Below are 72,089 nucleotides of genomic sequence, written 5' to 3'. Positions count from 1 at the left end.
CTAAATTAAAATAGACGAGGAGGGAATGAACTGAAAATTAGACCAACTACACATTAGATCCAATGCAATATCAAACCAAATGAGATGAGAACGGGTATAAGACCAATTCCAATACACCAAGTGGCAATAAAATACATTAGACGAAGTAAGAATTGGACCAGGTGATGATTAGTGGCCATTAGAGCGAGCGGCTATATAGACCATGTGGTGTGTAGACCAGATGAAAAGTGGACTAAGTGGGTTTAGCCTGAATGTTGTTAGCCCATCTGGAGATTAGACCGAGTGGTTGTAGATCAAGAGCCAGTAAACCTTTAAACCCAGCATTATACGAAAGACAATTCTGTAAGCTCTCCTGCAAATTTGATCTTAATCAGTCCGTGCATGAATTCTGTGACGTGGAGGTTTTTTTTAAGATTGCAACTTGCAATTTCGTTCGTAAAATGAGATAGATTGACTGGTTGTTTTCCTTTTACCATGGACCTACTATGCTTTTACATATTTATACGTTATTATAACGACCAGCCTTTTCATGATGACTTATAACTTATAATTTATGACAGGTTATGAGTGAGATTGATCGTGTCGTAGGTCGGGAGAGGGCGCCGTGCTTCGACGATCGCAAGGACCTGCCGTATGTCGACGCAACTATAACAGAGGTCCTCCGGTTTCGACCTGTTGCGCCGGTTGGCGTGGGACATGTGACCGCCAAAGACGTCAAAATCAGGGAATACACCATTCCAAAACATACAGAGATTCTTATCAATATCCTTGCTATTCACCTGGATCCAAATCTATGGGACAAACCAGAAGAGTTTAACCCTGAACGTTTCCTGAGTGAAGATGGGAAGACTGTTATCAAACAGGATGCATTCACTGTATTCGGAGCAGGTAAAAATAAAATTGCTGATTTGAGATCAACTCATCATTCATAAGGAAAACCCAAAATTTCTAGGACCTATTCATTACTTCTATGCCGATAATGTCCTTTTTGTGTGTAAGGATACCTATAAATAAATGAACAATATATGATTCGTATAGCGCACGTATCCGCCTTACTAGGTGCTAGGTTGAGTGCTGCACAATGTGGATAAATTTCTTGCTGAAGGAAAACACGCCATGGCTTGGAATCGAACCCACGTCCTTCAGATTTAAAGACGAAAGTCTGAACCACTAGTCCACGACACCCCCACATGTATCATCTCTATACCTGAAAGAATGGGGGAATAGATAGACCTTACTTCTCATGATGCAAATGGTTATGCGGGTATATAGGTATTCTTAGGTATTCTTATCTGTCATCTGTAGTGACGAACAGCAGTAAATGATGCGACTCTAATGATTGTGCAATACGTCAAAACACATGACATGTTTCCATGACAACTGGTTTGGCTCATTCACTTTTATCATTTTTTATTTCATTTCATTTTTGTGTATTGTCAGGTCGACGTGTGTGTCTTGGGGAACAACTGGCCCGGATGGAATTTTTCCTCTTCGCGACTACCCTCATGCAACGATTTCAATTTCAATTACCCGAAGGCGATTCAGCTGACTTTGGCTTTGAACATTGTCTTGGTACCATTGCACCCAAGAGATATAAAGTCTTGGCCCATGAACGATAGTTCTAGTTAAATTTTTTTTATAAGATCTTTACAAAGATTCTCACGCATGAAGGCAAAGAGGCTGTTGTGCAATTGTGGCAATTCGTATTTCTTCGATTCCTCAAGTGGTAAGTTATGCTGCTGAAGAACGTAACCAAAGATCACACCAGTACCAAGCATGAACATTATACCGTTATGAAGTATGCATACACCAAAATCGTGGATTTATCAAATTTCAATCAACAATGATAGGGAGTATAGAGAGGAATATATGAGAGGCGAGACAAACGAGGGCGCCGCGCCGCTCTTTCGACGGCGCGGCATCGTCAACATGAAAGTTAAGTTTTTGAAATGACATCATAACTTAAAAAAGTATACGGATCTAGGTCATTAAACTTGGACATAAGGGTACCGTAATCAAGTATTACTAAACATCCTCTCCTCGGGTTTCAGGTCACATGACCAAGATCAAAGGTCATTTAGGGTTAATGAACTTAGACCATATTGGGGGAATCAATATCGAAATCTTAATCTAAAGTTAAGTTTTTGAAATGTCATCATAACTTTGAATGTTTATGGAGCTAGTTCATAAAGACTTGGTCATAAAGAGTAATCAAGATCACTGAGCATCCTGTGCGAGTTTCAGGTCACATGACCAAGGTCGAAGGTCATTTAAGGTCAATGAACTGTGGCCATGTTGTGGGTAATTGTTAATTGAATTGCCATCGTTACTTTGAAATTTTATGAATAGGGGTAATCCAGTATCATTGCTCGCCTTACACAAGTCGTAGGTCACTTGATCAAGGTCAAATGTCATTTAGAGTCGGTCCACTTGTTTTGTCTCGGTCTCACACTTTTTTTTCTTTATGATGGCTTCAAATTTTACAGGCTGCACCTTCCGAACCCCCCCCCCCCCCCCGAATCGCGCCTGGAATATTGTTCATCACTACTCATTTGGGGAGAATTTAAAAGTGGGTTAGTGCTGATTAGAATAGATATAGATCAATTTAATTTTTAAGGATATTTTTTAATCATTTTATGATTCACATTTGAAAATCATCCCAAACACTGATGTCAAAATATGTTTGAAACATTAATTCCGGAGAAAACAAATATCCGAAAAAAAGCCCCTATTATGCTGAAGAGACGCTAGCTAAAAATATGTCCAAAATGGCATAACATGTATATTATAAATCAATACTACATGTATCTTGCTGTAAATATTCATGTGTGTAAGTATATTTTTGAACTGTTAAATGTCATTAAACATCACCTAAAGGGCGACTCGGCTGATTAATGTTTGCATTAACATGTTTAAATGAGACAATAAGAATGGAAAATGAAGTCCAACAATGATAAAGCGAAAAAGAGGCATAACGAGTATAGTATATGTATACAAAATAGGATGAACTTTATTGAGGCTCACTGCTGGCAACCAGAATGCTGAATAATAGGCTTACCTTTGTCGATATTAAAGAGGAAAGAAACCTTTGGAACAAGTGGGCTTGTGTGGAAACAGAAAACTCAAAGAATATGATCAAAGAGAGTTTGAGAAAAATCGGACAAATGAGAACGTTAAGAGCATTTGAATATTGCGATCACTAATGCTATATGGATATCCTCCTATTGGCAATGCGACCAAGATGTGTGATGTCACATGTGAACAACTCTCCTTCTGGTGGACTATAAAATGCCCTCAAAATGTATCTTTTTGCTCTTTCTTATGGTGATACAAACTCTTTATCCATGATTTATTCTTTGAAAATCTGTATTACATGCCTTCCTATAAAAAGAGTACATGATCTACTGATAGATGTGATAAAAGTGGCATTTTTAAATTGAATTATATACAAAAGTAATGGCAAAGTTGTTCACAATCATGTGACATCACATATTCATGGCGCATTGCCAGTGGGAGGATCTACATAACAATAAGGACCTAAACTTGAAATGCTCATAACATTCTTAATATTTACTCATTTTTTTCTCAAACTTCTGTTGACCTGTTTCTTTGATTTGTCTGTTTACGCACTTTAGCTATACATGTATAATTCCAAAGGTTTTATTTTCCTTCAAGCCATGTACTTGAGACAAGGAAATCTATTTCTGTTTTAAATAAATTGTTTCATTTTATTCTCTATTACATAAAGTGTTCATTGCTTTGTTTATTTTCTCAGTGTTCATATATAAAGAAAATATATGACGTGATGTGAAGTTGTACAAATATTAATTGCCTATTGCATTAATAATTCGGTATAGTAGTTGATTAAACGAATATAATAAAAACTTAAAGGTCCTTCCTAGAAAATGTTAGCTTGAATAAATAAAGAAAAATCTAACAAGCAATATAGGCACTGAAAATCGGATGTGACATACTAAATTTATGCAATTTCAAAGTTTCGTTTTTTTTCACAAAACGGTGATTTGCAAATTGCAAAACTCAAATGAGACAGTCGATGGTTTCCCTCACTCACTATTTCTTTTGTTTTTTATTGTTTGAATTATACAATATTCCATATTTTACAGGACCAACTTGACTGAACCATGTGGTATTAAAGAATGCTAATTCCACATGTTCAGTGAGAAATTAATCGCTGTTTCACTTGACAATGAGGGGAAATAAGAATATTTCATTTTTTGTTCATATAATAAAATACAAAAGAAAGAGTGAGTGATGTTCTAAGTTCCCTCATTTGCATACCGACCAGGAAGTGCATATAACTGTTTTGTGAAATTAACTTTAAAATGTCATAACTTTCTTATTTTACATCCGATTTTGATGAGATTTTCATTGTTTTGCTTGTTGGATATTTCTCTTTTTGTTCAAATTAACTTTTTGTTGGAGTGGAATTGCCCTGTAAAGTTCTAAGGACGCATGAAGGCGGAACGCAAAATTGCTACGGCTCGCGAAGAGACCGAAATCGTCCTGGCCTGTAAACATAACTCTATGCCTGTAAACTACTATAGTTGCGACCAATTAACGTAGAGGGCAGCAACACTTGACACTCGGACACTGGCTGTTGGTGCCACAGAATGGATTTGTTTGCGGAACTGTGTGCGTTGAATCATCATGGACGGAGCATAGTTTGAGAGAAACAGATTGCTTTTAGGAGGACTTAAAATTCTTACGCCAAATTAAGTTTGTGAAGGGCACATTATGAATGTTGTGAAAAGTTTGATTCTTTGTTAAATATTCAATGTCATTGTTTTATGCTAAACCATTATTCCTCGTGAATATACAGTTTCAAGAACAATGACACATTTTTAAAGTCTTTTTTTCTTCTCCTTTTCTTCCCTCTGTCCCTATCGAGCACCGCCTCTATGTGATATGATCTAATAATAATGAAAACTTTGAAAGCCTATCTTTAGATCGGTAAATCCCCCACGAGCGAATTCAACTACATTATATTATCATACAGTATGTCTATAAAAGCTGTTTATACTTCCAACTGTGAGTTAATAATAGTAATAATATAGGGTATTTATATTGCGCACATATCCACCTTGTTCGGTGCTCAAGGCGCTCCTATATTACCAGGCTAAGCTAGGCGTTCATATAGCGCACACAGCTTTTTAAGGAATTACTTCCTACTGGTACCCATTTACCTCACCTGGGTTGAGTGCAGCACATTGTGGATCAGTTTCTTGCTGAAGGAAATTACGCCATGGCTGGGATTCGAACCACGACCCTCTGTTTCAAAGTCCGAAGACTAATCCACTGGGCCTCAACGTTCCACGTTAAGACAACATTTATATTCTAATCAACCAACAAGTTGGTAGATTCATTTTCTTTTCTAAAATTGTTCTTGATCGTACGTAATGCCATGTTCATAAACAGAAATAACAGAAAAGGTAGAGAGAGAAAATAATACGTAGAGCTGCCTCATTGAGCACAAGGAAGAATCCTTTTGTGCGTGATTTTTATAAGCTATTAGTAAAGAGTAATGAATCTTTTCATTACACAGTTACAAGAGATGTCAGAAATGACATAATTATAGTCTTTCTTTTAATAATTAGCAACGCAGCAGATATTATTGTATGATCTTGATGTAAGTGATAAATCGATGGCGTTGCAAATAAGTGAAGGTCAATGACATTTCATAACAAATATTGAAGTTAAATTAACTGAACCACCTACCAAGAAAAGCAAAGCTTGTAAAAAAAGGCAAGTCCCTAAACTTAGTTTGAATACTAATTAACATAACCTATATCCAAGAGACGGACGGTAATCAAACTTAAAATGAGTAATCTCGAAAATACCAAAATAGAGCGAATAAGCGACAGCAAAAATGGAAAGTAATATAGATTATTGTAATGATAACAATAATAATGATAAATTTCAAGTCGAAAATATAAGAGGGGAAAAGGGAGGCAAAGGAAAAGAGAGAGGGAGAAAAGGGTGGTGCAAATAAAACTTGACATGAAAAGAGGGACATGGCAGGTACACAGGTCATTAGGCACTGAGTGACATTACTTAGAATATATGATATTTGACAAATTTATTGATAGTTAAAGATTACATTTAAATACTTTTAGTTACAAATTATGTTAGCTTGACTTGCTGTGTGGAGTATTGACAAATTAGCATCTTTTTAAGTTGTGATTCTAATAGGTATTGTTCGGGGAACTGCATAACACATTTCTCCCCCAGATATTAATACAATATCAATTTAAAACGTTTTAATGTTTGAATTATAGAATCTGGAATTGCTATTCAAATTAGGCATCCGCACAGTGTCCGATTTCAATCTCTAGAATGGACCAGTATGTTTCATTTCGTGTCGTGCTACCCTCCACCCCAAAAAGATCACTATTACGGCCTCCATCCCGTTTTCTTCATGTCTACCTTTTTTAGTTTGTTATCCAAATGAATGCATGCTAGCAACTGCCATTCTTATTCAAAAGAAGAAAACATTTCGAAAAATTCTTTTGAATTGAAACGAGCAGCGTTTACTTCATCCACGTGTACGTATTACGTAATATACTTAACATGTGTGACCTTGTGCCTGTCTCTCTCTACATATTGATTTTTAAGTGTTTGGGTAACTTCTATGAAATCTCCCTCCTTTGTGTTTTTTTGCTCAGTCATGGTGGAAATAAAGTAGTGCGTTTTCCCTTTAAATTCCAGTATAGGAGGAGAGGCAGAGGGAAGGGGGGGAGAGAAGAGGGGGAGAGAGATAGGAAGAGAGGGAAAGAAAGAGGGGGAAGACAGAAAGATATAGAGGATGAGAAACAGCATGAACAAGGGAAGGAAAGAGAAGGGGTGTGGATAATGATGGGAGGGAGAGAGAGAGAGAGGGGGGGGGGGAGATGGGAATGGATACAAGTCATGTCAGATCCACTGCGCTCTTCATGAGCAGTGCACGGCGTAAATAAAAAAAAAATGAACGCATATTACAGCGGGGAGACATTATTTTAACCCATACAAACTCTTGAACAAACAGAGCCCCGTTTTAAGAAGAAAAAAATATCAATGAGAACTGTACAATTCTATGACAGACCCCATTCGACCAATCAGCTGATAGAATTTAAGTAAAAAAATTGCATAAACACAAATCCGACCATTGTGTAAACGTTACGTAACGATGCCCCAGAACACATTCAATGGTGATGCACCTCCACTCCCATTCTCACTCTTGTGGAAACCTTTCCAACTAGAAGTCGACCCTCCCCCTCTCTCTCTCGAACTCAGAGTATCTGACATCGTCGATATCCACTTGGTCCTCGTCATCAACATCGCTAGACCGTCATCATGCCTCAGTACAAGCTCGTGTATTTCAATGTCCGTGCCCGTGCGGAGATTTCTCGGTATCTCTTTGCCCAAGCCGGAGTCGAGTACGAAGACTGCCGTCTGAATTCGGAGGAATTTCAAGCCATGAAAACCGACGCATCAAGTAAGTCAGGGCTATACAAATATAGGAAAGTCAGTCTATCCCAAGTATATCTGCTTCATTTTCTTTTCTATGAAAAGAAATATATATTGTCATTACATTACGGACTCAAACCACCATTGAATGATATTTCATCTTAATTAAACGAGGGGGTATTTAAAATGGTGTTAAAGGGATACTACTGAAATTGTATTTTTAAGATATCGTATTTATTGATATTTTCAAATCTATTTATTTATACCACCTTTGATATTTGCTCTCTCGATAGTTGTTACCTTTTTTTCAAAATCAATTTTCAAGAAGTTTGGCCCGCATGTCCGCCGTTTAATATAACACTTTTAAAGATCTTGATCTTAAAAAGGCATCTGATACCATACCAGAGGTAGTCTGCAGGCACAGACCCCAATTTTCAAATTGATCAACAAGTGGGTCTCCACGCAAAGGCTAGTACATACAAAAATTGCTCTTTCAGACCTTCAGTACAGAATGCCTTATAGGCTTTAACTCGAAAAAAGGGTGTGCACAAAAGACTATACCAGAGGCGGTACTGTTGATGGGGGAGGGAGCCCATACAAATGCAAAGCTAGTTACATCTGTAAAAGGGGGTATAAAGACTAAATATATATCGCTCTTTTTAAACTTTAAAGTTGCTGAATGTAAAGCTCTTGTCAGCTGGAAAAGTCTGTTAGGTTTTCGAGTTAGATGAATCTAAATTCTTGTTTGCTTTTTTTTAAATAAATATCTTAAGTAGGCATTTTTTTCGTTTTTTAATTGAGTGAATTTTGTTTCTATTTATTTCTTCAATAATTTTACTCATCATTTTGACTTTCAAATTAAAACACTTTTCCCATTTGGCCGCAACTCGCAATAATGGAAAGCAACTTGATATTCAGCTTACTACAAACGAGAATGAATTTGGTTTTGGTAAAATAATTTACATGAAAAGCTTTTGCAATTACCCCTTCCCTCCCCACCCACGTACACAAACACACTTTAATTCCGAGCGGGTGTATTTTCACGTTTACCATAACGCTATTAAAGGACAAGTCCAGCACAACAAAATCTTGATTTGAATAAAAAGAGAAAAATTCAACAAGCATAACACTGAAAATTTCATTAAAATTGGATGTAAAATAAGAAAGTTATGGCATTTTAAAGTTTCGCTTCATTTCACAAAACAATATTATGTGCACATCCTAGTCAGTATGTAAATGAGGACACTGATGACATCACTCACTCACTATTTCTTTTGTATTTTGTTATATGAAATATTTTCATTTTCTCATCATTGTCATGTGAAATAAAGTTTCATTCCTCCCTGAACACGAGGAATTCCATTGTTTTAACATTTTGTGCTTCAGGCAAGGAGGTCCTAATCGTCAAATTCGTAAAAATTGAAATATTGAATTATTCAAACAAAAAGCAAAAGAAATAGTGAGTGAGTGACATCATCGACTCTCTCATTTGGATGTAACTGGCTCGTTCATATAACTGTTTTGTTCAAAATAAGCGAAACTTTGAAATGTCATAACTTTCTTATATTACATCCGATCTTGATGAAATTATCAGCATTGTGCTTGTCTGATTTTTCTCTATTGATTCAAATCAACATTTTTCTGAGGTGGACTTGACCTTGAAAAATTATTTAAGCAACGCTGTTTACTATGTGAATCGCACAGTAGTTGTTTAACCATTTTTTAAAAAAGTGCTTAAATTCCTAAACAACAAAGTTTAAAATCAATAATTTAAGCATGGTTGTCTAAGATTTCAAACACTTTTTTAATCTGTTTAAATAGTACTGTGCGATTCGCATAGTAAATAGCGGGGTTTAAATTATTTTTTAACTTAGTCATTTATCGCATTTAAAAATATTGGAATATTTACCAGAAATGAAAGTCTTATCTTATAGATCAAATATATCAAATAATAACACACGTTTTCTGTTTGATGTTGTTTTTGTCAGAGATACCGCTTGGTCAACTTCCAGTGCTTATAGTCGATGGTAAACAAGTGATTCCACAGAGTCAAGCCATTGCCCGATATTTAGCAAAGCAATTTGGTAATTATTATTCTGTATATTTACCATAAACCAGATCATACAGTGTGTTCTACGAAAGGGGGGGGGGACTTTTTTCATGAATATTTACCAAATTCAGCATAATACTATGGTTTGGTAATAATAAGCTGTATTAGTAGTAGTAGTAGTAGTAGTAGTATAGTAGTAATAATAGTAGTAGTATAGTAGTAGAAGTAGAAGAAGAAGCAGTAATATTACTATTAGTAGTAGTAGAAGAATTAGTAGTAGTAGTGGTAGTAGTAGTAGTAGTAGTAGTAGTAGTAGTAGTAGTAGCAGCAGTAGTAGTAATAGTATAGTAGTAGAAGGAGTAGTAGTAGTAGTACATGTAGTAGTAGTAGTAGTAGTAGTAGTAGTAGTAGTAGTAGTAGTAGTAGTAGTAGTAGTAGTAGTAGCAGCAGTAGAAGTAGTAGTAGTAGCAGTAGTAGTAGTAGTAGTAGTAGTAGTAGTAGTAGTAGTAGTAGTAGTCGTAGTAGTAGTAGTAGTAGTAGTAGTAGAAGTCGTAGTAGTAGTAGTAGTAGTAGTAGTAGTAGTAGTAGTAGTAGAAGTCGTAGTAGTAGTAGTAGTAGTAGTAGTAGTAGTAGTAGTAGTAGTAGTAGTAGTAGTAGTAGTAGTAGTAGTAGTAGTAGCAGCAGCAGCAGTATTAGTACTATGATTGATTATATTACCTGCATTCTTTCTGTATGATAGGGATGTATGGGAAGAATGTCGATGAGGAGACGACCGTTGATGTCCTCACCGATTGCGTGGCGGATATGTTTACCAAAATGATTAAGGTCTCTTTCGAGAAAGACGAGGCCACGAAGGTAAGGGTTTACAAAATATGACGCGTTTAACTGTTATACATAGAGGACCATACAATCATTGTACTCCGGTGTTATATTTGTGGTGTTTAATAGTTCAACACCCATGCATGCTACAACAGCACCTTTGTTTGTTACTTTTGCACAGTTCGGTGTTATGTTCACACTCAATGGTGTAATTCTTACACCGCAGGGTGTGGTTCTGTCTGTATAGAGACGCCAAATGGAGTCGGTTGTAATAATCCCGTAACACTATACGGGGTGCATCCCGACTTTCGTTTTTTCTTTATGTCATTGCATTGATGTTGTTTTAAATTTGGAGAGAGATCAATCTATGATATTGCAATATTGATCATCTTTACTTAGGCATTTTTGTATTCTAGTTACGAAATCTCAATGTTATCATTTTATGATGGGGAACTATGCTTCTTCGGGGGGGGGGGGGGGGGGCGATGTAAAATAATGTTAAAGTCCCATTCCTTAATGAACACATGTATAGGTTTGAATTTTGTCAATTATCATTTTTTTTTATTTTACAGCAGATTTCAGATTTATTTTGACATTTAGAATTTATTACAGTCTCATAAAAAATATACCGTCATTACTCATCTGAAAATGGTCGATGCCATGTACGTTGGCTGACGGGAATGTTTGATTTTATATCGCAAAGTACAAAAGGGGGGGTATATGCAGTCTGTATTTCCCATCTATAATTTCTATACTTTCTACTCCAACATAAAAATAATAAAATGACGGAATATCAATATAGACTCGAGAAACAAATTAAAAACATATATACATTATTTTATGTCTCTGTCTTGGTGAATGCCTAATTAAGTTCAAAACTTTTCCGATTCACGATTTACTTGTAGAAAGAGTTGTCGAAAAACTTCATGGAAAAGGACAGCGTAGCCAATTTAACTTTCATGGAAACTACTTTGAAGAAAAACGGTGAAGGAAAAGGGTTCTTCATTGGAGACAAAGTAAGATTTTTTTTGTGTGTGTGTGTGTGGGTATGTGTGTATGTATGTATGTATGTATAACAAAAATAAAAATAGTCTGCTTCAGCATGTAAGGTCTTGAATAATCACAATTGTTTCAGTAAAATGCCATTGAAATAAAATCGTAGGTAGGAGCGTAGCTCTCAAAAATGAAAGGTAAAGTCACTCTCTTTCTCAGTGCCCATAATATGACAGAAAAGAAAGAGAACTCAAAATCAGTTTCAGAAACAGCACGATTGTTCATTGACATATATATACATATATATATATATATATATTTATATCTTCATATATAAATAAGGGGATATGAATATTTAATTAATAAATATTAATGGATATATCTAATAAGCTTATTCATTGTTATCATTATTGTTACTCATATAGTTAGTTATTCATTAATTAATTTTGTTTGTTCGCTTATTTATTACTCAAATCCTTTTATTTGTACCCGATTGATATCTTAAATGATTCTGGCTTCATTTGCAATTTCAGCCATGACTAATATGTTGCCATATTAATCCCCTTTTCAAGAGTAATTTCATGAAAAGTAGACTGATATGATATGTATGCAATGTAAGCAAGCAAAAATACTACCTTTTAATCCGTCAAATCTTCTTATCGATCATACTGCCTTCGTCATACACAATATTATGATATAATGACATCACATATGCAATCAAATCGGTTTTTTCTCATTATTTTCTTAAATCCCATTATTTTCTCCATCTAGATGACCCTAGCCGATGTCGCTGTCTTCACCCTGAGCGAAATGCTGGCCAATGGATTCCCAGGTCTGATGGACAAGTACCCCCTCTTAAAAGACTTCGCAGGGCGTATTAGGGCGCAACCTAAAATCGCCGCTTGGATCGCGAAGAGACCGGAATCATCCTTCTAAACGCAATGAGATGATATTATTAGGACCAATTTTACACAGATTTCTTTACAGAACAATCTCAGTGACTGCCTCTAAAAATTTAATATGTTGTACGATAAAATGAAGCGCTTTCTCCACAAGACACTTATCTGCTGAAAAAAACCCACAATATTTATTTTCCAAATGAATTACTGGTGTCTGGTGTTGACAATTGAAATACGGCGTTAGTTGCACAAAAAACTACGTTTAAACGCAAATTAAGACAATCAAACACAAGCCCCAATGAGTGTTTTGATTGAGAGGAAACACAATTGTATTCAGTCACATCTCTGTCTGTAATGTGTCTCAGTTCTTTCACCCATATTACAGATTCGAGGAGTAGGTGGCTTCAAAATCGGTTTACTCCATATCTTAATCAAAGGCAGGAATCAATAACCCCGATCAATAACCTAATTTTCAATGAAAAATGGATTTACCGCCATTTGAAAATGAACTTATCAAAATGTGGGCGAAAAGGGAATTTTGGAACAGAGGCTCTTATATTCACAGGGGCCACGGAACGATTTTGAAGGGGGGCATGCACAAAAAACCGTTTTACACTGTTTTTTTTAAGTCACCCCCCCCCCCTGAGGCCCCTGATTCATTGTTAAGAGGCAGTCTTGTCAAACCTAGAGATGCCGTTACGGAATACTAATCGGATAAGAAATAACAATGTAAATAACCAAACGGCTGAACCAAATGTTTTCTTATGAAACAAAACGTGTTAAACAAAAGTTTTTCGCTTGGTCATTCAATCTGGAAGTAAACACTGAATTTACATTAGAACACATCTCATTAATATTCCGTGACGGTTGGCAACTCTGCAAACCAACAAACAAAATGTACAAACATTTGAACTTGTTTGTTTTGTACGGAATCCGGAATCCCCTACACATCGCATACATAACCATATAATCGATATATAGTTTACATTATTTATAAATTAGATGAAGGAGAGTGTAGGTATACGATGAAATACTTTTCTTATACTGACTATGCATACATAAATTTGTATTTGAATAAAGAAATTTAAAAAGATTCATAATATTATGTTGTCGTTTTGAGTGATTTACTCATATCTCTACTAATTGATTCTGTGATTAGTTTGTCTTGATAAAGGTAAAATTTGCCAAGTATTAGAGGAGATTCTGTCAAAAATAAAATGTCGAAATTTACATACGATATTTTATTTCTTTTTTTCTGATAGCACATTTGTGATTTATTTCAAAGCCCCCCCCCGCAACAACGTTAGGTTTACGCCGCAAATTATTACAGCTAAATAAACGTGAGAAATAATAAGCTATATATATACCCCATTGTTCTCCTTAATCATTTCTTTCACAACATATTTAAATACAATACAAGAGTTGCCAAAGCTTTTGTACATGTATAATTTCTCACATTTATGTGTATAAAGATACATATACCTCGATAATGTCATACACTCTCAGAATGTTTAAACCAAATCATATTTTTGAAAATTTTTGGCTAGAGAAAATTTCCCCCTATCGACTTACATGCCATTTTAACAGCAGGTAAAATTGTTCGAAAATGTTACCCAACCAAATATTTTAGTGTAAAGTAATGAAAAGGCAATTTAGACATTGTGCTGTGTGTTTGTGAAGTGATGTATTATCATAGAAGTGTAAAATCTAGGTCTTGCATAACGATTCAGAGTACGTGTGTTGGTTTATAGATTTTGTGCAGGAGTTCTGTTTGCACATCCAGCGAACTCTTTTATGCGTTATTTTGCTTCGTCATCCAGAGAAGTTTGTAAAAGGTCATCGCGCGGTATGTAATTCACGGGCTACATGGAACCGTGACACAGCAAAAAGTACTGTGAAAAAACTCGATTGTAAATTGGTTATAAATAGAAGCAAATTAGAAACTGAATTGAATGGAAGGTGGGTAAAGGGAAAGAGGATGGAAAAGGAGGCGCGATAGCTCAGTCGGTAGAGCGGGGTTTCGGATTCCGGTGACCCGGGTTTGATTCCCAAGTGGTGCGCAAGTGCCCTTTGGTAAGGCATTTATCCTCATTACCAGGTCCCTTGGAGAGGACCATAAGCCGTTGGTCCCCTGGTTGCTTGCTCACAGGTAATCGTGCTTTCTTAGCAGTCGGGTAAAAACCCTCGGTATATGAGAGAGGTGGGATGGAGAATAATGAACATCGTGAGATAACATGAAGAACGTGGGGGCAGTGTGAGAAAGATTGAATGAATCGAGAGAGGGGGAAAGAAAAAAAATGGGAGAGGCCGGGATTGATAGATAGAAAATGAACAGAAGATGAATTTTCCTTACAAGATGATCTACCTCTATACCCACCCCCACTCTATATGTCTCTCTTTCTCCCTCTACCCCCCCCCCCCCCCCTCTCTATCTATATTTCGTCTCCACCCCGCCACCCCACACTTGTCTCTCTTCCATACATATTCGGTGCACGCGCCTTCTCTTCCCACCTCACATCTCCGTGTCTTTTTTTTCTCTTAGCTTCTTCCTAACTTATACCCTTATAATACCTCTCCCAGCACACAACTTAGGGCAGCCCAAGCCCCACCACGCCCCTTTTATCTAACAAGCACAAATCCTTTATTAACACACACGATCTCAAACAGAGTAAAAACAAATATGCTTAAATTAGTCAAGAAAAACCGTGCGCACTGAATAACTGTTCACTCCGCCTGCCGACCACCATCAAGATAACACGGATTTTCCCAACGCTCCGTACCTCGCATCACCGTCGACATCGCATCCCGCGCCATCATGCCTCAGTACAAGCTCGTCTACTTCAATGCCCGTGGTCGTGGCGAGAACGCCCGACTTCTCTTCGCCCAGGCCGGAGTCGACTACGAGGATTGCCGTGTGACGTCGGATGAATTCAAAGCCATGAAGGGCGACCTAACGAGTAAGTGCATATACATACCAATCAGAATCACTTTCAAAATGACTGAGGATGGAAAGAAAATGTCCTGAGGGCAGGAGGGGAGGGAGGGCGGCTTGCAGGTGGATGACCGCCTTTATGATGCATGTATTTATAGCAGTGAACAAAAGAAAACAAGGGGAGAAGGGAGGAAAAGGAATATGAAAGGAAATAAAGAAAAGGGGGCATTAAAATATAATGGTTACCTAGACTGATTATGTTGGACGAATCATTATCCGTCCTAATTTATTGGGATATTTCGCGTTCAGCTCTGTCTAGACTTTGAATGCTCGTGATGATTAAAAGAAAAGTAATCAGATACATGTATAACTTCGTATTTAAATAAAAATGTAAGTAATTTTGGACTATAGATGATGCTAACTAGATAATAGACGTTAGTTGGTAGCGCAATTACCTCACTTTCAAACATTACAAAGAGTTATCATTTCCTCAGTGTTATTTTATATGCACTTACAGTATATTTTCACAGTTATGTCAATCAGTGGTTACAAATCGGACTTTGTATTTTGCAAGGAATGTTGGCGGAAAGAGGGGTCGAGATAGAGAGGGTCTACATACAAAAAAGACGATAATTGGGCACCGAATATAGGCATGTTTGAGGGCAAGGGTGCTAGTTCCGTCATCATGGTTTTAACAGCAACAGCAAAAGACGAGTCTTGATAACCATACAAAATATATTCAGTATATAGGCCTAAATCAGCAATATATTGAGAATACGACAATATTGATTATAATGTGATGATACCCTTTTCGAGATTGATGTATAGACGTTGCTAAATCAAATTATTGTCCAAAATCCATCTGCGTTTTTTTATTCAGTAGTCCAGGTAACCCTTCACGATTCCCAAATGTTGGCGCCATTGGTGGATGGGTGAGGAATTACCCCCCCCCCCCTCTCTTATGCATTCACTCAGAGTTTTTAGACGAACCCCACCACACACACAAACCACCCCACACCCCCGGGCTCCAAAGTTGTCATGTCAACCATGACATCATGCCGATCATGTCATATCTACACACCGAGTGTTTGTACGAGGACTATGCTCAAATTTTCTTTTTGTTTACTTTTCAAAGTGAAGCACGTCTGCCTGTTTGCTCATATTAATATCGGGCAAAGTCTAAATGATGAAAAGAGAAGGACATTGTATTTATTCCATTATGCATGCACCTTGGTATCCAGGGGTGTGACTGAAGAAAATGATATTGATTTTAAGAAAATGTGGAAAATATTGATAAAAAGTGTGTTTTAAATAAATTCCGTTCCCCCTGAAGTCTAGGCGGGGGGGGGGGGGGGGGGGGGTAGCTTAGCCATTCACAGTATTTTTTTATTCTCCAATATTGCAATATTTCTATGCGAAACTAATTTTTATGATACCCTACAATCTACCTGTCTTCATATTTTTGTAAATATTCTTTAAAAATAATAAAATCAGTGTGGACCTAACCCCTTTTGAAAAAAAAAATTCTTGGCCAATTTAGTTCACTTTTTAATGGGAAATTCAACTTTTCTCTGGTATTGAATTGAATTGAATTTATTGAAATTCCACAATTATAATAAAAGTGTACAAAGTAAACATATTATATTAATGCAGAATCATCTTATAGAGCTATTAAAAATCATTACAGTGAGACAGATACAATCAAATTTGATGAAAAATGGACCTAACCCGTTTTGCAACTTTTGGATCTGGAACATGAAATTCCGACCTGACACTTGCCTTTTTTGTTAGGGAGTGCAGTTTAGACTATTAGACTTTCTGTATACAGGGCATGCATGATTCAGCAAAAAAAATATTCACATACGAACGAATAAAAAAAGAAAAGGGACTTCATGGGAGGAAGGAAGGAATAAACCTTGAAAAAGCAGCCACATTATTTTGTTTTCGGTGGGCAAATAAACTCCATTGTTACAGGCCTATATAATCCTTGAGTAATGTATTGAATTTATGGGTCATTGTCAAAGAAATAAAATAAATTTCTTTTCTGGGAATGATGGATATGGGGTTTGGGCCAAAGAATGATGGATTGCTGCCCTCTGTAGGCAGTCATAGCAGTAAGCCTATTCAGGCAAGGTAAGCTTTATCATAACAGCAAAACAAAATGTACAGAAAGATGATCAAATACAGCAGGTCAAACTTTATGATTTTGAAAGAAAAACTTTTGTCACAACTGAGATGAACATAAAAGAAGATCGTGGATTTCGTAAATCCGAATTGATGAGAACGTAGTTGTTTAAACCTTCAAGTATTTAAAATTTTAAACAAAGTTTAAAATCAAATATTTATTAATAATTTAAGCATGGTTGTTTAAGATTTTGAACACTCGTTTAAACAGTTTAAACAACTACTGCGCGATTCACATAGTAAACAGCGTTGTTTAAATTATGTTTAACAGTGTACTATCTCACTCCGTTTTCTTTTTTTTTTGTTCTCAGTCGGCTTTGCGAAATCCACGATCTTCTTTTATTTTCATTTTATTTATTTAAAAAAAATGAAAAATGATTGTTTGAAGCGTAAATTTCAACGCAACATTGCGTAAAAGAGTTGGGTATCTTTTTACCAACAAACATGCATCTTCCCATTGTACCCAATGTTGAGTAAAACTTTTTTTTTAGAGTGCGTGCAGAAATGATGCAACAGTGTAGGAACGGACATACTGCACTCGACTGCAGGGAGGATCAGACGATGCTACACCTTTTGGTCCGCCCCAGAGATGACAAATACGAAGTACAATCATTCTTTTTATTTTTTAGATGACTGTAATAACAATTTTCTCCTCCTGATATCACACTCTTTTCACCTTACAGAATGTCCTCTTGGTCAGTTGCCTGTGCTCATCGTAGAAGGTCATCCACCAATGCCACAGAGCCATGCCATTGAGAGATACCTCGCAAGGAAATTCGGTAAAACCATTGAACCCTTTATATCTTAGAGGAAATTAAATACGCTGTCTAATAAGAACCGAAACGTTTCATTAAAATCAAGATCGTGTCACGAATCTGCGTATAGATGGGAGCCTGTGCACACTGAACTTTCACCAAAATAAAAAATAAAAAATGGAAAAGGATGCAATGCCAGTATGCAAGTATTTTCTGAATATCATCTTAAAATCTCTCACAAAATTATTATTTGATTTGATTTTATGAAATGACGATTTTTTTTGCAAGCTCGTTTCACTATCCCCATACGTCGTATTGTACCTCTTAAAAGCGGGGGATCCAGGATTTTTCGAAGGGGGGAGCACATTTTCCCGAGGAAAAATTTGACAAGCAAAAAAAAGGATTTTGACCAAAAATTTAGGGTATTCCGTCCACGACAAAAATTTGACAAGCAAGAAAAAAATCTTCACTTTAAAGGGGGGGGGACTTCTGTTTTAACGGCATTTTTGCATTACAAATTTTGATTGTGCCTCTCAAAGGGGGAGATGGTCGTCAGTGCCCCCCCCCCCTGGAATCGCCAGTGCTTAAAATGTTTGTCTAATTACACACTGGTGTCATATATCACTATCCATCGTTAACGCGTTCTAACAGTTTCGTCAAATGGTATTGCATGACAGCAACTATTAACCAATCAAAACCGCTTTTGATCTTTCAGATATGTACGGGAAGACTGCGGAAGAGACTGCCCGCATCGATGTAACGTGTGAATGCGTGGCTGATATCTTTACCAGCCTAATGAAGATGTTCTTTGAGAAGGACGAAGCAAAGAAGGTCAGTTCCCTCTTTCAAACAAACTAACAGGCAAGGGCGGATCTAGTTCTTAGCTATGGGAGGGGGGGGGGGGTGGACAATGACTATGACGATGAGCTTCGACGTTCTGTGTCCTAAACCCCCTGTATCGTAGATCCGCAACTGTTCTGCTATCCCGATCATTCCCCTCGTCTTTTCTTCTTTTTTTTTTGGGGGGGGGAGGGGGGGTAACCCCCACACTGAGTGGCTAACCTATGGACACTTTAAAGTGACATTTAGGGAGGGCGATTTTTTTCTCCTTTTTTTTCATCTTTTCATGTTGAATTATATAAATTTACATGATGATGACGTGGTAGATAGGTCATTTTGCCAGATCGACTTAAAAGAAGTTGTGCGTCGACAAGGTGAGATACATTTATCTTGTCATGTAGATTTGTAACAGTATAAAAGTCGATTGGGTGACAAATGCCTAAACCTATCCGATCATTTCGACATGCACCTTTATATAAGTCGACTTGCCTATCTCGCGGTGTCTACGCATTACTTTTTTTAAGTTGACTTGGCAACGTAATCTATGTTTGATGTCGACATGATAAGGTTGTCAAGTTGACATGCAGGATGAAATATTTCACCACCTTGGCAAGACAAAAGAAAAAAAGTATTGTACTTAAAAAAAAACCCTCGATTGTTTCCCAAACTTATAGAATTGTCTGAGAACGAACAAAACACTAAAAAGATGTGGTATCATTAAACTGTACCACTATATAGAGAACTAGACGAACAAGTTTTCAAATTTGTTCTTGTGGTCTTGCACAATTTCCTTATTTTTTCTATCTTTCCTTTATTTTTTCTAACTGATATAGATTCAACAAAGAAATTGTTCTGTTTTGAAAAAAAGGAAAGCAAATTTACAAGGCAACAATAGTCAAAACTGACTTGTTTGCCTATTCAAAATAACAACAACATCAACGTTCATTCAACGCCAATCGATTTCGTGGTATATTCAAACTTCAGGATGTAAATTTTACACCTTATGAGGGCGTGGAACTTGATTGAAACAGACTGATTTATGATGGTGCTTTCGTTGTCTAAAACGTTGGCCCTGTTAAGCGGATGTGTCTGGGATGCTAACTAAACCAAAATAACTTTCGTTTTGTTACACTCCGCCCCTCCCGTGGGGGTGGGGGGGGGGGTCCAAAATGAAATACATTTTGTAGTGAAACCTTTGTTGTTGTTGTTTTTGCTTGAATGTCAAATTCAAACCAGCACCCCCTGTGATAACGTGTTCCCAAGGCCCTGATTGGTTCTATCAGAGTTGCTATAGAATCCCATTCATAATCGAATTTTAATCATTTTAGTTTGAAATACAATGTATATCTCTATTATAACAAAACAGGCCGAACTCGGAAAGAGTTTTGTAGAGAAGGACTCGGTAACTATTCTGACAGCCATGTCAAAGCAATTGGAGAAAGGAAGTGGATTCTTCGTTGGAGACAAGGTCAGTAAAAAAATCAAAGCAAGCTACTACTACTACTATACTACTACTACTACTACTACTAATATTACTACTATTACATTTACTACTACGACGACTACTACAACAACTATGATTACTACTACTACTACTACTACTACTACTGCTGCTGCTGCTGCTTCTACTATTACTACTACTACTACAACTACTACTACTACTACTATTACTACTACTACTACTACTACAACTACGACTACTACTACAACTACGACTACTACGATTACTACTCCTACTACTACTACTACTACTACTACTGCTGCTGCTGCTGCTACTACTACTACTACTACTACTACTCCTACTACTACTACCTCTACTACTACTACTACTTACTACTACTACTACTACTACTACTACTTACTACTACTACTAATACTACTACTACTGCTACTACTACTACTACTACAACTACGACTTCTAATACAACTACGACTACTACGATTACTACTACTACTACTACTACTACTACTACTACTACTGCTGCTGCTGCTGCTGCTGCTGCTACTATAGTTCTACCATTATTACTTCTACTGCTACTACTACTATTACTACTACTACTGCTGCTGCTACTACTACTACTAGTAGTTCTACTCATTACTACTACTACTACTACTACTGCTACTACGGCGACTACTACGATTACTACTACTAGTACTACTGCTGCATCTACGACCACTACGACTACTACGATTACTACTAAAACTACTTCTCCTACAACTACTACTACTACTATTACTACTGTTACCGCTGCCGCTGCTGCTCCTCGGTGTTTTTTTTTTAATACAAAATCATATAAAAGAAAAAAAAAATAATGCCACATAATGATATTAAATTTGTTGTTGCATGAAGAAACGCTTCTTTAGAAATTACCAGAAAATAGTTTTCTAATGGGGAAATAGTTCAATACCGACATCTCTGTCCCTTTATCTTTAAATGGGGAGTTCACCTTACCAAAAATTTTAATGTAAGAGTACTAGTATTTTTTTTAATATTGATTTAGAGTTTAGAGTAAAATCCATCAAGGATTAAAAATATGTTTATTAGAATTTAATTTTTTGTGACGTCATAATTTTTTTGCGAGCAGTACCCATATATTGCGTAGTAAAAATTAACAAAAAATCAGTGAAATGCCATTTCTTAAAAAAATTGAAAATGGTTCTTATTGTTATTTCATTAAATCAAATAATTTCACACCCGCTCCTGAAAGAAAAAATATAATAAAGAATTATCTCCGTTGACCAAAAATGAACATGTGACCTAAGATATGCGCAAAACAATCATTCATACTTGATTACGCTTATGTCGACGTTTCATGAGCTAGATCCATAAACCTTCTAAGCTATGATGCCAATTCAAAACATACTCCCAACACGGCCAGAGTTCATTGACCTTTAAATGACCTTTGATTTTGGCCATGTTCCTTAAACAGGGTATTCATGGATACATTGCTGCTCTTATGTCCAAGTTTCATGAACTAGATCCATACACTTTTAAAGTTATGATGACAGTTCCACACATATATATACCCCCAACATTACTAAAGTGTTTCGACCCTAAATGACATTTGACCTTGGTCATGTGACATGAAACTCGCACAGGATGTTCAAGGATATCTGATTGCTCTTCCGTCCAAGTTTCATGAACTAGATCCATACAATATCAAAGTTACGATGACAATTCCTCAAATACCCCCAACATGGCCAACGTTTGTTGACCCTAAGTGACCTTTTACCTTGATCATGTGGCCTGAAACTCGCACATGCAATTTAGGGACACAAGCATGGGCGGAAATCCCAGGGGGGACATGTCCCCCCTACTCAAAATAGTAGGGGGGGGGGCACAATATCAAATGTCCCCCCTACTATTTTGGGTCTTTGGTGATGTGAAGAAATATATAACTCAAAATGGGAATAAAACGTGCGTTCTGGGACGAGATGACCTTTTTTTTTTTTTTTTGCTTGCCAAATATATTTTCATATATTTTCGTCGAAATGACCTTAAATTTTAGGTAATAGCCTTTTTTTTGGCTTGTCAAATTTTCCAGACCCTTGTCCCCCCTACCTTTTTGGAGAGATTTCCGCCCCTGGACACAAGGTTGCTCTTATGTCCAAGTTTCATTAACTAGATCTATAAACTTTTAGAGTTATGATGACGATTCCTCAAATAACCCCAACATGGCCAAAGTTTGTTGCCCCCTAGTGACCTTTGACCTTAATCATTTGACCTGAAACCCAGGCAGGATCTTTAGTGATACACTATTACCCTTATGTCCAAATTTTATGAACTAGGTTCATATAATTTTGAAGTTACGACACATTTCAAAAACCTAACCTTGGTTAAGATTTTGATATTGATTCCCCCGACATGGTCTAAGTTCATTGACCCTAAATTACCTTTGACCACGTGACCTGAAAATCAACCAAGGTGTTAGGTAATACTTGATTACCCTTATATTGGAGTTTCATTAACTAGGTTCATATTTTTTCTACGTTATGATGACATCTCAAATTAACCGTGGTTAAAATTTCAATCCCGACCTTTCGTTTGAGGACGCGGACGCTTATTTACAACGGTCGTTGACTTTGGAAGGGACTTTTTGGGCCCGTCATCATGGTCGTAAAACTCAGTCCTGCAATGCAAATTGTGTGACATGAGATTTTTTTTTCGTTTCGCATCTGCGACGGAAACATTCAATATGCGTGTCGTGTGCAAAATTCTGGTTGCTACTATGGTAACAGCGATTTATCCGATTGAGGACGACTTTCCAAAGCCACATTTGACTCCTCCTAGAGCTCGAGAGGCCGCCCGGGGGGCCCACTTCCATTGATTAGTGGATACCAGTAGCGACCACCCGTAAAAGGAGTGGGCAGGTTCGTTACGTATATAGGCCTGTGTAACGTTATAAGGGTGTCAAAACGATGTTTAAAATGCTGAAATAAGGGATATATATTCAATACTTGTAGGGTTTCACAAGCCAAATACTTGTTAAAAGATGCATTTTCATAATCTGGAAAAGAATTGCTTCCCTTGTTTAGCATGTTTAGGGTACTTTTCGAAACCCCATGGTCGTGCCTGGTATCCACTCATCAATGGAAGTGGTCCCCCCGGAATTTGAATCTAATCCCCATTTCTGGGGAATGTAAAACATAATGCCCCTCACATCGTGTGCGAGAGGCATATCGTTTGTGTATAAGGAGTAAACAAAAGAAACAAAGAAACAAAAGAAACAAATGGAAACGAGTTCAAAGGTATCGCATATGATGTGTACATATCAACGCATGCGAAATGTTCGGCTGGAGAGGTTGATCTTATCCATGAAATCAATTGCCAGTGATCCACCAATAATCCACATTAAATGTAATATCGATTCGATGGACTGTAATGATCTATATTTAAGCCTTCATTCAGTAAGTTTTTCCTCACTCAATATGTTCTCGATTTGTTTGAAAAACCACTTTCTTCTCCATGTCATAAATCTATTTTAGGTCCTGCATTTTGAATATCTCCAGCCATCAGTCGTAATATACATGCATGTATGCGGTACGGGTGTCGCGGAAAGGGATTTTGCACACGAAAAGCAGATTTGTAGGGCCTGTAACCCCCCTGTTACACAAAGCTTAGCATTGATCGTAGAGCAGTTTTCTACGTTTGATTCTATTGACTGTAATGCACAATCAATCTTAAAAATCAAGTGTATGATTAAGCGTTAACTTTTGTGTTAGGGGACCCTAATACTAGCGTCCGTGATGATTGCGAAAGGTCCCAATTGTTAACGACGTCGCCATCGGAAAAGCGGCGCCTTTTGTCTCGCTCTGCTCTGCAGGCGAGACAAAAATAAGTGAAATAAATGTATTGCATGGCACATGGGACAGCTGCTTTTATAATACAATGACGTCACCAATCAAGAACTCAAGATACTAATATTTTTCTTCGCCTTTGATGGATTTTCCTTAAGCTACTACCAATACTTATTTATGATTTTTTCTTATATTTTCACAATAACATTTTCGTCATAGTGAACTATTTTACATTCTTATCTTTTGTTTTAAACCTCTCTACAGGTAACCCTAGCTGACATAGCAGTCTTCACTATGACCGAAGTCATTTTCAAGAGCATGCCTAACGTAGCAGATATGTATCCGGCCTTGAAGAAGTTCAATGACCGCGTGAAAGCCGAGCCTAAGATCAAAGCATGGCTGGAAAAGAGGCCAGAAACCAATTTTTAAATTCGCACAAAGACTTCACTTAGGGAATGTAAAATATGCACTTTAAGATGATTTCATAAAACATAATTTCATTGTTATTGATGCTGTTTATACCATTGTACTTTCAATTGGTATCATATAAATATTTGGCTATTACTAATAGTCCTATTATCATTATTATTGTTATTTTATATAATAATCAATATCCTTTTCGATGTTATTAATAACAATAATAATGAGAATTATGGTACTAATATTGAAAATATAATAATGAAAGGAATAATAGTAATTATGATCATGATGATGGTGAAATTACTGTTTTCATTATAATCAGTATCATCACCATCATTACCATTATTTTGATTATAAATCACCGAGGCCTTTGACCTAAGGTATAGACCAGTTCGTAGTTACTTAATGGGCAATTTTGGTCAAATGACCTTTCATTTCTTTCATCATGATAGGCAGATTTCAAAGCAAGATATTACGTAAGCTTGCCTTACATAGCAGGATGAAGAAATTGAATAGATCAGGTGACTAGAATAGCACACCAATGAACACTTAATGAAGGTATTTGTTGCATTCCTACTTTGAATGCATATCTTAGCATGTTGCACAATGTACTTGACAAACTGTGAAATACAAGTCGTTCGTGGAAGCATTGTTGTTTTTTGTGGATGTAAATGAAAACAATTCAAAAGAATATATGAATAATCAAGACATCAAAGTTGGTGCTTATCTCATTAGATTTTAAAGCACCATGTCACTTTAGTACAAATGACCTTCTTCTGATCATGCGTAAAATATTTTGATCATGCGCAGAAAGGAACTACAAACTGGCTTATTACTTTGGTGAATTGATTGGTGACCGGCTATACATGTTTCACACCTGAATATGTTCAAGTAATAATATTGACACACGAGTATCTACCTGAAAAAGCCACATTCACTGCCCGGAAATAGTTTTTCATAAAACTCTCATATTGGCACAGGTGTCCGTTTCGTTTTTAATCACCCAACTGGAACTCATACAGGGTCCTATTTAGCGATCAATCGTATACTCTTGATTTTCACGTTTGATTGTCAATCGTAGAAAAATGTTTACATTGATAAGCTTTGTGTTACGGGTCCCCGATCGCAACTTTTTTGTTCAATTTGACAACAGGGTTTCATAGCGATTGTCTCTTGCTTAGCCTCGTGAATTCTCCAAGGTGAAACCACTGCTATAGAAGTAGAGGTAGTTGTTCATGATGTGTAAATAGATGTACAGAAATATGGGGAAAGCGAAAAAGAAGAAGAGTAGTTATTTTACATAAAACTGCTATTAAAGTAATAAAACAACTCATGAAATCAAACGAATTTGTCTAAGTTTGCGAATTATTAAGTGTATTTTTTCTTTCCGAAACCAAGCAAATGTGCATACGCTGGAGATACCAATAGATATGCATAATTCAAAGAGAGATATACTAACAATTTGATTCGAATCGCACTAAAAATATTTAAATTGATATCGGGAACGTTGATGAGCCAAACTGTTACGATACTGCGACAAATAACAATGAAAATTTAGTTTTAAATTTGATTTCTTCTTTTTATTACAGGAAATACATGTAGATCAATCAACAAAACAAAAACAAAACATCTTACATGTCTTGGAGAGTTAGATGTTCAATCCAAGGTTATGATATTAGATCCAAATAAAATCCCAGTTGTTTAGGGAAGATTCCTTAAATTAGAGTTCACAATTATGGCGATGATGAAACAGATGTTGAAGTACGATAAAACATCAAGAGTCACTTTAACAAGTTGAAATGTCCGTGAAGATGATGTTGATGATGAACAGTCAATTTCAGGAATCCATGAGTTGAAAAGCGTTCATTAAAACAGGTTGATCTCGGGAACTGAGAATTCCTCTCTCAAAGTATCTGCAACAGTTTATTGATGGCGTGCAGATTATTCCACAGAAGATAAATGTTGTATTCCAGTTGAAAATAAACTATATGCTCTGACTTAAAGTCTGGCGTGAAGCTCTGAGTTCTGATCTGATGATGTCCTTGAAGAAACTGCCAGCTTATATACAAATCATTAACTATTCTGGAAACTTCTAGTATCGTCTTTAAAAAGAAGCGCGAGCGAAAATTTAATAAAGTGACATGAAATATATATTTTTAAATCATATTCGAAGTCTTCCCCGGACGTTATTTTATTTATTCACTCGTCTCACTCCTCTTATTTCGCTCTTCTTTTTCCGCTTTTCTTTCCCTTCTTTTTTTCTTTCTTTCCTCTTCTTTTTTTTGCTCCGCCAAAGGGGACCCAAGCCCCTCGCCCCCCTGGATCCGCCTATGAGTAGCATTGGCGGCGGAAGCCAATAAATTTAGGGGGTGTCCACCTGAAATTTTGGGATGGACACATGTAAAAAATAGGACAAGCGACCCAAAAATTTTTGAGAAGCAAAAAAAAAAAAAAAAAAAAAAAAAAAAAAAAAAAAAAGGTCATTTTCCTAAATTTTAGGGGGGGACAACACACGTGTCAAGGGGGTCCACGTGAATTTAGGGGGGGACGCAGGAAAAAAATTGACAAGCAAAAAAAAAAAAAAAAAAAAAAAAAAAAAAGGTTATCAAAACAAAATTTAGGGGGGACCGTCCCCCCCACCTAAAATTTAGGGGGGGACACGTCCCCCCGTCCCCCCCGCTTCCGCCGCCTATGATGAGTAGTAATGGTAGTAGTAGAGCTACACTGTTAAAAAAAACGTGATTGTACAGAAAATAAACAGAAGATTTTGCAGAAAGCAATAACAGAATCATTCTGTAAATTCATAAAACAGGAATTTTTCTGTAATTTAACAGAACAGGTCTGTTTAAAAAGGGGAAAAGGATGTTTTATTCAAGGAAATTTGTAAGATTCCATACTCCAAATACCAATTTCTTGTAAGATTACGCAAATCGGTAAGATTACAGGTGCTCACGAGACTCTGCTGCAGGAACTTCTTTTATTTCAAGGATAAATTTTCTAACAGTGTAGTAGTAGTAGGAGTAGTAGTAGTATTAGTAGTAGTAGAAGTAGCATCAGCAGTAGTAGTACAATGATTGATTATACCTGCATTCTTTATGTATGATACGGATGTGTGTGATTAATAGCCACCTTTCGCAAACCTCTACAACGCGACATTACAGTGCGTCCCACAAAAAACGAAACCGAGATTTATTGATGATTTATCAGTACTTAATCACAAATACAATAGACAAATGACCTACCATATTAAAGCTTAGAATCTCTTCTTTCATCTGAAATTACTTACATTATTTTTCATTCACGCATGAGTGAGCAAAAACAATTTGAAAAGGGGATTCCAAAAAGTCACTTGGCGGGCCGTATCTGGGTTTTAAAAAGAAAACCACATTTTTAAAAAGTTCAATATCTGCTCTTTAGTTTGATACCTCAATTACAGAAAATGGTCGAGGAATAACAAAGTTCTGGTTATTTGAAATAAGGCTTGAATTTCAATAATTTCATAAAATGAAGAGGTCTTACAGGCTAGCGTTTTAACTCACTCGAACTAGCGCATACTGGAGAGACGCTCCGTTTTGTTGACGATCAGCCATGCATTAACTCTTTTGTTACCGTGCGATAGCTTCTGTGGGAAACTGGTGAAAACACGTTTATTTAATGAAATTATGGAAATACAAGCATTGTTTCGAGGGATCATAACTTTTTTACTTCTTAACCATTTTTCGTGATTAAGGTATCAAATAAAAGAGCAGATATTGAACTTTTTAGTCGTGGACTTTAAACAAAAATTTAGATACCCCCCGCCAAATGAGTTTTTGGCATCCTTTCTTTGAATTGTTTTTTGCTCACTCATGCGTGGATGAGGAATATTCTAAGTAGTATCAGATGAAAGAGGAGAACCTAAGCTTTACGTTGGTAGGTCATTGTCTATTTTATTTATGATTAAGTTATAAGTTCCTTGTAACTTCTCAGTGATCCTTCCACTATTCTTAAATATACTCACTTTTGTTATAATGTATCCTATTGAAATATTTATACTTCTTGATTTGTATGTTTTTTATGAAGATTGTGGTAAATAAAATTTCAATTTCAAAGTTATGATAAATCATCACTACTATCTCGGTTTCGTATATTCTGGGACGCACTGTAGAGTCTGGTAACACAAAACTTAACGGTTAATCGTAATAATAATAACAATAATATTCCGCATTTATATAGCGCTTAATACATCAGAACGACGTCTCTATAAGCGCTTTACAGACATATCGTAGACTCGATTTTCTAGATTGATTGTACATTATATTCAATACAATCGAACGTAGAAAACTGTTTTACAATAGGTGCTAAGATTTGTGTTACAGGCCTTATAGATCTTGCTTTTCGTGTGCAAAATTCTTTCATACGATATCAGCATGCCATGTCATGCCATGCCATTTGCCTGCCTGAGCTCGCGGCGGGACTGTACTATCATGACTATCAATGACTCCAGCTGGCTGGAGACATGCGAAATGTAGATTGTGACATGGATAAGAAAGTGTTTTTTCAAACAAATCAAGTACATACTGAGTGAGGAAAAAACTTACTGAATTCAGACTAAGATATAGATCATTATAGTCAATCGAATCGATGTTGCATCTAATGTGGATTATTGGTCACTGGCAATTGATTCCATGGATCGGATCACCTCTCCAGCTGAACCGTTTCGCATGCGCTGATATGTATGTATACAGCACTATGCAATAGGCTCATTCGTCTGAAACTCACCCAACTTTGCCTTTTTTCCCCTTTCCCTACTCCTCCTACACAAACGATATGCCTCTATAGCACACAATGCAATGGTCATTTTGTACTACTTTCCCCCGAAATGGGTGATTAGATTCAAATTAACGGGGGGAACCATTTCCATTGACGAGTGGATACCAGGCGCGACCATGGGGTTTCGAAAAGCACCCTAAACAAGGGTAGTAAGTCTTTTCCAGATTATGAAAATGCATCCCTTAACAAGAATTTGGCTTATGAAACCGTACAAGACTTGTATTGGAAATAAATGCCCTTTTCAGTATTTTAAACATCGTTTTTGACACCCTAAACGTTACATAGGCCTATATACGTAACGTACTTGCCCACTCTTTCCCTTTTTACGCGTGCTCGCACCTGGTATCCACTCGTCAATGGAAGTGGGCCCCCGGGCGGCCTCTCGAGCTCTGGGAGGAACCAAATGTGGCTCTGGAAAGTCGCCCTAAATCGGATATGTCGCTGTTACCATACTATTTTGCACACTAACCGCAGATTGATGTTTCCGTTGCAGATGCAAAAGCTAAACAAAATCCTCATGTCACATAATTTAAATTGCAGGGCAGCCTTTTACGACGGGCCCAAAAGTCTCTTCCAAAATCAACTACCGTCGTAAATAAGCGTTCGCGTTCTCTAACGAAAGGTCGGGAACGTCAATGAGGAGACGACCATTGAAGTCCTCACCGATTGTGTGGCGGATATGTTTACCAAATTAATCAGGGTCTCTTTCGAGAAAGACGAGGCCATGAGGGTAAGGGTGTAGAGGTAACATAACATTACAAAATATGTGGTGTTTAACTGTTATACATAGAAGACATAGAAGACCATACAATCGTTGTTCTCCGGTGATTTGTGGTGTTAAAAGTTCAACACCCTGCATGCTACTACAACACCTTTGTGTTAAGAAAACAAATGCCACGGGTTACCTGATGCTGGTGAGACCACTGCAGCAGCAGCAGCTTGGGACCCTACCACCAAGTCAAATATCCAATCATTAGAAAGAGTTCAACGACAAGCTGCCAGATTTTGTACCGGTAACTATCGTAGGAAGGCTCTGATACTAAAGCACTCAGTGATCTTGGTTGGGAATCTCTCCAGACAAGAAGAAGAAACCTTAGACTTTGTATGCTATACAAAATGAACACCGGTCTCGTTGATATCAAGATGAATGAGTTCGTCCAACGGAACACAACAAGACCAAACATTCCTCCAGGTTAAGCACGATAAAGGACTGGAATAACCTCCCCTCCTCGATTGTAAATTGCCCCTCCCTCGAGTCATTTAAATTAAAACTGAAACAACTTCAATAAAACTCGTTCCACATACGTTGCGCTACTGTCCTCACAAAGTTAGCGTGGATGTGTCTCCCATCGACATTTTGCTGACCCAACTATTCAGATTGCTTGTTACTTTTACACATACATATTCCGTGCACACACCTTCTTTACCCGCCTCTCACATCTCCATTTTTTTTTTCATTTTATCTCTCAGATTTTTCCTGTATAACTTAAGCCCATCCCCCAGTATGTATCTTAGGGCAACCCAAGCCCTACCACGCCCCCTTTTAACTAACACGCACAAATCTTTTATTAGCACACACGATCTCAAAGTACAAACAAATATGCTTAAATTAGTCAAGAAAAACCGAGCGCACTAAATAAGTGTTCACTCCGCCTGCCGACCACCATCAAGATAACACGGGTTTACCCAACGTTCCGTACCTCGCATCACCGTCGACATCGCATACCGCGCCATCATGCCTCAGTACAAGCTCGTCTACTTCAATGTCCGTGGTCGTGCCGAGATCGCCCGACTTCTCTTCGCCCAGGCCGGAGTCGACTACGAGGACTGCCGTGTGACGTCGGATGAATTCAAAGCCATGAAGGGCGACCCAACAAGTAAGTGCATTATGATCATATCAATCAGTTTCTGCATCAAAGAATAACTTTCAAATGACTGAGGATGGGAAAAAAATGTCCCCAGGGCAGGAGGGGTGGGGGCTTTCAGATTAATGACCGAATTTATGATATTTCCAGTAGAGTAGTGGACAAAGGAAACAAGAGAAGAAGCGAAGAAATGGAACAAGAAAGGCAAGAAAGAAAAGGGGACATAGAAAATATACAATTATAATGATAACCTTAGGAATATGAATGAGGAAATTGCAAGCAACTTAAACACTAATGTTAACGATGGTTAACAACCCGAAGCCATTAATGGTCACCTATAGTTTAATTGCGTTGGACGGAGGGGCAGATCCAGGATTTTCCAAGGGGGCAAATTTTTCGGAGGAAAATTTTGACAAGCCCCTCCCCCCTTAAAAAAAGGAAAAAAAATCAAAAAAGTTTTCAACCACAAATTAGGGATATTTCGTACCCGCAAACAATTTGACAAGCCAAAAAAAGGGTTCAATTTCTAAAGAGGGGGCACATCTCTCCTTTCATGACATTATATTTCACATATTTTTTTTTTATTTTGCTTCTCAAAGGGAAGGGGGCACGTGCCCCCCCCCCCCTTGATCCGCGCCAGGTTGGACGTATCAATATCCATTCGCTTTTATTGGGATGTATAACTTCGTATTCAAATCATAATGTTAAGTCATTCTGGATTAGATCATGCTAACTAGAAAATAGTAGACGTTATTCGGTAACGCAATTACCTCAGTTCTCTCAATTAAACGATGATGACTTGCGTTTTTTCGCAAACATCAATTAAACATCCATTATACAGAGCTCCGAAGCAGTGTTATTTGATATGCACTTGTCTTTCTTTTCAAAGTCAGCGGTTACAAATAAATTTATTGGACTTTGTATTTTGCAAGGAAAGTTGGCGGAAAGGGTCGAGATCGAGAGGGTCTACATACAAAAAGTAGACGATAATTGGGCATCGAATATAGGCATGTTTGAGGGCAAGGGTGCTAGCTCCGTTATCATGGTTTTTACAACAAGATAAAAAAGGTGTCTTGATAACCATTCAGATAAAAAAAAGTATTTCAGTATATAGGCCTAAATTGGCAATGTGCACAGTATTGATTTTTTTATTGATTACTTTATTCGAGATTGATATAGACGTTGCTGAATCAAATCATTGTCCCAAATCCATCTGTGTGGCTTTTTTTTAGAAGTCCAGGTAACCCTTCACGATTCCCAAATGGTGCATGGCGCCATTGGTGGATGGATGTGGAAGTGCCCCCACCCCCCTCTCTCTCTACCCCACCAAGTCAGCCTATGCCCCACCCCCGGCCACACCTTCGGGCTCCAAAGTTGTCACGTCAACCGTGACATCTGCAGAATCATGGCATATCTACACACGGTGTGTATGTACTAGGACGACGCTCAAATTTTCTTTTTGTTTACTTTTCAAAGTGAAGCACGTCTGCCTGTTTGCTCATATTAATATCGGTCAAAGTTTAAACGATGAAAAGAGAAGGACATTGCATTTGTTCCATACTGCATGCATCTAGGTATCCTGGGTCATATCCAGGGGTGTGGCTCAAGGAAAAGTAATTGATATTTGCGGGAAAGAACGATGTAAACGTGTTTTAAATAACTGACGAATAAATATCGAATAAATTTATATGCAAGGGAGCGAACCGACCGAGCTTCCGATTGGGGCGTTTTTGCATTTTCTAATAAATGAGAAATTATAGGATTTCATGCACACTTTAGGAAAATATTGGTGAACACTTTTAGCGAAAAAAAGTATGAATGGTCGTATGCGGGGGGGGGGCTATTGGAGTGATGACTTTTTCCCCAATCTGCTGGTCACATTATCAAAAGGAAGGTGTGCTCCATGTGCCCATTTATCTGGTCAGTCCTGCATCCTCTAATCTGGGTTTTTGTCCTTTTTTTAATATGGTGTTTAACATTTTTAAGGTGTGAGGTTTTTTAACACTACTTTAAGATAAAGTGGCAGGTGGCATGTATACAATATCGAGTCTTTTTTTCTCGTTTTATTTTTCTTCATGTATAATGCCTGCAAGACATTAAATGGAGTACTTGTTTGTTGTCTTTTAAACGACAGATGGATGCCCGAACCTAGTCATTTTTCGGCATCAACAATTTTTCCAAACAGCAGATAGTTCTGAGGAACTTCGATTTAAGCTACACCTACCATTGTTCTCTTCATTAATTTTTTTTTACAAATATTTGAATACAAGAGTTGCCAAAGCTATTGCACATGTGTAATGTATGCCAATACATGTATCATTGCCTAACTACAACTGTAAGATATTTATGCCTAACTATATGAAACCACTATGACTCAACCAACCATTGTCATGATTGTCAGAAACCTTTGTAACTTGTAAATAAAAATCACTCCTCATCTGTACCTCAGCCAAGTCAGACGTGTATTTGAGCCTCCTTGTTTCCTCTTAGTAGAAACATCACATGGTGTCAGAAGTGGGATATTTTGAATAGTAATCTACTACAAGAAGATAATTGACTCCATCCAAATGAAATATATCCATCCCAAGTTTAGACCAAGGTCGGTTAGGCATTGGGTGCGGTATTAGCGGTTCAGACTGTTGGGCTTTTCGTGTAGTTTGACATGTAATGCATCTTGCTACCTTGTCTTCAATTTGTGCGCTCATCCCAGGCCAAAATAGGACTTGCCGCGCTCTTGCTTTAATCTTTACTATTCCTAAGTGCGACTGATGCAGGACATCTAACATATCCTTTTGTAGACAAGATGGTACTACAAGTCTGTTACCTTTCATGATAAGGCCATCAATTTCTGTCAACTCATCACGGAATGATTTGAAATCTGAGTTGCTTATCGGCAGCAGTCTGCTTAGTGCGTCGGGCACAAACATTTCTTTGCCTGGCTTCCATCGCAAATCTATGTCATATGACATGAGATGGAGCCTCATTCGCTGTAGTCTGGGACTAAGTTTATGCAATGGTTTGCTGAAAATCCCTATCAATGGTTTGTGATCGGTGAATATCGTCACCTTCTGTCCAAATATATAATAATTATATATACATATATATATATATATATACATCTGGATCAGCAACATGAAAATCCGACTTGAAACTTGCCCCTTTTGGTGGGGGGGTGCAGTTGAGAATAATAATACTTTCTGTACATGGCATACATGGTTCAGGAAAAATGAATAATCACATATGAACGAATAATGTGAGGAATGAAGAAATAAACCTTGAAAAAGTAGCCGCGTTATTTGTTTTCGGTGGGCAAATAAACTCCATTGTTACAGGCCTACAATCCTTGAGTATTAAATGTATTTAATTTCCGTGTCATTTACAAAAATGGGAATGATGGATATGGGGTTTGGGGCCAAAGAATGACGGATCTATAATTTCTAAAAAAAAGTCCTGACTTTTTTTAAATTGCCACACTCTCAAGGTAGTTATGGCATTAGGCCTACACACAAGGAAAATTTCAGCAAAACAAAATATTGTAAGATTATTAATGTAACATGTTAAATTTTATTATTTTTGCTTAAGATTATTCTTTGAGCCTGATGTTGCCATTATAAAATGATGAAATGTGGTCCATGACTGCCACATAATAAACCATAATTAAATAATGTGGCAATGGTAATTAGATGGAATGGGCAGTCAACCCAAATCAAATATAGCCAGGGGCCGAAGCCACTTGCTCCTGGGACTGATACAGGGTTTCCACCTTCACAGCCCGTACGGATGAAAGCTTTATGGTTCGTCATCCCCAAAGGGAGCCTGGTTAGCTAGGAGCCAAGCTAGACAAGCTAGTAACCTTGACTTCTATCCTCCCCTATACTGTTCCCCTTTGTTTACAAAAGATCTTGTGCAAATTTTCTGTCGAAAAAAATACATCATTGATGGATTTCCATAATTAGATGAGGTTGATCGGATCAATTGTAAACTTTGTATTGTATTGTATTAATTTAATCACGGTAAAACTTACATTCAGTCATAACAGACTGCTTTTCAGCAAGTCCGTGAACATTAAAAAACATGTAAAAGTGAGACAATACGAAAATATTTTAAATATTACAGTAACGCATAATATAATTAAGACATACATAATTAAAATGAAAAACAATGAGTAAAACTACATAAAACCGCAGTGCGAAGAGAAATCATAGAAATTCTCTAGCCCCCCCCCCCCCCCGCAGATGAATTAGAAGTCGATGGAATTAACTGATTTCATAAATAAAGAGAACTGATCCAGTTGCCGGGTATTACTTGGTATTTAAATAATTGAATACCTATATAGAGACCACCGTCCCTTATAAAAACTATTTGTAAGACGGTGGCACTGGGAAGTGTTTCATCAACATTTTTTGTTGTCAGATCTGACATCTTGGCTAGATTTGGAATGGTAGAGGCACTGTTACTATGATAATTGTCGGATAGAAACAGGACTTGTCGGATAAAACTGCCGACAAGTCCTTTCATCATGTTCAGGAAACGCTCCCCAGAAGTCTAGTCTACAAATTGAACCCACATCTGCTGCGTGTACCATAGCTGAGTCAAGGAGTCTGCATAGATTCTTCTTCTGTGTTGAATTCCTCCATTCACCGGAGAACTGCAAGCCTATAGTTACAGTACAGCATGGTAAAATAGCGAGCTATTAGTCATTGTTTGCAGCAGCTTGATCAACAAGGCGCTGTCTTGAGAAATGTAAATCAAACACATGAATTTACTGGTAACAGGAAACTGATACGAGACATTGCCAATGATACCAAGGAGGATAAGTCTAGTTCTTGCAACATGAAGATAGGAGTCTGTATTTGAAAAGCTTGAGAGCACTTTAATGGCATCCTCTGGAAAATGTTTCAGAAGATTATTCCCGAGATGGGTACAGGCTATGCATTCACTAACAAAGTGAAAGACAGTTTCCGCAGGTGCATGGCAAGCAGGACAACTTGGGTCGGAAACTAGTCGAGATCTTGCACAGTCGACTTTGGGTGAGATAGGTGCTGGTAAGAAGCTGAGCTTTCATAATGATGTCTATCCGGAGATGTGCAAACTTGGTCTACTGTGTCTAAAATGGCTCGCTTCGCTCACCCTTTCAGGCTGGTTGCTTCGCAACAGCGCGCTTTGCGCGCTGAAATCCCACCTCACGAGCCATTCAGAGTTTGCATAGCAGACTACCAGAAGCCTTTCATCACCAAATCCTGAACCTGTACCTCTCATTGAACAATACTTATGTAGTGACCCGATAAGAGATGACAAAATAATAAGAAGTGTATAATCATTGTTATTTCTAGACGACTTTAATAACAATTTCCTACTCCTGATATCGCTCTGTTTCACCTTACAGAATGTCCTCTTGGTCAGTTGCCTGTGCTCATTGTAGAAGGTCACCCACCAATGCCACAGAGTCATGCCATTGAGAGATACCTCGCAAGGAAATTCGGTAAAAACATTGCACCTTTTTTTTCGTAATGGCAAGGGCGGAAATCTCTCCCCAAAGGGAGGGAAAGCATGCAGGGGCTGGAAAATTTGACAAACAAAAGAAAAAAAAGTAATCACCCAAAAAATAAAGTCATCTTGTAAAAAAATGTTTTTCTTCGATTTTGAATGATGTACTTCTTTCCATCATAACAGACCCAAAATAGTAGGGGATATTTGATATTGTGTCCCCCCTGGGATTTCCGCCCATGCTTAAAGTCAAATAAATATTCTGTTTAATAAGAACCAAAACGTTGCCATAAGCCGGCGTAAAGATGGGAACTCACGAAAACTGAAAAAGAAGTAGAAAAAAATAAAAGGAAGAGAATTCAATATGATATAATTTTCTGAATATTATCTCAAAATCTTTCACAAATTACAATTTGATTTTATGAAACTTCGATTTTGTTTTGCAAGCTAGCTTTGCTTTCCCCATATACGTCATGTACCTCTTGAAAGGTTTGGCTCCTTTAGTCCTTACCCCACTGGTGTCAAATATTAGGGAGTTTTCGATTTGCACGTCGACTAGTGGACTGCGACGAAAATACGTCACAATAGTCTGCTATGTGTTGATGGTATACAAAGTCAGTCGAGCACATAATTGGAAGACACTGAGCATGTGCAAGCCATTTCTGACACGTCAACTTCATGATGACGACCGTGGATTTCGCTCAGATCCCGCTCGTTCGAAATGTAGTAAACGAGCAATCAAATCCTTGCCAAGTGGTGATTTACTCCTGACCAGCGGTTCTGTACACCGTACTTTCGTCGCAGTCAACTTGTCGACGTGCAAACCGAAAGCTCGCTAATGTTATCGTGTTCTAACCATTTCGTCTGATGGTATTGCGCGGTAGCAACTATTAACCAATCAAAACCGTCGTTTGAACTTTCAGATATGTACGGGAAGACTGCGGAAGAGACTGCCCGCATCGATGTAACGTGTGAATGCGTGGTTGATATCATGACCAGCTTTATGAAGATGTTCTTTGAGAAGGACGAAGCAAAGAAGGTCAGTTCCCACTTTCAAACAAACTAAGTGGCAATGGCGAATCTAGTTTTTTTTTAAGCTAAGAGAGGTGGGTTGACTAGTTGGTTAGACCATGACGATGGGCTGCAACGTACTGCGACCTACCCCCCCCTCCCTTCCCGTAGATCAGTCACTCTTCAGTCGCGACCCACCCCCTCCTCATTTTTTTAAGAAACGGGGGGGGGGGGGTTATCTCCCTAATCCCTATAGATCCGCCACAGAATGGCTTAAATTTGACGCTTTAATGTGCCTGGTACATGATGGGAGGACGAGGACGATATATTTCATCTTGTTATGTTGACTTATACACATTTACATCATGACGTGGTAGATACGTCATCTTGACAAGTCGACAACAAGTTGTACGTCAACTTGGCGATATACATTATCTTGTCATGCCGATATGAAACATTATAAAATGTCGACTTGACATGAAAGGCCTAACCCTATCCAATTATGTCGACATGTTACTTTATATAAGTCGACTTGCCAAGACAGCGTATCTCAGTGTCGACTTGTAACATTTGTAAAGTCGACTTGGCAACATAATCTATGAAGGCTCACAGGCCTAATCCATTTCCCGTAGACTCGTGTGTTAAAGTGGCACTTAAAAAGAATTCGTAAAAAATAAGTAGGAAATTCGAGGGTTGAATGTTTACTACCAGTGGATAGGATAAATGTCTGACATTCCCTATCTGACCAGAATAGGGTACCTCGACCGGCTCATTTTAAAAATAAATCAGCATCTACGAAGACTACACCTGACGGACCAAATTCATTACTTGAGAGAGTAAAATGACCCTAATTCTTCCGCCAGTAAAAATATAGTTCCATAGTGGTGAAATATCTTTCCAATTTGGAAAAAGTAAGTTCAGTAGGTGCCCTCCCTAGAATCAGTGTTAGATTGTCAGTAATATTCATTCATTTTTGTCAATCAGCAAAATCAAATTTAGAAATTGAGCAATGGGTCGGCTCGAACAAATATCTTTTGCCTGCTAGTTGTGATTAGGCCCGTGCGACCATGATGCGATGTCGACATGATAAGGTTATTAAGTTGAAATATTTCACAATCTAGGCAAGGAAAAAGAAAAGGGCATTTTCCTAAAAATAAATCTAAATTGTTTCCCAACTTAACAAGTGTCCCCCCCCCCAAAAAAAAAGCAAAAGTGTGGTGCACAACTGCCAGGCGAACCTCTCGATAAGAGTGTTAGATTTTGTTCATTCACCGCCAATCAATTTTGTGGTATTGAAACCTTCAGGGTAACTTTTACTCCAAATGAGGGCGTGGTACTTGATTGAAACCGATTGATATCGTGTAGTAGGTTTCACGGTACACCGTGTTCCACCATTTATCTTTTTTGGGGAAAGTGTTGATGTTGGTCCTGAAAAGGACCACCCATTCTCAGTGTTCCTTCTCAGGACAAACATTTGCCAAAGAAAGATACTATTCTTCGCCATGGAAACCTTCAGAAATTAAATCGACTGATTTATAATGGTGCTTTCCTATGTCTACACGTTGGCCCTGTTAAGCGGAGGTGTCTGGGATGGTAACTTAACCAAAATAACGTTCGTTTTGTTACACTCCTCCCCCCCGGGGTGGGGGTCCAAAATGAAATACATTTTGTAGTGAAACCTTTGTTTATTTTTTATGTTTTTGCTTGAATGTCAAATTCAAACCAGCACCCCCTGGGAAAACGCATTCCAAGGGCCCTGTTCGGTTCTATCAGAGTTGCTATAGAATCCCATTCATAATCGAATTTTAATCACTTTAGTGATGTCATTTGACATGTTTGAAATACAATGTATATCTCTATTATAACAAAACAGGCCGAGCTAGGAAAGAGCTTTGTAGAGAAGGACTCGGTAACTATCCTAACAGCCATGTCGAAGAAACTGGAGAAAGGAAGTGGATTCTTCGTTGGAGACAAGGTCAGTCATAAACCATAGCAAGCTACTACTACTACTACTTTACTACTATACTACTACTACTACTACTACTTACTACTACTACTACTACTACACCACTACTACTACTATACTATACTATACTACTACTACTACTACTACTACTACTACGACTACTTTACTACTTTTACTACTAATACATATAATACTGCCTCTACTGGAACTATCACTACTATATACTACTGCTGCTGCTGCTGCTGCTACTACTACTCCTCATATATACACTGTTAAAAAAAACCTGATTTTACAGAAAAATAAAAGAAGATTTTGCAGAAAGCAATACCAGAATCATTCTTTAAATTCATGAAACAGGAATTTTTCTGCATTTTAACAGAACAGGTCTGTTAGAAAAAGGGGAAAAGAGTGTTTTATTTAAGGAAATTTGTAAGATTACACACACCAAATACCAATTTCCTGTAAGATTACGCAATCTGGTAAGATTACAGGTGTTCTCGAGACTGCTGCAGGAACTTCTTTTAGTTTAAGGATAAATTTTCTAACAGTGTACTTCCACTACTACGTTTACTACTCAAATTACTTTTATATTAGCAATGTTTTTTTATATATATATTTTCATACAAAATCAAATTAAAGAAAAAACAACAATAATGCTGCATAAAAATATTCATTTCGTTGATGCAGAATTATAAAGAAACGGTTCATTAGAAATCACCAGAAAGTAATTTTCTAATGGGCAAATAGATCAATATCGACATATCTGTCTCTTTTTCTTTAAAGAGGGAGTTCACCCTACACATAATTTTATTGTCAAGGATTACAAAAGGGTTATTAGAATTCAATTTTCTTTATTTGTGACGTCATATGCGAGCTAGCAGCTTCCCCATATATTGTGTTGTTAAAAAGGAACAAAAACAATGAAATGCCATTTCTTTGAAAATAAAAATGGTTCTTATTGTTACTTCATTAAATCAAATTATTTCACACCCGCCCCTTAAAGAAAAAAGTCATCATTGGACATTAAACATAATTGAAATTAATGCATTTCTTATTTCAAAGCATATGGGACAGCTGCTCATATGATATTATGACGTCACGAATCAAAAACCTAAATTACTAAAATCTTTCATAACCTTTGATGGATTTCCCTTAAGCTACCACGAATATTCTTTATGTTTTCTTGTATTTTTACAACAAACCTTTCGTCAGGTTGATCTTCGCCTTTTAAGTTACATTTAGATTTATAGGCCTGTATTCTGAAGTCAGGTTTAATTATGCTCTAACTCTGTGCTAAAATTATGGGAAGCAAAAAGTGTCAAAACTTTTATTAAGTTGTAAGTTTCTTATATTTACTGTGCTCTTTCCTGATTCATCGATGGTGAAGACAATCATCTATTTATACTTCCTACTCATGGATGACTTGAGAGCCAAATGAGCTGAAATATGATATATCTACTGTTAGTGATTTACGTAACAATTGGCTATCCATACTTAAACCACAACTTTAAACCTGAGTTAAAGTTAAACCCGACTTCAGAATACGGGCCATATCGTCCTATTTTACATTCTTATCTTTTGTTTTAAATCTCACTATAGGTAACTCTCGCTGACATAGCAGTCTTCACTATGACCGAAGTCATTTTTAGGACCATGCCTAACGTAGCAGATAAGTATCCGGCCTTGAAGAAGTTCAGCGACCGCGTAAGAGCCGAGCCTAAGATCAAAGCATGGCTGGAAAAGAGGCCAGAAACCAATTTATAAATTCGAAAAAAGACTTCACTTAGGGAATGTTAGGAATGTAATATATGCACTATAAGATCGGGGCAAAGTTAGTAATTTTATAAATGAAAAATACAATTCCATTGTTATTGATGTGGAGCGTTGTGCCCCAGTGGATAAGTCTTTTGACTTTGAAACAGAGGGTCGTGGGTTCGAATCCCAGCCATGGCGTAATTTCCTTCAGCAAGAAATTTATCCACGTTGTGCTGCACTCGACCCAGGTGAGGTGAATGGGTACCCGGCAGGATTAATTCCTTGAATGCATGAGCGCTGAAAGGCAGCTCGAGCTAAAGCCGGGGTAATAATAATAACAACACGACTCGGAATAGAATATTTCTAGATAGATGGCGCTATATAAATGCCTATTATTATTATTATTATTATTGATGTTGTTTATACCATTGTATTTTCAATTGGTGTCATAGATATTTGGTTATATTACTATCCTATTATCATTTTCATTGTTACTATAATAATTAATATCCTAATCGATGTTAATGACAATAATGATAAATATGGTACTAATAAAGAAAGGAATAATAATGATGATTATGATCATGCGTGTGGAAATTACTGTTGCCATTATTATCAATTTCAGCACTATTATTACCATTATTATGATAATAAATCACTCAGGCCTTTGACCTCGGGTATTACTTTTGGTGAAGGATATTCACCATTAAATATTTATTGGTGATTATTCGACGCGTAAGGTTCACCAGTAGTTCTTAAAGTTCTTAACTTACACCTTTATGAAACACCCAACTGGAACCAACTGAAACACCCAACCGGAACGCAGACAGTGTCCCATTTTAGCGATCAATCGTATTCACGCTTGATTAACGTTTGATTGTCAATCGTATATTTATAGAAACATGTGCCACGATGATATGATGATTTGTGTTACGGGTCTCAACTTTTTTGTTCAATTTGAAAACAGTAATTATGATAATTTTTGTTCAGCCTCGTGAATTCTCCAAGGTGAAACCACTGCTATAGAAGTAGAGGTAGTTGTTCATGATGTGTAAAAAGATGTACAGAAATATGGGGAAAGCGAGAAAGAAGAAGAGTAGTTATTTTACACAAACTGCTCTTAAAGTAATAAAACTCATGATATCAAACGAATTTGTCTAAGTTTGTGAATTATTAAGTGTGATATTTTTATTCCATAACCAAGCAAACGTGCACACGCTGGAGATACCAATAGATATGCATAAATAATTTCAAAGAGAGATATACTAACGATTCCATTTGAATCGGACTAGAAATATCTAAATTGATTTCGGGAATGTTGATGAGCCAAACGATAAGCAGTGATGTCCCCGGGGGTGTTTCCTCTATACTCCTCAGGTCGTTGACAAAGAGTAAAATGATAAAAAGACGAAGTGAAAATTTAAAAATCTGGCCCAAGTTGATGATTGGACCGGAATGTGATCAGACGAAAATTAAAAGTAGATCGAGTGAATTTAACCATGATGGCCCGTATTTCTGAAGTCAGGTTTAACTTAGACCATGATCTAACTCTGTCCTAAAATTATGGGAAGCCAAAAGTAACAAAAATGTTATTACCTTGTATATTTTTTATGTCTACTGTGCTCTTTCCTGATTCATCAATGGTGAACACAGTGATCTATTTGTACTTCCTATAGACAATTATGAATGATATAAGAGCCAAATGAGCTGAAATATGATATCTCTACTGTTAGCGATTTATGTAACAATTGGCCATCCATACTTAAAACACAACTTTAAACCTGAGTTTAAGTTAAACCCGACTAAAGAATTACTGGCCAATGAGTTTTTGCACCGCGGAGCTGAACATTCTCAAGAACATAGAATAATGCATTGAAAATGCTTAACGAATAACAATGAACAGCTGGGAGGTCTTTGTCGAAAATTTGTGAAGTGGAACAGCAGATCGTCCCAGCTTTGTATCACCATATTAAAAGAAAAAGCAAAAAGAGAAATTTTGGGAGTATTTTATAGTCCATCAAAGGAAAATTTGTTCACATGTGACATCACACATCCTTGTCGCATTGCCAATGGGAGGACTCCATGGCTCTAGTGATTGCAATATTCAAATGCTCATTACTTTCTCATTATTTGTCTGATTTTTCTCAATCTCTCTTTGTTCTTATTCTTTGATTTTTCAGTTTTGACACAAACTTATACTTGTTCCAAAGGTTTCATTCCCTTTAAACCTCTGTGGCAATTCGTTGTTGATCATTTTTGTTTAGTTGAATTAAGAACTTTGAATTTGAGGGAAATATTCTTAGGATTACCTGGAAATTCTCTTAGAATTAAATGTGTCAATTCTGTTATTCTTTTATTAGATATGCAATAAATATGCAATATTTAATTCCAGAGCTGAAGGTCGGGTACCTTCATTAAAAAAATTACAAAAATATATTATGGGTTGTATAGAGGAAGGAAGACGCCTGGCAACAAAGTCAGGCAACAATAAGTTTACATTTACAGAAATGGGATAAACTGAAAGTGAAAAGAGATTTGAATGCGAATAGGTGGGCTGTGTCTAGTGTGGTGCGAGTGTGGTGCCAGGTAAAAATGGCAGAGGTAAAAATGGCAGAGGTAATAATGGCAGAGGTAAAAATGGCAAAGGTAAAAATGGCAGAGGTAATAATGGCAGAGGTAAAAATGGCAAAGGTGAAAATGGCAGAGGTAAAAATGGCAGAGGTAAAAATGGCAGAGGTAAAAATGGCAGAGGTAATAATGGCAGAGGTAAAAATGGCAAAGGTAATAATGGCACAGGTAATAATGGCAGAGGTAAAAATGGCAGAGGTAATAATGGCAGAGGTGAAAATGGCAGAGGTAAAAATGGCAGAGGTAAAAATGGCAGAGGTAATAATGGCAGAGGTGAAAATGGCAGAGGTAAAAATGGCAGAGGTAAAAATGGCAGAGGTAAAAATGGCAGAGGTAAATATGGCAGAGTTTAAAATGCCTGAGGTATAGATCATGACTTGCTACATCAATAAGGAAAAGGCTGAGCCTTCCAGTTAACATCGGTCATAATTATTGGCCTTGAATGGAATCCTATCGACGGAATGAGCATTATGAACTGAAAATATATTATTTAGATTTTTTTTTTTCATTTTAGGTGAGCTCTATACTTTATCGTTGACATGATTAAACTCAAGCATTTTCATGCCAACATGATTTCGATGAGTGAGTGATGACAGGATTTATCTTGGCCATTCGTAGAGTAGAACAGCACTTCATCACATACATACCAAACAAGGTTTAATGTAAACACCAAAATGTGCGCTACCATTAACACACTGCAATAGACAAGTTCGGGATTTCTTCGAACCACTTGCATTACTTGGAAAGCAGAAAAATAACAAAACGTACTGTAATAAAAGTAATTTTTCATATTTCAATATCATAATGGATCAGAATAGATATTGATATTTATAAAGTTTATTGTAAATGATATGATAATAGCAATCAGTGTTTAATTTTTCAGAGCAATAGGGTCTACCTCAATGCAGCTAGTCTATGGAGTTATCGCATGAATTTGGAAATGTGTAGCGAATCAAAGATTTTATTTCAAATTTATAGGCTTTTCTTAGGTACAATTCTATCGGCCTGTTTTGAAGTGGAAATTCACCCTGACAACTGATTTACTGTAAATATAGCAGAAAAAATTATTGGTGAAGGTTTACAGAAACACCCATCAAAGATTGAGTAAGTTATTAGAAGTTTGAGTTTTTGATCTGTGATGTTATACACGAGCAGGTGCCCCATATTATACTATACTTCTCAAATTTTTAATCCGTGGTTCATGATTACTAAAAAAGCCTTTCAGGAGCGGATGTGAAATGATGTGTATGTTCATATACTACAATAATTATTTAGAGGGGTCCACGCAATACAAGCACTGCTTTTTAGTGGATCCCTCCATCTTCTAAGAATTTTATCCTGTAATGATACTTTGCTAATATACAATACTTTGTTTGGTTCAACTTATAGAAAAATGTATTGTACATATTGTAATTTAATATTGTCTGTATATAAGTTATTTGAATTATTTTGACCACTTTACTTCGATATGCTGTAAATGACATAAATTGAAATTGAAAAAAAAATGAAAAACAATAAAAACATTTTCATTTTATTTAAATGACATTTCGTTGATATTTTTTATTACACCAGATTTGAAAAAAAAAATGCTCGGAAATGACGTCACCATTAAAATATGAAATTCTAATAGCTTTGATGGATTCCCTTAAACCCTAACCAATATCATTTTAATTATTTTCTGCTTTTTTTACAATAAATGTTTATGTCAGGGTGTCTTTCCCCTTTAATGAATTAAGTACAATACTTGGGATCCAAAGTGTGCTTCACATTTTATTATTAGAAGAGCGATTTGACTTGAGAAGGCTGTGAATGTAAGTCCAGGAACAAATTAAGAAAAACCATCTCGGGAGTTATCAATTTGGTGCAGAAAATCTACAGTATGATTTCAAAATGTTACCCTTCAATTAGTCAAACATAATTGTAATTTTCTTCTCAGAACCTTTCTTATTTAATCTACGGTACATTGAGGGGCTTTTTTGATTTTTTGGCCTGGGGGTTAGACTGGCCATTTATACCTCTGTCATTTTTACCTCTACCATTATTACCTCTGCCATTTTTACCTTTGCCATTTTTACCTTTGCCATTTTTACCTCTGCCATTTTTACCTTTGCCATTTTAACCTTTGCCATTTTTACCTCTGTCATTTTTACCTCTACCATTATTACCTCTGCCATTTTTACCTTTGCCATTTTTACCTCTGCCATTATTACCTCTGCCATTTTTACCTTTGCCATTTTAACCTTTGCCATTTTTACCTCTGCCATTTTTACCTTTGCCACTTTTACCTCTGCAATTTTTACCTTTGCCATTTTTACCTCTGTCATTTTAACCTCTGCCATTTTTACCTGCCATTTTTACCTCTGTCATATTTACCTCTGCCATTTTTACACCGAGCCGCGAGTGTGAATCGGTGTGTGAATGTTGATGATTTACTTTTTTTCTTTTTACTAGTTCTTTTCAATTTCCCTTCTCTTATATCAATATTATTTGCAGATTCTTTTTTTTCTGTATCCCATTTCGCGAAAAATTAAACGTTCATTTGTTTGTTTACTATGCATGGTATGTGCATGTGTGTGTTGGTGTTAAGGTGGGTGTGTGTATAATTATGTAAAGTTATGTTGAAGCTTGATTAAAAAATGGGATGCAATGACAATACGTGTATTTTGATTTCTGCTTTCCTTCTTCTTCTTCTTCTTCTGTGTAGTCTGCTTCCTTCAATCCTGAAGATTCTTGCAGAACTTGGTGAGGTGTGTGTCACAAGGATAAAGTGCATGTGCCAAATATATACATGGTGCAAGTAAAAACAGGTATTGATCTAGCTGTTGTTGCCTTTCGTCAGTTGCAGACGAAAGGCTTCGGTTGATGGTGCTGTCACAACATTTACTGGGAGAGTGTTCCACATCTTGATGGTTCTGGGGAAGAAGGAGCATTGATGTTGTTGGGTCCTTGATTGAGGCATCAGATATCCTTGAGTATGAACAGCTCTTGTTGATCTGGTACATTTGGTGATGTATGCATCAGAGTTGAATGGGACAAGCTCGTTGTGGATCTTGTAGAACATCACAAGGCGAGAGATTTCCCGTCGTTGTTGAAGGGATGTCCATCCTAGCTCCTGCAGCATCGATGACACACTTGATGTGTTGTGATATCGATTCAGCGTGAATCTAGCTGCTCTGCGTTGGATCATTTCAAGCTTGTAGATGTTCTTGGAGGTTGATGGATCCCAGACAGTAGATGCATATTCCACCAAAGGTCTGACGAGTGATTGGTATGCTGTAGCTTTCAACTTGGGAGAGTTTACTCGCAGGTTTCTTCGTAGGAAGGCAAGGGTGTTGTTAGCCTTTTGACAAACATTGCTGATGTGACTGTTCCACTTCAGGTCTGATGTGATAGTGACACCAAGATACTTTGTTGCTTCTACAGGAGTAAGGATAGCATCTTTGAGTTTATACTGGTGTACAATCCTGTTTCGCTTCCTGGTGACTGTGATGACTTCACACTTATTGGTGTTCAATTCCATCATCCACTTACTGGTCCACTCACATAGTCTGTTGAGGTCTTGTTGTAACTGGTCAGCATCAGCATCTGACTGAACTGTGAGGTAGATGATAGCATCATCAGCAAACAGTCGAACTCTTGACTTGAGTTGATCAGGCAGGTCATTGATGTAGTAGAGAAAGAGACAGGGGCCGAGGACAGAGCCCTGTGGCACGCCTGAAGTTACGTCGACTTGAGATGAACTACGACCATCCAGGAGCACCTGCTGTTTCCTGTTATGAAGAAAGTTAGCAATCCAGCGGTTGTTATGTCCTCTAACTCCATAGAACTCAAGTTTCCGGAGAAGGCGCTGGTGACCGACCTTGTCAAAAGCCTTGCTAAAGTCCAGCACTAAGATGTCTGTCTGCTTTCCACCTTGAAGGTTGTTGGTCAGATCGCTTACCAGTCCTAACAATTGTAGCTCACATGACCTGTGTTGTCTAAAGCCATGCTGAAGAGGGTACAAAATATCCTGGTGGTTTCCATGCTTCATGATGTTACTTGCAAGGATATGCTCCATCAACTTACATGCGATGCAAGTTAGTGAGATGGGTCTGTAGTTGCTTGGTTCCGCTCTATCTCCCTTCTTGTAGACAGGCACTACGTTGGCATTTCTCCAGTCCTCTGGTATCTCCCCGGTGCTATAGGACTTCCTGAAGATATCCCTCAGGGACGGTGCGATAACACCTGATAGCTCCTTGAGTACTCGAGGAGTGATGCCATCAGGACCGGGTGCTTTCCTTGGCTTCAGGTTGTCAAGCAGTTTCTTGATACCATTCGTTGTGATGATGACATCTGGCATGGTTTCATAAGGCGAAGAAGGGGGAAGCAAGTCAGGAGGCACTGGAGTCTCTTCAGTGAATACTGATTGGAATTGATGGTTGAGTGCATTGGCCTTATCAGTGGGGTCAGTAAGCTTCTTTCCAGCTGATTTAAGATGGGAAATTCCTCCACTGTCACTTCGGTTGAACTTAATGAAGCTCCAAAATCGTTTCATGGCCATGAATTGATTGTCTTCATCATCAGATCCATCAAAGATAGACTCAAGATATTTCCAGTATTCTTTCCTGATCTCTGACTGGATGATCTTCTTAAGACTGTTACTATACTCTTCAAGGTTATATGGAAGAAGTCCTCTGGATTTCAAGATGTTTTTACATTTCTTGACAACCCTACTCCTTTTCTTGATGAGCTTTCTAATTCTTGCAGTCACCCAAGGTAGGTTGGCTCTGGGCTTCAACATTGCATGAGGAATGTGTGCCTCTATACCATTCTTGATTCCTGCTTGAAATATGTCCCACAATTCACTAGTGGAGGCTCCCTCGAGCTTGGATGATATTTCATCAGCTACTTTTGACATGCTGTCCTTGAACCCTTCCCAGTCTGCTTTGCTGTAGACTGGAACCTTTCTAGGCATTTGATGTCTTCTTGATGGTTTCATGTCAAAGGTGAGCAGAGGACAGTCATGATCCGATATGCCAGGAAGAACACACACGTTGAAGGCAAGGGTGGGATTGTTGGTGAGGAACAAGTCCAGAGTGTGATGCCGTCTTGTAGGTTCTTCTACAAGTTGGGTAAGGCCATGATCATCCAACATTTCCCCAAACTTATGATGAAGAGCAGGATGGCTGCACGCTTTCACTGTCTGGCTTGTCCAGTCCCAGCCTGGAAGGTTAAAGTCGCCCCCGATGACAACAAGCTGACTTGAATTCAATCTTGACAGTGATTGTTCAAGCGCAAGCAGGCTGGTTTCATCACCTTCGTGTGGTTTGTAGTATGATGCAATATGAAGCGTCCTGGATCCAGCCATCTCAAGCTTGCACCATACAATCTCGCAGTTTGTCTCCAGTTCTTCGACTCTGCTAGAAATCAAATCTTTCTTGGCTGCGATAAAAACACCTCCATGGGCATCGCCTGGTCTGTCCCTCCGATAGATGTCATATATTTCAGTTTGGAAAATTTCATTATTTAGAATGTTATTTGAAAGCCACGACTCTGTACCTAGGATGACATCTGGGTCATGTTTTGCGATGAAGACTTGAAATGACAGTTTCTTGGCCCGAAGGCTTTGACAGTTGACATTAAGTATTCGTAGCTGGCGTCCCTTTGCTTTTGTAGCCTTTCGAAGTGGTGCCATATTGGGTCTGGTTGGAGATGAGGCACGACGTGGCAAGTCAAAGCTTTCGTCCAGTGATAAAGAGGTAGACGATTCAATACCATCATGATCCAGGGAGCTGTAGGCATTTTCTTCACTGATATCAGCCAGTCCTGAGACAGAGAGGTTGGATCTGCTTATGTTGTGGATACCGCAATGATTACATATCCAGACCACTGAGCTGTTTCCAAAAGTATTGTACTCCGTGGAGTTAAGTCCTATACACTCAGAGTGGAACCACAGTTCACATGGTCCTTCACATTGTACACCCTTTGACTTCCAAGTCACTGCCTTGTGACATAGGCCACATGGAAATTTGGGCTTCCTGGGCATGACCAATATCAGATTATCATTACAAAGTCAAAAATAGCTGGTTGAACAGTAGGCTTGTTCGTATCGAGAAATTTAATTTAATTATTTACCACAAGCCATAAAGCATTAACATACTGACAAACCCGCTAATAATGCTTCATGCATCGTAGATATGAAATTGTGATCATCAATATGATGGGCAAGAGAAGGGCAAGAGTCCAATACAGAAGACTAAACAGAATAACATGTAGATGTAGCCTTCAGTTTTCAGCCACCAATAGCAATCAATACATGAATGAAGTTAAGATAAATGTCACTCAGCAGCTATTTTCAACAAGTACAGAAGGGCTTTGTTTCTCACATCAAAATGCCCTGAAAGCTACAGAAAAATTGGCACATAAAAACCTGGTATCTCGATCTGGTTTTTCTCTAGATGAACAATGACTTGTTGTGCTTCATCTCATAGATAGGCTGCAAATCATCAGTCATTCAATATTAATTATCATTAAAATACATAGAGGGTTTGGGGCTCAGTTTGTTATTTTTTTTTTTAGATATAAAAGTATATTTTTAAGGAATTTCATTCCTTCCTTATTTGCTTCAGTTTTTTTGTAAATATACATATTCCTTACATCCTTGTTGATATAAAATGGAGATTTGCATTTTTTGTATTCATCTAGAGTTTATATAATCCATTTGAATGAAATCGTTAATAAAAAACATGTCGAAAAAAGTGCATGTGTGTGTACAATTAGAATAATAACGCATGAGAGTAAGTGGACAACGCATATGAGATATCCTTATTTAGATATGAATGCTTCGTGTTTATTTGCGCCTCGAAGGAGTTAACTACATAGATGGCGCATAATTTTCAATAATAAAGAAAAAAATAGCTTTCCATCTTTCTTTTTTCTCTCTCTCTCGCCCACATCTTTTTATCTATGTCTAACTCCATTTACAACAACAAAACAGTTCGCGAACCTGCCGGCGAAACTTGGCGTTGACGGCGAGGTAAACGAAAACGTTGATGAAATGGTTCGATAGCTTGAGTTGGACAAGCAGGAGGGTGGTGGAACTGAGTGTGTGTTCCCGGCTCATCGTCAGGTTCGTCGGCAGGTACTCGTAAGCGATGCTCGGGAACCATGTCAGCAAGAAGATGACGGTGATGATGAAGAGAAGTCGGGTCACGTGGTGCCCCTTGTCTTCCGGCTGGGCCGATGTTGGATCCACCTTGCGTCTGGGTTCAACGGCCTTGGCTTGTTCGGTAGCGTTAGGGTCATCGCCATTCTCCTGATGATCAAATTGAGGGGATTGAGAGGTCTGCAATGGTTTAATATAGGTATACAGGATAGGATGATAATAAGTTATGTTGAAAAAAACGTTATCATGTCTATTTCAATCAACTACCCACAAAAAATGTTTTATTTATGATAATAATGATATACATATAACTGACAAATAAAGGAATATAGAATTAAACAAATGGAAAAACACTAATTAAGTGAGTAAAGTATAAAAAAAAATTGAAACAGAAAAATTATACAGGGATCCATGATTTGTTCATGTCAAACTTTAGTTTAATTTTTATGTTATTATGATATTGTCTAGTTGTGGTTTTTGTTTTTTCGTGGGGTCCTTTGGCGCGAGCCTAGAAGGCAGTGATCATCATGTCAATTGATTGGCCCTGGTGAAATTTTATGAATAGCGGTAGCCCCTATATGGAGCATTATGCACGTATAACGAATCATTATATTATGAATAGCAAACATCCAAATTCTTACCATATCTTGTTCTTGAAAATGGCCATCTTTGACGGTTTGGTCCTCATTCGCATTTGTGGTATGTATCTCGTCTGCAACCATGACAACGGTGTTGCTATTTGACTCAGCGGATATGACGTCATTTGGGGTGGCCTCCTGAATGGCGTCTATCCTAAATATTTAGAAAAGATTGGTTTGAATAGTATTAATCCAACGCTAGAATTTGTTAATCAGCGATTATTAGTGAGAGGGGAGTCATTAGACTCAATACATTGTGAATGAAATTGTAGCTTCAATTGCAGATCAATTAGAAAATATATGTAAAAATTGCATGAACTAGGTCCTTTGATGACATTTTAAAAACTTAACGTCGGTTAATATTTATTTGACGACGCCGCCGTCGCCGCCACTGTCGGAAAAGCGGACCCTATATAGTCAATAAAATCAATATTTTATCATTAAAATCACTACTTCATATAAAGGGAATTGTCATACTCATGGGCGGAAATCCCAGGATGGGAGCAGGGGAGACGTAGGGGGACACAATATCAAACGTCCCCCTACTATTTTTGGTCTTTAATGATGGAGAAAAACTCATCATTCACAATGAATATAATACATGTATTTTGGACTATTGATCTTACACTTTTGGTGATAACCTTTTTTTTTTTTGCTTGTCACATTTTCCAGCTCCTGGTCCCCCCTACCTTTTGGGACAGATTACCGCCCATGGTCATACTGTTGGTATTTTCCTGGACTTCTCCAAGGCCTATGATACCATTAACCACGAAATACATCTTCCTAAACTTTCTTTTTATGGTATAAGGGGGAAGACCTTGGAGTGGTTCAGGAGCTACCTAATAGACAGGTCTCAAGTTGTATCAGTTAACAATGTAATGTCTTCTATTCTTCAAATTACATGTGGAGTACCTCAAGGAAGTTTACTAGTCCCTCTCCATTTTATTGCTTATATTAAAGACATTAACAAGTTCAAATTTACTAACATTTATACTGTTTGCTGACGACTCGAGCATTTTCTTTTCCAATAATAACGTAGATCAACTTATAAGAATTGTAAAATCAGAACTTAAACATGTGACTGACTAGATTAAGGCGAATAAAATATCACTCAAACCTGGAAAAGACGAATGATATGTTCTTCAGTAACAAATTCAAATTCAAATATATTTATTTCACTTCCATCAAACAAAAACAAATTGTACACCATATATAAACATTAATATTTGTATCCGTTGCAAAAAAAATTAATACATATGGTGTGAAAAACACTTAGACAATTCGGGCAACACATTGTAGGATTTAAATATTGTCACAAAAATGGATTTTATTTCGTGTGTAGAAAATTATCTTTGGTTGATTTATAATGATTTTGTCGTAGCTGGCAATATTACATTCATGTTTCTGCACTAATAATGACATAGATAAGAACATGAAAGTCATGCATGTCTTAACCGTTTTTGTGGAATAACAATTTTCTGGAGATGTTTAAATGGTTATTGTGGTTATCACTAGCTTGATCAAAATAAATGCTTTAATTTGATATGTCATTCATACATATCCGATTTCAGAGAGCAAAGTTATAGCTGTTCTAAGATTGTAACAGAGGTCAACTGTAACAGATATTGTATAATTAATGCAAAAGTACAGTAAGTTTGTATACTCGTGTGGCTATGCCGATGATCAGTTGATATACGGCGCCTACGGGGTGCATTGCACGTAGAGTATGCAGATTGATTTGGATTCGCTATCCAATAAATAAAGTTGGTGGATGCGATCGAAATGATTTATATGATCGTTCGCACGTCTTTCCACGGGGAAACCTAGGATGGATTTCTAGTCCTAGGCGACGACTGTTGTTAGATTTCCTTGTATGTTTGGTCTTTTGCACGCCAGCAAGAAACTATACCAGGAATTGCTCTATTGGTAGTCTGGTTGGTCTGCAAGCGGACGGTCCGGAGTCTGGAGCAGACGGCTGGTGGTCCGGAGCAGACAGGTTGGTCTGAAGCGGATGGTTGCTGGTCTGAAGCAGACGGTCGGAGGTCTGGAGCAGACAACGGTGAAAACTACAAGTAGAGCAGAGCCAATGGGTAGGGTCGTTAGAGCCTGACTGCAGAAGGACCCATACATGGTCGAAAAACCAGACGTAGTTTTCGGTACTGAACAGATGTAAGTATGGTTGCAGTACGGAAACAGACGTGGATGCAGTGCTGAACAGACGTTGTCGCAGTATACGGACTCAGACGTGTTCGCGGTACTGAACAAACGTGGTTGCAGACTTGCAGTACGGACTCAGACGTGGTCGCGGTACTGAACAGACGTGGTTGAAGTACGGACTCAGACGTGGTCGCGGTACGGAACAGACGTGGTTGCAGTACGGTATCAGACGTGGTTGCGGTACTGAACAGACGTGGTTGCAGTACGGGATCGGACGTGCATGTTGCTGTACTGAACAGACTTGGTTGCGGTACGGAATCAGACGTGCATGTTGCTGTACTGAACAGACTTGGTTGCAGTACGGATCAGACGTGGTTGCTGTACTGAACAGACGTGGTAACTGTTCTGAAGCAGACAGAATTCTGGAGCAGACGACGGAGGAAATTACATGTACAGCAGAGTCTATGTGTATGGTCTTGGGAGCTTGACTACAGAGGAACCCATCCATACCTATGGTCGTTTAAAGAGCTTGACTACAGGAATCAGGTGCATATGGTCGAGAGAGCTTAACTACACAAGCTAGATTCATATATGGTCGGGTGATCTCTTGGAGCTGACAATAAAGAGTGTAGACGCCTGGTGGTGGTACTGGCAGGAACGAGGCTTGTGCAAGGGCCAACTGCGGCAGTATATCTCTGCCAAACGGATCCGCGACTTAAAGTTTGGAAATCGACGTGGCAAGACACCCGCCGGCGGCAGGCATCCTGACAAGAGCGAGCTGCCGGCGGACCCATCCAACCCTCTTCGCCGCCGGATCCGTCACAATATATGTATACTATTTTTCAATAGAAATTAAATTTAGATGGAAATGGAGGGACCCACTAAAAAGCGATGCTTGTACAATGTGGGCCCCTAAAAAAGTAGATAACACAACAAAGAAAAAATAAAGTACAAATACAGATATATGTAATCAAAATTAATGAGGAAAAAATAAATAAGAAATAATACTCACAAAATAAATACGAAGTTATCAAAAAATATAAATAAATAGTTTGATATAGGACAAAATACATACATTACCAGACAATCTCATTTTTGATAACACTGTTATTGAAAAGGTTTCAGAGAAAAGATTCTTAGATGTTATTATTGACAAAAAAAATATCATGTAAACCACACATTGATATTATATGCAAAACAAATTCAAGACACGCTGGAATCACCAACAAGCTCAAATAAAAAAAAATTCTTCCAGCTCGCACTGTACTTACACTATATCTTACATTACTATTACCATACATTAATAATGGCATTTTGGCATGGGGTTGTGCAATTGAAACACAATTACAAAGGATACTTTTCTTGCAGAAGAAGGACCTTAAAATAATTTTTCAAACTCAATTCAGAGCACACACTGATATCCTATTTTTCGAAAATAATATTCTTGACGTGAACGATTTATACCCTTTTCAATTTGCCCAACTGATGTATAAACTAAGTAAAGATGATCTCCCCACAATTTTCTCAAATATGTTCCGTAAAAACTCTTCCATACGCGAATATCCAATGAGACAACGTAACTGTTATTACCTATCCCCAACCCGTACTATATACTAGCGAAAAACTCTGTCGTCTTGTTTGGACCATTATATTGGAATTCTCTGCCCAACGACTTTAAAGAATCTCCAAGTATCAATATTTTCAAACGTAAATTTAAAAAGATAAAAAATAAAAAAGCACAACACTGAAAATTTCATCAAAATCGGATTTAAAATAAGAAAGTTATGGCATTTTAAAGTTTCGCTTCATTTCACAAAAACAGTCACATGCACATCTCGGTCGGTATGCAAATGAGGAACTGATGACATCACTCTAATTCTTTTGTATTTTGTTATATGAAATATTTTTATTTTCTCGTTATTGTCATGTGAAATGAAGTTTCATTCCTCCCTAAACACGTGGAATTCCATTATTTTAACATTTTGTACTTCAGACAAGGAGGTCCTAATCCTCAAATTCGTAAAAATTGAAATATTGTATAATTCAAACAATAAAAAACAAAAGAAAAAGTGAGTGACATCATCGACTCTCTCATTTGGATGTAACTGGCTCGTTCATACAACTACCCCTCAAAAAAAGTTTTGCAACTCAGTTTGGGGGATGATATCTCTTTGGTTAATGAAGTATAAAAGATGAAACTGGTTTCATTGGAAAGCTGAATTATTCCTCTTTACAATGACATGTCATTTGCTGTGATTATGTAATCATGGAATATGCAGTCACCATGAACATTGAGAAAAGTCAGAAGTGAAATGTTGCAAAGTGCATTGATTTCTAACAAGAGTCTCCATTTCTATAGAATTTCCACCATGCTGGCCGGCCGGCGACACTGAATGCACTCGGTCCATCCTCAAAACAATTGGAAATTCGCTATTGGAAACGATGCATTTTGCAACATTTCATTTCTAACATTGCTGCGTATTATCATGTCTGTGTATTCCATGATAACACTAGTATTACAAATGACACATGATTGTAAAGGAGAATAATCATGCTTTCTAAAGATATCACTTTTACACATGATGATAGCACATTAAGAAATTTATTGGCACTCAAACTTGCAGTTGGAGTTGCAGAATTCAAACAATAAATGGCAACGAATTTTGCAACATTTCATTTTTTACATTGCTGCATATTTATCATGTCTGTGTATTTCATGATAACACTAGCATTACAAATGATACATGATTGTAAAGAAGAATAATCATGCTTTCCATTGATACCACTTTAACATATGATGATGGCACACTAAGAAATTTATTAGCACTCAAACTTGAGTTGCGGAACTTTTTTTGAGGGGTTTATTTTGTTAAAAATAAGCGAACCTTTGAAATGTCATAACTTTCTTATCTAACATCCGATTTTGATGAAATTTTCACATTGTGCTTGTCTGATTTTCTCTATTGATTCAAATCAACATTTTTCTGAGGTGGACTTGACCTTTAAATAACTACCAATAAATTTATACAATATTATATACATATTCTGAATAATGACACTACAATGCTGAATGACCTGTGCACCTGTCATGTTCCTCTTTTTATTTGCAGCTTCTCCATCCCTCTTTCCTTGCATTTTTTTTCCTTTTTATGATTTCATACTTCGAATTTATTACTATCATTGTCATCATTTAAATCACTTTTTTAATTGTTATAGTCGCTTTATCTTGATTTGCTTTTGTAGATTACTTGTTTTACCGTCTTCATTATTGTATATATATAGCTTTATTAATTGGTATTAAAACTAAGTTTAGGAACTTGCCTTAACAATATAATATTTCGCATTCATATAGCGTTTAATACATCGGAACGACGTCTCTAAGCGCTCTACAGACATATCATTACCCCGGTCATCGGATCCTTGCATGCCCGCAAACAATGTATGCACCTTCTCCACTCCCTGGGGAGCATTCCAACAAGAGTTCAAGACTCAATTACTATAGGCATACTACATATAGGCCCTCACATCCTACCGGGTACCCATTTAATACCTGGGTGGAGAATGGCAATGTGTGGATTAACGCCTTGCCAAAGGACGCTAGGCCATGGTGGGATTCGAACACACGACCCTCTGATTACAAGGCGAGAGTCAGAACCGCTACACCACGACGCTTCCACCTTATATACAAGCATTGCTTTTCTTGGAAAGTAAGATAATTTATCTTCTATTTATTTGTTATAAAATGTCATTGAATTGTCTATATTGTTTTGGATATGTAATATTACTTCGATTGTTTATTTTGTTGAACGGAAATAAATAAATACAAATCTATAGTCTCACTCTCCTATGCAGGCGAGACTCCAAGAAAATGCAGGTGATATGCAAAATGATTCTTTTGTTATCGCGGAAATGGAAATCGGGCAGGACGGCGGATGACCCCAAATATAATCCTTACTACACTAGCGTACCTACGGGGGGCAGTCTGCCCCACCCCCCTGACGAGCTTGAAAGATCTTTTTTGCCCCCCCCCCTGACGAGCTTGAAGACCGTTATTGCCCCCCCCCCTGACGAGCTTGAATTTTTTTCTGGTACGAAATCCTTTATTTGTGATTGAAGACCCTACTGCCTTACATATATTCTATAATTCTAGATCATACAATAATATGCACAGGAAAACTTAAGACACTCTTGTTATGACTACAACGTACATTCTTTATTCAGATTAAGTTCCTGAGAAATGACAAATAGCTGTCATCTTATAATCTAATGTCTGAGGTCACTCCCAATAGACTAAATATCAGATAATTATTATGGAGTCATGGTTTATTAAACTTGTCTGGGCATAACGATTTTTATAATCCGACAGGATAAGTTGTATATATTTTCAGATTATTGAAATATACTTTCCTCTTAATGTCAATATTTCAACAATATTTTCATCTACCAAAACATGAGCATCTACCCTTATACACAGGCACACAGGTTTGTTTTTTAAAACAATGAACACAATGGTATTTCTCGTAAGTCATTTTTGTTTCTGATATTATAAAATATGAAATGAATGAGAGTAGGATAAGGACCTAGAAATATTTTTTGGGGTTGAACATTTATTTTATGAGACTTTATAATAAAAATTACATAAAACTGAATCTCTTGTTCTTTATATACTCAATTTCGAAACACATACTTGTCATATCGGTGTATTTAGCTCGCAATAATCACATGCAAATATTATTTTCAGGGTTGAAATATTCTAACTTGTTTTTCGCTACGTACGGTATATTTCGTATATATTTCAAAGAAATGTTAAGTTAATCGATTCATTATCATCCCTCCTTTGTTTTCCATTTTCATTCTCTGTTATCCCTTTTTTTAATTTGAATTAATTTATCTCACTGTTAAATGTGAATGCCTCATACTATAATTTTATTATTTTCATTTCATTTTCATTATAATTTTACCATGTTAAAATACTGTTATAATCCAATGCACAATTTAGTTGTCATGTTTTTATTCAAATAAACCATTTTATCTATCTATCCACTTTAATTTTCTGAACTCTGGGGGTAATAGTAGTTTTTACCGAAATCGCACGGAAACCGTACTATCCTGCCTGTATCGCAGTTGTAGACATGTTCAATGTAGCTAGATTTTCTTGAAATCACGTTTCTTGATCACACCAAAAGCATCAAACAATGTGAGAAATCCTTCACCTATGAAACTAAGATTATAAAATCTCTAATGGGGTGTTGCAAGAAACTTGCAATCAATTGCAAGTCAATTTTTGGTCCCTAAATCAATCATATCTCTTGCAGTTAATTTCAAATTAGTGATTGATTGCTATTTTTTTCCCTTGAAACAAGAAGTTTAATCTAACTTGGTACAGCTAACGTTGATCTGTCAGTTGCAGAATTGCAACAGAATATTTGTAATTGATTGCAGATATTTTCTTGCAAACCCCCCTAAGACTTCGATCCGCTCTTAACATGGGTTTTTTTTTTGGTTCTTCTTCTTCTTCCGTCTATTTTTAACCCCTTTTATTGTGCATTCACAGTATTTTATAATCACAGAAAATTATATGAATAGGGATAAATAAAGACACGTGAGAAATAAAACATCTTCATTTGATAAAAAATTTCTGAAACGTCAATAGCTCCATGCTTCTCATGGGTGAGTAAAAAATCTTCCTCTCTTTACATATCCCCAAGGAAGCTCGCACTCAATAATAAGGGCATTACACTGGCTACCAGTTAAACAAAGAATATTATTTAAGATTCTTTTGTATGTATATAAATCATTTCATGATCATGTACCAATGTATATCAAGGGGGCACTTCAGGTTCATAATCCTAAACGAGAAGGTTTGCGGTCTAGTGGAGATCATCTTCGACTAACCTATCAGACAACCCGGAGTAAGGCTGGTGAACGTAGTTTTACTGTTGCTGCGGCAAAAGAATGGAACAAGCTTCCCATGACATTAAGATCTGAAACTTCTCTTCATAGATTTAAGAAACAGTTGAAAACGTACTTGTATCCAGGATAGATGTAGTTTTTTAATTATTTGTAAATTGATCTACAGTGTAAACGCTATGATATAGTGTACTATGTATAGCGTTCCTAAATGCCTTATTATTATTATTATTATTAATAACTCTCCTTCCAAAAATTCAAACATGGCTATGCGGTTGAATTAGTACACTTAAAAGTCGGAAAAATGTCACTTTTTACAAGTCACATGACTTCTTTTATTTTTATTTTTGAGGGGATGTGTAACTTACAGGTAGCCTTGACAACTCATGAATTTCAAATCTAAGAATATTAACCATTTCCACATTTTGAAGATGTAGATTCCATTGAAATCATGGAGAAAAAAATGAGATATTTCAGAGGAAAAAGGGTATCCTCTCGATGTTTTTCAACCTGTAAAATGAGCACAATTCAGAAATTACATTATTGATTATGAAATGCGTGACTTTCAAAGCTGACAGAAAAAAATCCTCATGCATTCCATAACTGATTAATGGGATTTTCACACAAAACCTGGTCCATGAGAGTGAATAATCCATTTTGCCAAGATATTGTCCTCAATCTATATTTTGAGGGAAAAAATCAATATATTTTCAAAGAGGGGGAGCTAGGAATTATTTTTGTTGCGTATATTATGACAGCGTTGTTGTTTGACAAAGCTACTGACGTTACTGTGCAATTGTCAGGGAGCCCAGAACAGGGGAAGGTGGATTCAGCCCCCAACTTAAAAAAAAAAACCTTGAACGAAAACGTAAAATGACCATCTAGTTGAGATTTTTGCACGGCCAGCCCCCCCCCCCCTTAATTGGCCCCTGATTGTATTTGAGTATTCGCGATATCAATTATGCTTAGATTAGGCCTCTTCCAAAAATTACACGTTTACCAATGTAATGATAAAACTAAATGAATAAATCAATTAATGAATCGCTAGTCCGATAGTGTACGATATTAGGAAGCTGCACGATGCGACAAAATTTTGTGAACATGAATGTCAACTCACAATGAAGAGTTTAGAAGTCTTTGTCGAAAATTGATGAACCGGGACGGCAGATCGTCTGTAGGTTCGGAGCTGACAAAAATTGTAAATAATTATATCGTTTGCCCAGAGTCCAGGAGGACGCTCCTGTTTTGATTCATCGATGTTCGACAAAGGCTACTTTGTCATGAAGGGCGTTTGACAATATATTCTCTACGATCCAGAAAGCGTCTGTATAGTGGTTGAGAAAACTCTCAATTTTTTAATTGTTCGTTAGCTATAATTGTTTCTATAGTTTAGTGGTCAAGACGGCCGGAGTCCACTTGGGGATGATACACATACCAATTGCAGGCCTGACGCCGCCATCAAACCACATCAAAAGGGAGGTGATGCACATAATTCGAGCCGCCTCCGATGCCAGCTTCAGTCCACTTTCGGATTATGTGTTTCACCACCCTCGGACGAAATTGCTGTTCCGGTCGATTAATTTTCGAAAAAGACTTCTTCATTGTTCATTGTCATTATTTTGACGGGCATATGACCATACATGTACTTTATTATTGCATCCTTCTTACGTCGCTCAGTGAACCTACATATTTAACGAAATGGCCATCACCATTGTTGCCATCAGAAAAGCGACACCGAGTATAAATACGTCGGATTATAGTCAAATATGATTAATAGTCATACCCTTAATCATTATAATTTCTTTGTTGGCTCCATTAGGCCCTAACAACAATCTTTGCATACGAATTTGTGATAAGACAAGGCATAACAATTACTTCCTTGTACAACATGATATCTGATAGGAAAGGTAATAATATAGAGCGTTTTCTGGGACCCGTTTCATAAAGGACTTGCAACTGTTGTAACTTTGCCATTATGGCAATTACCATGGTAACATGGCTCAGCAGCCAACCAGAATCAAGGTTTCCATGGTAGTTGCCATAATGGCAAAGTTACAAGAGTTACAAATCCTTTATGAAACGGGCCCCTGTACTTACTTAATCATGGTAGTGCTCAGTTTACTTGGTGCTGACTGGCCATCTTGGTTACTGGCAGTTGAACAATCGGTTGGTGGCTTGGTTGGCTTGTTTTGGTTCTGAGCTTCTTTGAAGCGTCCTCTCCCGGCAAGCAAGTTTCTCCTGACTGCCTGCTGCTTCCGGATGGCTCTGTACAACAGTGAGTACAGGACGGTGGAAACGAGAACTGCCGCCGTGAAGAGTAGCAAAGACAGTGCCGAGAAGGCGACTTCCATCCAGGATGACCTATCAACAATGACGCAGGTCAGGAGACCTGTTCGGAGAGGCAGAGCGTCCACGATGAAGAAAGCTGGGATGTTGATGATTACCGAGACAATGATTGATGTCACGGACACCAGGGACCCGACTCTTGGACTAACTGGTCGGCGAAACGGATGGCAAATGGCCCTATACCGGTAGGCGGCAAGGGCGATGGTGAAGAACACAGACGCAAAGATACCGGCCCGAGCTGTCATGATGGTCAACTGACAGGTGAAGTCGTTGGTACCGTACTTGAAGCTGATCGTCTTCAGGATGTGGAAGCAGGACACCGAGAAGTCGACCACCGCCATAAAGAGGAGTGTGATGTCGACAACGTTCTTTCTCTTCTGCCGCGCGAAGACGATCAGGATTAGGCCGTTTCCAAAGACACCTAGAAAAGGCATCACAAACCCAAACGCAATAAGGAGAAAAGTATGCATGTTGACTTGACTTTTAGAGTAGAGATGACTGTCGTGTTTCACACTTTTGTATCACTTTCAATCGTGGAAATCGCGACGCAATGGTTTATGAATTTTACTGTCTGCTTACACTCAGTCTTAGAAGTGGGACACCAACCTCATGAAATGCATGTGCATCAGGCGATCCTTTCATGGGAAAATGACAGGAGCGGATGCATAACTCGTCGTCAAGGCAATTTTCGTAGGCAGTTACACCTACGACGCAAATACTCAAAACCGACCAGAGCTACGACGTTACTTCGAATGGCATACCAAGTCGGCTGAGATCTGGTTAGTTGTGTAACTGTATCTGTATATTCTTCAGGATTGGATTGAAGACGGAAAGGGTGATACTCTCAGGAGTGATCAAAATACTGAAGTTACACATAGTGAGAGACTCTGATTGGCTAGAATTTGCAAAGTAGGCGTGGCTTAGTCAAAGAAGAACTAGAGCATTTTAAAGGCTTTCTTATTTTTTATGAAACGTTATTATTGGCCACTTGAGAGTGGGTATCATTATGCCGCATAAGCCAGTCTCATTAGAAATGTCTTAATCTGTTAATCTGTTAATCTGTTAATTGATTCCTGATGGAATCGCCTTCGATTCTAGGTAGGGGCAATAATCAATCTCTCAATTGAATATAACAAGGTATTATAATTCATTACTAGATTATAGGGACGTGTATGCTCGAAATCGGTTACGATGTGAAGGATACGATATAAAAACGTGTTCTATACATATGTATTGGATAAAAATACCGGTTATTACATCAAAATCTATTTTGCCTGATCAAAATAAAATATCTGAGTATTTTTGTCTTGCTTATTTTATATAAAACTTCCTCTCAATCATAAAATGGGCTGAAAATTTCAGAATATAATCTACCTAACGTCCTAATATCAGACTTGTAAAACAAAGTTCTTTAAAATTAAAAAAAATTACTGAGAGGGTGTGAACCAAGCGCAAACTGTGCGATCCTATATACGACGCATCTTTTAAAAAATATATATATATATCACATCTTGCATTCAATGAGAACATTTGCAACTTTATTTTATTTGAAGTTCCTCAGGGTGTAAGGAATAATGAAAGAATAATTTTGCTTTGCTTTGCGTCAAGCCCTGTTGTCGGAGTAAATTCGATATTAATAAATCACAAATCGTAATATTCGTGTATAAACTAACACAGAATATGCTACCCAATTATTTTCATACCATGTTCACACCAAATCGTGATATTCATTCCTATGACACAAGAAATTCACTCAATTTTCATTTAACAAATCCAATCACAACCACAGCACATAAGTCTATTCGCCACACTGGTCCAGACATACATGTATGGCATTCTCTACCAATGAATGTTAGAAACTCTTCTTTATTATCTTTATTCAAACAACAGTTAAAAAGGCAACTCCTTGATGCTTATTAATATGTACATAACTGTTCTTTACATACTTACATACAGTGGCGTACCGTGGGTCACGGCATTGGGGGGGCACCAGCAAAAAATTTGAGTCACCAAGTGAGCGCGCGAAGCGCGCTCAGTTGCTAATTATGCTGACCTAATGGAGATATTTTAAGAACAGTATCATTAAACGGATATGCATGTCACAGATCACCTAATGCGAGTGCGAAGCGCAAGCTGAAATTTTTTTATATTCAGACCGAAAAGGGGAAATTACAAGCAAATTTTTGTAATCATGATATGTACCTGTTACGCTAAACAAACAATGCGACCGCGAAGCGCGAGCTGAAATTTTTGTATATATTGATCCCAATCAGATATTCTAAGGACTATATTTTAGGAATCTATTAAGAGTATACATATCTCGCCATAGTATTCTAATGCAAGTGCAAAGCGCTTGCTGATTTTGTTAGAATTATATGCATCCAAACACATAAAGCAATTGTAATTGTAATCATGATTAAAATGCGCATCTCACTAATCAAATATTGCGAGCGCGAAGCGCGAGCTAAAAATTTAGGAAATTTAGACCTGAAGAGGGACATTTTAAGGCTTTTTTGTAGGAATTCAAGACGACCCTACGTATTTCATTAACCATATAAAAAAAAAGAATAAAAAAAAAGAATTAAAAAAAATAACCAAATGAAGCGAGCGCGAAGCGCGAGCTGAAATTTTTGTATATATTGACCCCAAACATGGATAGTTTAAGGACTATTTTTAGCCAAGCGCATGCTGATTTTGTTAGAATTACACCTAAAGACATACTTTTTTGTAGTCATTGTAGTCATGATTATCATACGCATCTCATTATTCAAATATTGCGAGCGCGAGCTGGAAATTTTGGAAATTCACACCTGAAGAGGGGCATTCTAAGGCTTGTTTGTAAGAATTCACGTAGACCACTAACCAAATGATGCGAGCGCAAGCTGAGATCTTTGATATTCAGATTTAAAAGAATGACATTTTAAGGACTAATCTTAGGAAATCATGAAGAGCAGACGTATTATCTCACTAATCCACTAATGCGAACGTAAGCACGGACGGGAAATTTTTTATATTAAGACCTTAAAATGATATGTCACTACATAAAGCAATAATAATTCGAAGTGCGAGGAGATATATTTGGTGTATATTGACTTGAAAACGGGAGGTTTTAGTACAACAGGATTACATATCTCGTTAAACAGACAATGCGAGTATCAGGAACAATGAATAATAATAATACCAACATGCTTATATAGCGCATATCACTGCTAAATGCGTCCCTATGCGCTTCATTGGATATTATGGAATGAAGACATAGGCCCTGAGAAAATTATGTTTTATAAAGTTATATATATCTTTTTATTTTTATGTAATATAACATAACATAATTATAATATAACATAATTAACAATAATTTCTTCCTTCCCACTGTTTCTTTCACTTTCTCCCTCTTTTTCTCTTTTTCCCCGTTTTTTTTTTTTGGCCAGCCGATTGGAGGGGGGGGCACGTGCCCCCCCATGCCCCCCCCGTAGTTACGCCACTGCTTACATACATACATGCATGGTGGGGGGGGGCGGGTGGGTTGGGTTATTTGTTATAAATACAATATATCTTATCATTGATAGAAGTTTTATCTGTTCAGTATTTCAAATAAATGTATTTTGTATTCATCATTTACCGATTAATATATTTTTGGGTTGACCCAATTTAACAAGCATACTGGGCGTCCAATTTTCCTGATATATACACTGTAAAAACTGCGGTGTTAAAACTGACACCAATTGGTGTTCACAGAGGACCACACCCTGAGGTGTTAAAATTACACCCTAGAGATTAAACATAACACTAAAGAGTGTAAATGTAACAACAAAAGATGTAATAACACCTATAGGTGTAAAACTAACACCACCAATTTAACACCGGTGTAAAATAACTGGTGTGGTCCTCTGTGTACACCGGTTAACACATTTTTTGCTGTGTATATATATACATATAAAGAACTGTTGTGTATTTTTTTAAAGTATGTGTATGATACGTCATATGTATGTCTCATTTTTATACTTTCCAATGTTTGTTTGTATATTCTTGACTTTGTATGTTTTAAATGGAAAATAAATGAATTCAATCAATCAATTCCAAATCGGCTTCAAGTCGCAGCCGATGATGACGTCATTACGATTTGGAATTGACTTTTTTTTATTCCTACAGGGAGGCTTTACTGGATTTCGATTTCAGTACCCGTAACTCTGATCGCAAAGATTTTATTGGTGTTCATCCAAGATTAGAATCTCATCTGAAACCAACAACTTAGAAAATCATTCACGCACGAAGGATAAATAATAAATATTGAGACATATCAGAAAAGATTTGTGAAGAAACTCACGTATGAATCTGAATCCACTCTCATTTCAGGGATCAGTGAAAGAGTTTTAACAAAGAATACAAAAGAAATGCTAATGAGCCAATCGTCGAATACGCACAATCGTCGTATCACGAACCAATCTTGTTCAATTTTTCGGCGCTACTTTTGACATTAAAATTTCAAACACATCTTGTTCATTAATGCGTAAAGTGTTGTCTCATATGAGTTTTCAAAATGAAGAATAATTGAAATATATGATTAGGTAAATGAAATATCATAATTAATTTGCCTTTGAGGATTATGGGAATCCCGGTTTTCTGGGACGCACTGTATAAACGGTATATGTCATCAAAAGAGAGGTACATAAGATTATACCCATCCCAATTTGATAAATAGCTCTTAATCCCCCCTTACATCTCTCACCCACACCCCTCTTACCACCCTGCTCGCCAACCCCAACCCCCCCCCCCCCCTTTGTCATAGCTCCATACCCTTCCTGTGTATCACCCAATGCCCCCACCCCCTCACTCTTTACATCTCCTTCCCTTTATCGCCTCCTTCCCCCTCCCCCTCTCTCTCTCCCCTCTCTCACTTTCGCATCGATTAATCTTTCACTTTTAATGAATGATTTTTTTACAGGAATAGGTACATCACATTGGTAGACTATTAACAACATACTTTAATTGATGTTCAAACAATAGAAGTTGTAATAACGTGCTACATAAATTTACATTTCTTTTCCACATTGACAATGCATATAATATCATATTAAATATTAACATAACTATAATACAAACAGATTTTCAAAAAAAACCTTAAAATGTATTAAAACTAAACCTGTAAATTATTGCCTGTATAAAGTAATATTGCTGCTTTTTATTCTTTTATTAGATGAACTTTATACAATTCAATTAAAGCCGACTAATCTCATAAATAAACATCATTCCATCATTCATTAAAAGAAAGACTCACTTCTTGTACAAAGAAAAGAAAAATCTAACTTCTGGGACTCAGATATATAGCAACCAGATGTATAACTGAAAGATTTATTTTGAAATCTAAAATGATTTAAAATTCAAATCTTAGTCCAATTTACTAAATCTAGGACTTGACTGGTCACTAAATTCCAAAATACACTGCAAAAACTCCGGAATCTATGTCCACACCAGATAAGTGTTAAACAACACCAGTTTCGTTTTGGTCTAACACCAGAAAAGTGTTTATACAACACCACTTAGTATTAAAACAGCATCAGTTTGATTCCAAACTGGTGTTGTTTCAATACTTCTCTGATGTGGACAAATATAGATTTCGGGCTGGTGTTAAATAAACACCGGAGTTTTTGCAGTGTGATGATGGTTAACTAGCCATACCTATTCAATGAAGAAAGATGGGCTGCTAGTACAAATCAATAAGTGAAATATGAAAACCAAACAAAAAAATCAAACTTTCGTTTTATGTGTCACTTGTTCAATTTGGTTGAAGTAAAAGGAGTACAGAGCTGTCATTTTCCTACATTATGGTTTGTCAATGACAACCAAGTGTGTTCGACATTGTGACAAGAAACTGTCTTCGCATGAGGCCGTTAGTTTTTCTATACATCGCTAATTGTTGTTTTTAATGACTATTGAGATATAATCTACCTTAAGACAAGCCAGCATTGAAACACGGTCGTTTTCCACTTCATGGCAAGCTATCAGTAATTTAAGTTTGTCGGAAAGGATGAATGGGCCAATTTTCTACCCTACAGCTTTATTTTCTTTATTTAATCCCTCTCCATTTCGTAACAAATTGTTGTAATGATTGACCTTCTCATGTTTCAATCTTTCTTGATGGTCATGTAATCTCCACTTCAAAAAAAAATTACAAACAAGTCAATTGTTTTGTACTGTTTGTCAATGGTAAACCAATTTCTTTTGCCCTTTTTACATTTCTCAATGACAAGACCTGGCAAAAACGTCCTCAAAAATACAACTACCTATGTACATGTAGTTCAATTCATTTCATTTCATACTACTACCTATACAGTTCAATTCATTTCATTTTAATTAGAGGATATTCAACAATAAACACACCAACTTTATATCCCTGTAACTCTGAAACACATGATTCTCTCTTAATATGAATGCATCTGTATTGCTTAAACGTCAAATGTCAATAACCTTATTTAACCTCCAGACAATCTGAATTTCATCATAAAAAAATAAGTGTTTGGAATGGCAAAATGAGATAGGATGAGGTAAGATATATTAAATAGCATCATTAGAATTCTTTTTTTTTCTTTTGAAATAGCTTGAAATTTGAATTTCAGTGGTTTACTCAGGTCTAAACTGTTCACTTGGGATATAATGATCGGCTCAGTGGAAGACCAAATCAACCATGAGCTTGGAGAGGATAATTGTTTAAAAAGGAATCCAACCCTCCCCCCTCCAAAAAAAACAACCTTGTATTCGTAGGAAAAAGAAAATCAGACAAGTTGATAGGTGAAAGTTTGAACAATATTAGACAAACAATAAGAAAATTATGATTTTTTAAAAGTTGTAAATATTGGTAATCACTATAGCCACACAGACTTCTAATTGGCTGCATATGTGATGTCATACTGATGTAAGGCAAGGACTACTCTTCAATGTAGTCCATTACATAAAGTTGCTAAAATGTCATTTGCCCAAAAGATTGACTTCAAATTATATATTTCTTCAATGAGGACATATAACAATATACTACCTAAGTAATATTTTGATAACTGCCCCAGGGGAATGGGTACTTAGCAGAAAACCACTAATTCCTTATAATTAAGTACATGGCTTATAGGAAAGTTGTCCTTGCTCTTTGTAATAATTTACTTACCCAGTTGCCAATTTGAAATTTACATATTCTTAGTGATCTCAATTTTAAAGCAGCCATATAACTTTCTTATTGTTTGTCCGATTTCTTTCAAACTTTCACTATCTGCTTCATTTATTTTTCTCCTTTTTAATCTATCATTTCATGACGAAGGCTGGATTCCCCTTGAACAATATTCCTACATAATGTATATGAGCTCAAACTACATGAGTTGAATAACTGTGCATCAATTACATGTAAAAAAATATGACCAGAAATTTTTTAAGTTAATACACAATGGCATGCAAATTAAAAACAAGTACTCCTGGCTAAAAATGAAATATGAACAGATAAAAAGAAAAATCAGACAAACAAAACTGATAATTTAATCAAAATCAGACAAGGAATAAAGCACTTATGGCATTTTAAAGATTTGCATCATCCAGAGAAACAGTTCTAGGCATGTCTCCATGAATATTTAATGAGCAAAATTTAGTGATGTCATATCCCTACTAGTTCTTTTTTTTTTTTTTTTAATATGAATTAGGTTTCTTCACATTTTTCCACAATATTAATTCAACAAATACCCCCAACATGGCCAAAGTTCATTTACCTTAAATGACCTTTGACCTTGGTCATGTGACCTGAAATTCACACTTGATGTTCAGTGATACTTGATTACTCTTGTGTTCAAGTTTCATGAATCAGATTAAAACATATTCATCGTTATGATGGTGATTCCAGACACCCCACCTTGGCAAAGTTCATTGACCCTAAATGACCTTTGACCTTGGTCATGTGACTTGAAACTCAGGCAGGATGTTTAGTAATACCTGAATAACCTTATGTCACACTCACACTATCACACTCTGCTATGCAGGCGAGACAAACATGCATAGAATGTACAGGCAAGAGGTTGAAGATGGTGCCTCTCTCTTCCCTCTATAAGTCTCTGTGGGTTGAAGGAGATGAGATTTAAATTCCATTCTCAAAAGGATCGGTGTGGCCTCTGTGATTCATTTCACTAAGGATCAGAGAAGAATGAAGAATTGGGCGTTTTCTACACTTCTCATATCAAAGTAAAGGTGACAATGTGGGAACAAAAGACTAAAGAAAAGTAAAGAGCAAGAACTGATCCAACCTTCCACACAGCTGTATTTGACTTAAAGTAAGAATACCTACCAAAGTCGCACAGGTCAGAGCTTTTCTACAAATGTTAATTAGCTACATGTAAGTACAATTTCACAATCTATAGTCTTGGTAACAAGATGGGCACTTGTTACTTATCCCTTGAAGGTCAAACAAGGATCATGTCTCAACTTGACACTAATGATATTGAAGAAGTAGAATTCTTCACCGATGGCTGCCCAGGCCCCAGGGCAGAATAAGAATTTGATTCTTCCCACCATAATGGCCTTTTTGAAAAGGCAAAATTAAGAGTATAATGTTAGGCTTGGGCAGTGAGAAGGAGATTCCATGCACAGTGTCATCGAAAGAACTGTAAAACAAGTGGGAGAGGTGATGTTACCAGCTAAGTTTGACAGTATCTGTAGGATGGCAAGGAGTCAGCAAGAGTTGCTCTATGTCATAACAGTGAAGGCTGCTGACATCATGGACTGGAAGACATACAGTCAAAAGTGAGGGCCCTCAGGGTATGGCCATCAGAGGCATGTCAGACAATCGACTGGACCAAGTTTAGAGCACCACAGGTGGCCAAGAGCATTGAAGCTGTCATTGGACTCAAGTACTCCCACCTTGATGAAGCGTTTGATATCATCACATTGGCAAGCAGGCAAAGAGGAAATGAAGACATGGCAATTCCCTTCCTCCCCTCACCTGATCCAATCTTGTTTCTAACTCCCCTTGTTATCTTGTACACCCCCTTGTCATGTGTTTTTTGTGCCTTGTATTTTTCAGACCGCTTGTGACAAAGTATACATAAAGACGAAAGCTGCAGCTAACAATATGGTTTCCTGCATCATCCTTTGAGCTGACCCTCATATCAATATGTTACAGAATCTCATCTACGAGCATTTGGTAAACATAAATACATATAGATACGGAATATACATAAATGAGAAGGTCATCGACCACTCTGTATACCAGGATAGAATTCTCAAAGTGTATATATATATATATATATGGTATATACCATTATATAATATAACAGATATTGCCTACCTAGAATTTGAATGTAACATTTCCTCTCCCCGATGGAGTTATATAGTTTCGGAAGGGAGTTAAAATGTTATTTATTAAAACGATGTAATATTCATATTCGCATTATAACTCCTGAAGAAGATGGAGGACATTCGACAATTCAAGTGAACAATAAAATTTTTACTGGCAATCAAAGCATTATCATCAGCATTATTTTGTTACCGTACTGAAGCCAATACGTGAAACTGATTATTTTGAGATTTAATGTCGGGTCTCCCTGTGGTTTTTCAGGCCCCCAACTGAGATCAAGACCGGCTTGGCGAAGGCCATAGTGGAAACATTCCCATTTCTGCGTGATTCTGAGGGAGAAGGCTACGTAAGTTTTTTTTTCCTCCACTTTCCTTTGTAAGGTTATTCACCATAGGTG

General features: G+C 37.2%; 6 protein-coding genes across 6 annotated transcripts in view; 4 read left to right on the top strand and 2 right to left on the bottom strand.

Moving 5' to 3' along the window:
• The window catches only part of LOC121432008 (cytochrome P450 2C15-like), a 5,754-nt gene extending 3,745 nt beyond the window's left edge, over positions 1–2,009 (top strand). Inside the window, exons 5-6 of the mRNA XM_041629819.1 lie at positions 561–888; positions 1,441–2,009. Coding sequence (XP_041485753.1) covers positions 561–888; positions 1,441–1,619 — 507 coding nt within the window. The 3' untranslated portion in view covers positions 1,620–2,009. The remainder of the gene's footprint in view (positions 1–560; positions 889–1,440) is intronic.
• Positions 2,010–7,219: 5,210 nt separating this feature from the next.
• On the top strand, positions 7,220–13,318 carry LOC121431701 (S-crystallin SL11-like). The gene is made up of 5 exons (XM_041629356.1): positions 7,220–7,492; positions 9,453–9,548; positions 10,254–10,369; positions 11,239–11,349; positions 12,098–13,318. Exons 1-5 carry the CDS (start codon positions 7,351–7,353, stop codon positions 12,260–12,262), a joined length of 630 nt encoding a protein of 209 aa, XP_041485290.1. The 5' UTR covers positions 7,220–7,350; the 3' UTR covers positions 12,263–13,318.
• Positions 13,319–14,933: 1,615 nt separating this feature from the next.
• LOC121431702 (S-crystallin SL11-like) lies at positions 14,934–24,857 on the top strand. The gene is made up of 5 exons (XM_041629357.1): positions 14,934–15,182; positions 18,025–18,120; positions 18,812–18,927; positions 20,303–20,404; positions 24,499–24,857. The coding sequence occupies exons 1-5, from the start codon at positions 15,041–15,043 to the stop codon at positions 24,661–24,663; spliced, it is 621 nt and encodes a 206-aa protein (XP_041485291.1). The 5' UTR covers positions 14,934–15,040; the 3' UTR covers positions 24,664–24,857.
• Positions 24,858–31,089: 6,232 nt separating this feature from the next.
• LOC121431703 (S-crystallin SL11-like) lies at positions 31,090–41,712 on the top strand. The gene is made up of 5 exons (XM_041629358.1): positions 31,090–31,343; positions 36,718–36,813; positions 37,742–37,857; positions 39,703–39,804; positions 41,395–41,712. Exons 1-5 carry the CDS (start codon positions 31,202–31,204, stop codon positions 41,557–41,559), a joined length of 621 nt encoding a protein of 206 aa, XP_041485292.1. The 5' UTR covers positions 31,090–31,201; the 3' UTR covers positions 41,560–41,712.
• A 9,209-nt stretch (positions 41,713–50,921) lies between these two features.
• LOC121432271 lies at positions 50,922–52,078 on the bottom strand. Its single transcript, XM_041630132.1, has 2 exons — positions 51,964–52,078; positions 50,922–51,472 (listed from the first exon to the last, which is right to left on the bottom strand). The coding sequence occupies exons 1-2, from the start codon at positions 52,042–52,044 to the stop codon at positions 51,128–51,130; spliced, it is 426 nt and encodes a 141-aa protein (XP_041486066.1). The 5' UTR covers positions 52,045–52,078; the 3' UTR covers positions 50,922–51,127.
• A 10,042-nt stretch (positions 52,079–62,120) lies between these two features.
• On the bottom strand, positions 62,121–62,843 carry LOC121432231 (mu-type opioid receptor-like). Its single transcript, XM_041630084.1, has one exon. The coding sequence runs from the start codon at positions 62,841–62,843 to the stop codon at positions 62,121–62,123; it is 723 nt and encodes a 240-aa protein (XP_041486018.1).
• Positions 62,844–72,089: the final 9,246 nt, after the last annotated feature.

Source organism: Lytechinus variegatus, chromosome 18, assembly GCF_018143015.1.
Source record: "Lytechinus variegatus isolate NC3 chromosome 18, Lvar_3.0, whole genome shotgun sequence".
Classification (NCBI taxonomy): domain Eukaryota; kingdom Metazoa; phylum Echinodermata; class Echinoidea; order Temnopleuroida; family Toxopneustidae; genus Lytechinus; species Lytechinus variegatus.
This window is presented reverse-complemented; position numbering and strand designations above follow the sequence as displayed.

Bases quoted from the DNA above. Each gene is read 5' to 3' on its own strand.
- LOC121432231 (XM_041630084.1), bottom strand. From the start codon at position 62,843: ATGCATACTTTTCTCCTTATTGCGTTTGGGTTTGTGATGCCTTTTCTA.
- LOC121431701 (XM_041629356.1), top strand. From the start codon at position 7,351: ATGCCTCAGTACAAGCTCGTGTATTTCAATGTCCGTGCCCGTGCGGAG. The intron at 10,370-11,238 runs GTAAGGGTTTAC...ATTTACTTGTAG, and splicing joins AGAAAGACGAGGCCACGAAG to AAAGAGTTGTCGAAAAACTT. The intron at 11,350-12,097 runs GTAAGATTTTTT...TTCTCCATCTAG, and splicing joins GGTTCTTCATTGGAGACAAA to ATGACCCTAGCCGATGTCGC.
- LOC121431702 (XM_041629357.1), top strand. From the start codon at position 15,041: ATGCCTCAGTACAAGCTCGTCTACTTCAATGCCCGTGGTCGTGGCGAG. The intron at 15,183-18,024 runs GTAAGTGCATAT...TTCACCTTACAG, and splicing joins CATGAAGGGCGACCTAACGA to AATGTCCTCTTGGTCAGTTG. The intron at 18,928-20,302 runs GTCAGTTCCCTC...ATAACAAAACAG, and splicing joins AGAAGGACGAAGCAAAGAAG to GCCGAACTCGGAAAGAGTTT.
- LOC121432271 (XM_041630132.1), bottom strand. From the start codon at position 52,044: ATGGTTGCAGACGAGATACATACCACAAATGCGAATGAGGACCAAACC. The intron at 51,473-51,963 runs GTAAGAATTTGG...TTTGATCATCAG, and splicing joins ATTTTCAAGAACAAGATATG to GAGAATGGCGATGACCCTAA.
- LOC121431703 (XM_041629358.1), top strand. From the start codon at position 31,202: ATGCCTCAGTACAAGCTCGTCTACTTCAATGTCCGTGGTCGTGCCGAG. The intron at 31,344-36,717 runs GTAAGTGCATTA...TTCACCTTACAG, and splicing joins CATGAAGGGCGACCCAACAA to AATGTCCTCTTGGTCAGTTG. The intron at 39,805-41,394 runs GTCAGTCATAAA...ATCTCACTATAG, and splicing joins GATTCTTCGTTGGAGACAAG to GTAACTCTCGCTGACATAGC.